At 48.3% G+C, this 71,322-nt stretch overlaps 1 long non-coding RNA gene across 3 annotated transcripts; it reads left to right on the top strand.

Annotated features, from left to right (window-relative positions):
* The first annotated feature begins 27,454 nt into the window (after window positions 1-27,454).
* Window positions 27,455-49,108, top strand: LOC106983427 (uncharacterized). 3 transcript variants are annotated; one of them, XR_008292133.1, is made up of 3 exons: window positions 27,455-28,185; window positions 44,107-44,273; window positions 46,671-49,108. It is a non-coding gene; the product is annotated as an uncharacterized LOC106983427 (long non-coding RNA). The 3 variants fall into 3 exon arrangements; XR_008292131.1 differs by lacking the exon at window positions 27,455-28,185 and adding an exon at window positions 28,250-29,722; XR_008292132.1 differs by lacking the exon at window positions 27,455-28,185 and adding an exon at window positions 37,881-37,965.
* Window positions 49,109-71,322: the final 22,214 nt, after the last annotated feature.

The raw sequence follows: 71,322 nt of genomic DNA, 5'->3' as shown, positions 1-71,322 counted from the left end.
TGTATCTGCATGTGTTTGTGTGTCTATAAAAATGAAACAACGGTTTGTGACAACAATACTTACCTCCACTCTTAAGTGATGAATTTGGTCTGTGTGTGTGTGTGTGTGTGTGTTTAATGTTTATTTATTTTGAGAGAGAAGGCACAAGCGTGGAAGGGCCAGAGGGAGAGGGAGAGAGAGAGAATCCCAGGCAGGCTCTGAGATATCAATGCAGAACCCAACTGGGGGCTCGATCTCGCAAACCGTGAGGTCATGACCTAAGCAGAAATCAAGAGTCAGACGCTTCACTGACTGAGCCACCCAGGCATACCAAGTGATGTACTTTGATAGATCCTATTCTAGTCTGTACTTCGTCCTGGGTTCAATTTTCTAAAGAGATTTCCCGAGAATATCAAGTCGTGACTTACAGTTTGGAAACATTGCTTTAGATAATGCGTGGCAAGTGGAAAGGACTTGCTGGGGGAACTATTATTATTTTTCCACAATTCTTTTTTTTTTTTAATTTTTTTTTCAACATTTTTTATTTATTTTTGGGACAGAGAGAGACAAAGCATGAACGGGGGAGGGGCAGAGAGAGAGGGAGACACAGAATCTGAAACAGGCTCCAGGCTCCGAGCCATCAGCCCAGAGCCTGACACGGGGCTCGAACTCACGGACCGCGAGATTGTGACCTGGCTGAAGTCGGACGCTCAACCGACTGCGCCACCCAGGCGCCCCAATTTTCCCACAATTCTTAACTACGGGCCATCCCAGGAGCACTGGCTTGTATCGTGAGAAACGTCTTCTGTGTCTGTGTATCTGTGTGAACTGAGAATGTCCCTCTCCCATCCTGGGCCCCACTTCCCTTACACGTAAAACGGGAGTTAGCCCTGGGTAGTGGCTGGGTTTCCTCCTGGCTCTGATAGTGAGTCTATGTCGTGTGTGTCCCCAGCGTGTCCGAAATACCTGTCTGTGATATTGGACACAGCAGTAGAGGATGCCGCTGGCTCAGGAAGGCATGGGGTGCTCCTGGATGCTTTTCTGTTGCGGCCCAAGCAAAAGAGACTTGTCGGGAAGACCACTTAGAAACCTCAACGTGACTGTTGAGCTCGTCACCTGATGTACCCAAGTGTACTGGCACATCCTTTTGGGAAAATCCAGATTCATCTCATGACACTGTCTCCGCCTCCCTGCAAGGACCTGCAAAGCGCCCGTGTGCCCTGCACGCAGAACGGGGGGTGCAGAGGCCAGGCTCCTTGTGCAGAGCTGGACGAGAACCCAGGCCTCTGACTCCCACTTCGTGGGACCCTGTGGCCCCTAAAAGGGCGGGGGTGGTATCCCTGGACAGCAGAAAGCGGGATGGAGAAGGTGGTCTGTTCGCGGGTCCCTGCCAGTTGTAGCATTTCTTGTTTTGTCCCCTGTAGGAGCCCTATCGGGCACAGTGCCTGCTATGATCAGTTCCACCCCTCCTCCCCGCTCCATCCCTGGTGGTCCAGGCTGTGTGTGTGTGTGTGTGTGTGTGTGTGTGAGCACATGCACGCATACCTGACCCGGAGACCGGCTTTCAGGTTCTGCCCAGGGGACCAGGGGCAGGCAGCCACACTAAGCAGTCTAGCCCTGCATCACGCGAACCGGGGAGACAGGAGGACTGACCAGCTGGCAGGGAACAGGCAGACCGGGACAGAGCAGTTGGCACAGCAGGAACCGGGAGAGCCCTGGGGACAAATGGGAGCCCATCCTGCCCTTCCTCAGCTTCTGTTCCAGGTTCAGGCTCCTTGGAGCCTTGCAGAGAGTTCCTTCTTCCTGGGGTGGCCGACTGTGGCTCAGTTACTCACAACTGCACCCCTCGCTCAGACTCGCACAGCGAGTTGGGGGAACGTAGACTATCCCAGCTTTCCAACTTCAACTTCCTCCTCCAGCCTAGGTTCTTACGTTTTCTGATCATGTCTGCGACAAGATTTTGGGCTTGCAGCCTCAGTGCGGGTATGTATTTTATTTTATCCACTATACGACTGTGTTAATATAATTTGTATACTATACCTACACCCGAAGGTCAAAGTGATGCAATAAATATTGCGAGTTAACATTTATGTGTTACTTAGTAAAGAGTGCAAACATCGGTGGCTCAGTCTGTTGAGTGTCGGACTTTGGCTCAGGCCATGGTCTCGCAGCTCGTGAGTTCGAGCCCCACATGGGGCTCCACGCTGACAGCTCAGAGCCGGGAGCCTGCTTTGGATTCTGTGCCTCCCTCTCTCTCTCTCTCTCTCCCCCAACCTACTCGCATTCTGTCTCTGTCTCTCTCAAAAATAAACATCAAAAAAAATTTGAAAAAAAAAAGGTGCAAAAGTTGTTTTCTCTCAGTGAGGAAAATTGTTTGAAGAGCCTTTATTTTCTTTTGACATCTTGGCTCCACTCTGTGTGATGTGGTGATTCTAAGGCTTTGGTTTTAAAAAATGCCTTCTCCAATACACGACTTTGTTTCTGAAAGAGTTCTTTCTTCACTCTTAGTTACAAGTTTACTTTTACCTTGAAGACCCAGAGTGTTTTAAAAATTCATTTGCATATCTGAATAAAATCTGTTGGCAAGCAAACTGTTGAGTGCCTCTTGTCATCACAGAAAATGTCAGCCGACTTGGAACACCTTGTACAAGAAGAACGGTTGAGTTGATAAGTCTCTTAAGTATCTTGCCATGAGGCAACCATTGTGGTACAAAGTCGAATGATCACTCCCAGTGAAAGTTTAAAGGTGTTGTTTTTATAAAGCCAACATCAGAGACACCCAGCGTCACTTACTGTTGCGTTGTGACATCCACTTCTATGCCACGGTAACTTATTGCAAATGAAATTCAAGGGAGGTGCTTTATTCATAAACCTAAGCCCAGAATTCCTTACATTAAAAAAAAGAGAGAGAGAATTCTGGTTAAAGGAGTAGCTCCCTCCATGGCCACATTTTACACAGTCTTCCTGTTAAGACTTTATTTTTATTAAGGATATCATTTAATGGTGAGCACATCTCCAGGGCATCTGTCAGAAGCTCATAAAAAAAAGACTTTTGAAAGCACTTTGCATTATTAATACAGAATTTAGTAAATACTATAAGCCAAGACACGTTAGGGACATCTGTACTTTCATCTGATTGTATAACAAACTTCCTCAAGTAATTTGCTTTGATGCCTCCTCTTTCAAATGCTCACCAAGATTTGAATTTGTGTCTTTCAGCAGGATCTGCTAACAAAGGATTACGTTCTAGTTTGTTGCTATTGTTTTTCACATTTTATTTCGGTCCCTTTTTTTTCCCCAGCAGGAAAAAAACAATGTGTTTCCCAAGTAAGTGCATTTGCTCGTCCATTGCTATGAAAGAGAAGCCTTGAAAGAAGTTTTCAAATTTATCATTGGGTTCAGTGAGCTTTTCAAAAGTGGTGGGTGAGCGCCTGGGTGGCTCAGTTGGTTAAGCGTCCAACTTTGGCTCAGGTCACGATCTCATGGTTGGTGAGTTCCAGCCCCTCATTGGACTCTGCACTGATAGCTGATGGTGGAGCCTTCTTGGGATTCTCTCTTTCTTTCTCTCTCTCTGCCCCTCCTGCTCTCTCTCTCTCAAAATAAATAAATAAGGTTTAAAAAATATTTTAAAAAATTTTAATGTTTAATTATTTTTGACAGAGAGAGAGAGAGACAGAGAGACAGAGTGTGAGTGGGAGAGGGTCAGAGAGACAGGGAGACAGAGAATCCGAAGCAGGCTGCGGGCTCTGAGCTGTCAGCACAGAGCCCGACGCGGGGCTCGAACCCACGGACTGTGAGATCATGACCTGAGCTGAAGTTGGATGCTTAACCGACTGAGCCACCCGGGTGCCCCTAAAAAATATTTTAAAAATAGCCAAAAGTGGTGGCTTAAATATTTTCTTACTTTAAACACTGCTGAAGAACGGATAGAGGTCTGTCCTTGCCTCTATAATCTTGTTTAGGTTTGAAATGTCTGACTCATCATGATGGTTTCATGCTATCATTAGCCAATATCTCAGCATAATACACACTTCGGGGAGATTAAGAGTGGCTGTAAATCCATTCTTCAAATGATCTCCTTGATTATTTCAATATTTGGGACTGATTATCCTTCAGGTGTGATTAGATTGTCCCTGTTTTTCTTGTGGACGTGGCTGATGGAGGTTTTGTCTCGAGGATGGGAAAAGGGTCATCTCTGCCATTTTCTGGTTGTTCACTGGGCTTGCATGATTAGCTTTCTCTTCACTCTATAGTTTTCTTGCAGGAATCTTTTAAGGTCATTTTGTAAGAGTGGCTCCAGTTCAAGCTAGACAGTCTAGTTGGGCATATGTCACTGCATCACCTGCAGGAAGAAATGAGTGGATGAGAACCTCATGTCACCTCTTCCAGGGTGGCTCACAATACCCGTGCATTGCTTCCAACCTAGGACAGTCTGCTGTGTTGAAAAAGCAAGAGTTGCAACTTTAATCGTGGAGCAAATAGCCTAAAACAATGTCTTCATTTTGCAAGATAAACATTAAATTTCTAACATTTCTTTCCATCCCTTAGTAGATTGTTGTAACTAGTTTTAAGTTACCTGTACCCTACTTTGGAGACCAACTGCTCTAAACATGAGACCAAAGTAACTTTTTAGGACAAAGATAGCAAACAAGTCTGATATATATTTGTTGTTCAAAAAGAAAAAACCGAAAGCTCCCTAACGGCATGCCCTGTAGCCCTGTTTGACAAATGCATTGTTTAATAGTTTTATTGGAAACCTAAATTTTACAACAAAATAATCTAAGTAGATAAGGGAAGTTTGTGACCCTATGGAGGATGAATCCATTGTGTAAAACCAATGGTCAGTCCCTAACTGTGTTTCATAATTTTGGAATTTATTTTTTAACCCCAGACAAGGAGGGCTGAATTAATCACACTTCGTGGCTCAAGGCACTTTATCATCATTGTTTGTGCAAGATCCCACGCTGGTTTCTAATTTTCATTATTCATTCCTTTTGATAGGCATTTCCCACTTCCAAATCCTTCCTTCAAAGGCAATCGTTGCCTGTTTTGGATCTGGATCTGTATCTGTCTTTTTGTTTGTAAACAAACATATAATTTATAAAATATATAGTTCATGCGTAAACTATAAGTGTGATTTATAAAACATGTGGAGTTTGCATGGATGCCTTTTTAAAATTTACATAAATGGTAACGTGCTTTACATCTAATTCTGTTTCCTTTTTTTACTCAACACGATGTCTTTGAGGTCTGTTCCTACTGCTGTGTGTACATCTGGCGTGTGGGTCCCTCACAGCTGCACAGGATTCCACAGTGCATATCTGTCTTACGGAGTATGTTGCTTCATCTGGAAACGGATGCCTAGATCACCCCACTTCCCGGACTCCGTAACAAACTGAGATGAATGTCCGCGTATTCATCCCGTTCTGGGACATCTATGAGAACGTGCTATAGACAGAAGGTTTGTGTTCTGAAATTTACATGTTCAGATCCTAATCCCAATGTGATTAGGGGTTAGGATCCGACCTGGTCATGATCTAATCACATCCACCTCCAGAGGGGGGTGATTAGATCACGAGAGCAGAGCCCTTATGAATGGAATAAGTGCCCTTATGAAAGAGACCCCACAGAACCCTTCTGCCTTGTGAGGACACAGGGAGAAGACAGCCATCCATGAACCAGGAAGTGGGCTCTCCCCAGGCACTGAACCAGCTAGCGCCTTGGTCTTGGACTTCCCAGCCTCCTGAGCTGTGAGAAATAAATTTTTGTTGTTTATAAGCCACCCAGTTTATGGTTCTCTGTTATAGCAGTGCGATGGACTAAGACGGAACTACTCAGGGGCTGCATTGCTGGGTCATAAAGTATCCATATACATACGCGGAATAACAACGATCAGGTTGTTTGCCACATGGCCCTGCCGGTTTACAGTAAACAGTTAACCCCCTGCAGCCCCTGGCTTTTCAGTTTTTCCCAGTCCAACAGGTGTGATGTGATATTTTGTTGTTTAATTTCCATTTTTCTGATAGTAATGCATTTGAATATCCCATCCATATGCTTGTCAGTCCTTTTAGATCTCCTCTTCTAGCCTTGGCACGCACATCATTTTTCTGTCGGACTTCGTTGTCCTAGGCTTGCCGATTTGCAGGAGCTCCTTACGTATTCCAAGCATTAGTCCTTTGTTTTGGAACATGTTTTAGACACACCTTCACAAGTATCTTGTCCTAACCTGTCTCCACTCTGTGGAGTGTCTGTGCAGCATAGTAGTTAAGAAATGTGGCTCTAGGGGTGCCTGGTAGAGTGTTGGTGGAGTGTGTGACTCTTGATCTGGGGTCGTGAGTTCAAGGCCCATGTTGGGTATAGAGCTTACTTAAAAAAAGGAAAAGAATGTGACTCCAAATGTTTGCATCTAGACGGCCTGGGTTTGCCTTCTGGCCATGCTCATTAACCTACGTGATCCTGGGCCAGTTAACGTCTGCACAGCTCAGCATCTTGTCTGCAAAATGGGGATAATAACAGTACCCACTTCATAGGGCAGCTAAAAACATTGACTCAGTCAGTATTTTAAAGCACCGAGGCGCACGGTGTGCAGTGTATGAGTATTTGTTAAACAAGCACAAAGTATTTCCTTTGTTCCGGAGTTCTTGGTTGACCAGAGCTCCTTAATTGCGATACAATCGTATTCAGTAATATTTGAATTTATGTTTTGTGCTTTCGGGATTCTGTTTAAGTTATTCTCCCTTCCTAGCATGCCAGGTTTTTCTCCTACATCAACTTCTCTAAAACTTACAGTCTTACCTTCCACGTTGGGGTGTCGGGCCGTCTGGCTTCCGCCATTTCATATGGGTTTAGGAAAGCATGCCATGCTGGGAGTAAGTTTTCCTAAGCCCATCCTGGGATGTCCTGGCCTCCGTGGGTGCGGTCGTCCTTTATTGCAGCCTCAAACACACTCCGTCATGTTTGTTGTCATTACTGCTGTTGAGCTGTTAGCGCGCAGATTTATCAGCGGAGCTTTAGAGAAGGTGGTTATGTCTAGTACATTATGTTCCCCCCTCTCCGCTCTTCTCTTTCAATACAGATTTAGCTGTGTCTAGAGTTTATTCTTTCATAAACATTTTAGAATGTGTTTATTAAATTCTCAAGAGGATCAGCGATCATTTTCATTGGCATAGCCTTGAATTTATACATTTATTTGGGAGAAAACAGGTACCTTTAAAATATGATGGGAACCTACCTGAGATCATGGAATGTCACCCTATTTATTCAGCTCTTTTAAAATGTCCTTTAAAAGAGTTAGTTTGTTTTCCACGGAGGTCTTAGATATCGTTTAAATTCATTCTTGGATATAATTTTTGCCACTCTTGTGCATCATTTATTCTTATCATTCTCTTATTGATTATTGGTGGTAAAAAGAAATGCTATCATGAGTTTTAGTTAGTTTCTTGTCTCTGGCAATTTTTATGAACTCTGGTTTCTTTTCTTTTCTTTTTTTTTTTTTTTTACATTTTATATATTTTTGATAGAGAGACAGAGCACAAGTAGGGGAGGGGCAGAGAGAGACGGAGACACAGAATCCGAAGCAGGCTCCAGGCTCTGAGCTGTCAGCACAGAGCCCGATGCGGGGCTTGAACTCACAAACCGCGAGATCATGACCTGAGCCGAAGTCAGACGCTTAACTGAATGAGCCACCCAGGCACCCCCCGTTTGGTTTCTGAATATAGATGATTCCATTGTTGGTAAATAATGGTATTTTTTAATCTTTTCCCTTCCAAATTTTATGTGCTTCCTCTGTTATTTTTTTAATGTTTATTTATTTTTGAGAAAAATAGAGTGTGAGCAGGACAGGGGCAGAGAAAGGGAGACAGAGGATCTCAAGTAAGCTCCACACTCTCTGTGCAGAGCCTGACATGGGACTCGAATCCACAAACTGTGAGATCATGACCCGAGCCGAAATCAGGAGTCAGATGCTTAATGGACTGAGCCTCCTAGGTGCCCCTTTGTTCTTTCTCTTTAAAAAAAAAAAAAAAAAAATTCCTGGGGCACCTGGGTGGCTCAGTCTGTTAAGCGTCCAGCTTCAGCTCAGGTCATGACTTCACGGTTTGTGAGTTCGAGCCCCATGTTGGGCTCTGTGCTGACAGGCCAGAGCCTGGAGCCTGCTTTGGATTCTGTTGTCTCTCTCCCTCACTGCCCCTCCCCTGCTCATGCTCTGTCTCAAAAATAAGTAAGCATTAAAGAAAAAAAAATTAAAAAAGATTTCCTGTTGGCTGAGACCTCTAGGACTGTATTAAAGAATGGTGGTGATGGGAAAGCATTGTCTTACTTTCAATCTTAATGGGAGCAAGGATAAAGCTTTTCCCTTCAGCATAAGATTTGCTATAAGTTTTCTGGTATATAACTTTTTCTAAAGTTAAGGCATTTCCTTTCAATTTGTAATTTGTTCAGTTTGTTAAGGGCTCTTTAAAAAAATATATGGATCGAACTTTATCAACTGTTTCTGCAAAAATTGAGAATAATCATAGAATTGTTCTTTTTGTTCTAGTAAAGTTAAACTAAGGGTTGATGGGAGGAGGTGGATGGGAATGAGGTGGATGGGGTATGGGTACTGAGAGGGGCACTTTTTGGGATGAGCACTGGGTGTTACATGTAAGTGATGAATCACTGAATTCTACTCCTGAAACCAATATTGCACTAAATGTTAACTAACTAGAATTTAAATAATAATAATAAAAAGCTACATTGACAGGTCTTTTTTTTTTAAATGTTGAACCATTTAATGGCTTCCTCAGATACATCCTAATGAGTTATAATTTTTCTTAATAGGCTGTTTGAGTCAGTTAGATTTTGAAACATATTATCTATTCCTTGAAAACTTGGTAGAACTTACTCTAAAGCAGTCTGTGACGGCTTTATAGATTTTGATATGCAGTGTTTTCATTGTTAGTTCACTGCTGAGTATTTTACAATTTCTCTTTTAATTTTATTTTTAATTTCAGCGTTATTTTTTAGTATATGGGATTTTATTTTATTTTTTAATCTTTCTTTTTGAGAGAGAGAGAGAGAGAGAGAGAGAGACAGAGTGTGAGCAGGGGAGGAAGAGAGAGAGAGGGAGACACAGAATCTGAAGCAGGCTCCAGGCTCTGAGCTGTCAGCACGGAGCCCAACGCGGGGCTCGAACCCATGAACCGTGAGATCATGACCTGAGCCCAAGTCGGACTCCTAACCGACTGAGCCACCCGGGTGACCCTAGTATATGGGATTTTAAGACATACTCATTTGATATTGATTTCTAATTTTATTGTTACATGGTCAGAGAATATATTGTGTATAAGTATGTATTTTAAATATATTTTAATATAATAGGATTTTAAATTACGTTAATCAATTCTATTATTTAACATAATATATTCTATTTATATATTCTTTTATATTCCTTTTATATATGTAAATATATATTTACTTTTATTAAATATACATATTCCTTAAAACCCATCGAGGTACATGGTCACTCTTTATAGACACCACAGAGCCCACGACCCTGGGATCACGACCTGAGCCGAATTCAAGAGGTTGATGCTCAACCAACTGAGCCACCGAGGTGCCCCCGGATTCTATTTTTGGCAAATTGTTGAGATTGTTGTCCTGGTGTTTGGATTTGACTCCCATTTGCCTGGTATATCTTTTCCCACCTTTTATTTTCATCCTTTCTTTTGAAAAAAAAAAATCTTTTCGTTTTCCGTTCCCAATGACTGTGTTTTAAAGGTGAGGACGTTTGCATTGGGTGCTCTTTAAGTGGAGAGTCTATGGTACCTGTGAAGCAGAGATTATTTAGGGCAGCAGGGACTTTCTCTGAGGGCGGACCTGCCCTGCTCTCTCTCTCTCTCCCCCTGCCTTTCTATCTCCCTGGCTGCAGAGCGCGTCTGGTGGTGTGGTTTTCTGGAGTCACACGGAAACTAAACCCAAAGGCCTCGTCTCTCAGCCGTGGGCCTCCCAAGCCAGAGAAGTCGGAGTTGAGCTGGAGTCAGCGATGCTCCCACACAGACACTGGTTGATGTTTATTTGCAGCAGGATCCCAGTCCTGGATGAAGAGGCCGGAGAGTAGGCAGGAAGGTTCACTGCAGAGCCTAAACGATGCTCTCTTGGCCCTCGCCTATCCTGGGGTGACCTGGGATACATGGTCACCTCTGGGAACCTTTGATGTCCCCCCACATTTAAAAGGTGAAAAAAAATCAGCCTTGGTCTCTACCCATTCCTCCCGACTCTGGTTTAAACGGATCTGTTAAAAATTCTTTTGTCCCAGCCCAATGATGCAGGTTTTTTTTTTCTTTCCTTCTAAAAAATTTTTTGATTGTTTATTTTTGAGACAGAGAGAGGAGAGAGAGACAGTGCAGGCAGGGGAGAGGCAGACGTAGAATCCGAAGCAGACTCCAGGCTGTCAGCACAGAGCCCGACACGGGGCTCGAACCCATGAACCGTGAGATCCTGACCTGAGCCGAAGTCAGATGCTAAATTGACTGAGCCACCCAGGCGCCCCGATATTTTATGAACATTAATCATCTGGAGAAGAGCTCGTTTATTGATGGTTCTTGGAATTTGCTTCATGTCTTGAGTTCCTCTTTGTGCCCCTAACCTGTAGCCACTTAGATTGGGCTGGCGTTCGAGAATGATTGGACACAGCTGGAAAGGCTGATTAATCACTCCTTTGCTCCTGAGGTTTGATCTGAAAGTGCATCGGGAGCACTGACCTCCGGAGGCTGGGGTGAGGAGCTCCGTACCGCTGGGTGCCTGGGACCTTGTGCGCTTGGCCTCCTTAAGTCCTTGAAGCAAACTGACTAAAGCCTCGTGTTCTTGTGCCCACTCTTTGTCCCTGAAGAGTGAACAGTTTGACGCCTCCCTGAGCTTCTTTTTGAAGCTGGAGCTTCGGTGACCAATCAAAGGACTTAGGGACTTGCCTTCTGAGCAGAGTCAGATGGGGACAGAGGCAGAGTTTGGGTCACCATTTGGCTGGTACGGCTCAGGCACAAGCCCTGATGTCTGTGCGGGCACGGGGCATTTGCCCTGTGATTTAGACACAAAAGGTGAGAGAATGTCACCAATTTGTGAAAGCCCTACTTCTGGCCACGCTATGTTCTCTCTCATGTTTTTGACTACTCTGTTGGCTGATCTATCTGATAGGGTCATGGTACTGACTTCATGGGTTGTTGAGAGGTTAAATGCACCCTCACCCCATACTTGTGCACACAGGAAAGAGTGCGGATGAAAGTCTCCTCTCCCAGGGCACTTGGGTGACTCAGTCAATTGAGCATCCGACTTTGGCTCAGGTCATGATCTCGTGGTTTGTGAGTTCAAGCCCCACACTGGGCTCACTGCTGTCAGCATAAAGCTCGCTTTATATCCTCTGTCTCTCTTCCTCTCCCGTGCTTGTGCTCTCTCAAAAAACCAAAAAAGTCTCCTTTCCCCCAGCCCTGACCTGACTCTACTTTGCATCGTGATGGCCTTAGGTCCACGTGACGAACACCTTAATTTCACGCTCCTGCGGGTGGCAGTTCGAGCCTGGGAGCTCACACACCTACAGGGTGTTCTGTCCTTTGGAAGATAGACCCAGGGAAGAGGTCTGTGTGGCTCTGGGAGATGACCCAGGTTGAGGCAGGAGCTGCTGGAGCCTGGCCTAGAAGGGGAGGTGGTCCCCTGGCCCCAGACTCTTTGCACCATGGGGAGGGGAGTGGCCACATGAGAGCCTGAGCGGACGAGAGCCCTTTCAAGTGGGACACCCAGGGGCACTGGAGTGGCTCAGGTCTAAGGGTGGTGCTGTGACAAACCAGACCCCATGAGGACACTTTCTGATGCCAGGAAAAACCTAACTCTCTCAAACTAGCTTAAGGAAAAGAGGGACTTATTTGTCTCAGTTGGGACAGGCAGAGATGGAGTGGCATTCCTTGGGCATGATTGGATCTAAGGACTCGAAGAGAGAGGTCGGGACATCTCTCTCTCTCCTCTTGTCTTTTCTCAGCCCTGGGGTACCAGTGGGGGGACTCGGGCTCCTTGTACAGAGGGGCCTGTTCCTCGTACAGCAGAAGAGGGCAGATCACATCAGTGTAAGAGTGTTAGCAACACCACAACAAAAGACTTTTTATTGTGCACATTGCAAATACCAGGCCACACGGCCGTCCCTGGGCCAGTCAAGGTGTCCAAGCCAAAGGTATTAGGATGGGCCGGGCGGGGGCAAGTCTAGGGGTGGGATATTGTAATGGGTGGAAGCATTTGGTGAGAGGGAGGAGTACTTCTCCAATGGAAGGAGGTGCTGTGAGGAGAAGACTTGTGTGTTGTGAGCAGAGGAGGCTGGACAGACAAAACAACACGTGCACCCCTCCTCACCTCCCCCGGCCCTGCCCCGTGCAAATCTGCTCAGCCTGGAGGAGAAGGCAGCTCAACCCTCCATTCTCCCCGTTTTCTCCTTGGAAGGCATTTATCACGTATGGTTCTCGTGCAAAGGAGTCACTAAAATGTCCGTATCTGTCTTTACCCCCAATAGAGGTTTGATGCTCTTTTCCCAATTCTCCACAAAGGTGGGAGCCTAATAATATATGAGAATATAGGAAAATGCTGAACCCATGGGTTTGAACTCTGATCTGGCTCCCACTCCGCCCCCCACCAACTGCCCTACCCCCATGGTTTCCCTCTCTCCTCCCCTTTTATCCTCCCTTCCTCCCCCCTCCCTTTCTGTCCCTGTCTCTCCCCCTTTACCCCCATTCCCAGTAGATTTCTGTCATTTCTTGTTCATCAGCTGGATTCACATGTGAGCAGATGTTTGATCACTGACTTTGTCTTGCCAGCTAGCAAGTTCAATATGGTGGGCTTGTAAAAAGCCCCCCAGATGCAAAGCAAAGGTGGAATTGTCTTTGATTTATCTGCTTGTTTGCCGCAGCACTGCATTAAGAGCGCTTCCTCTCTTGAAGCTGCAGGCTTTATTTTTCTTGATGTATAAGTTTAAGGGATTTCCTCTACCCACATCCAACATAGGGCCTTAAGCCTTCAATCCAATTACTTCCTGATTGGATTTGCATGCTTCTTCCTCAATTAGTAAATGAGCTTTCATTTCGTCCACGGAGCATGTCCTTGGCTCTTTGTGTGTGTGTGTTTTAATTTTCTTTTTAATGTTTATTTATTTTTTGAGAGAGGGAGACAGAGCGTGAGCGGGGGAGGGGCAGAGAGAGAGGAAGACAGAATCCGGAGCAGGCTCCAGGCTCTGAGCTGTCGGCACAGAGCCCGACACGGGGCTCGAACCCACGAACCGTGAGATCATGACCTGAGCCAAAGTTGGACACTTAACCGACTGAGCCATCCAGGTACCCTGTCTCTTTTTTTTGAAAGTAGCCCTGAAGTTTTCCTCTGTATTAAAGCTGAGCCTACAATTTAAAGCCCGTTTCAGCCATCCATGGACAAGGTGCTCCCTCCTGGTATGTGGGTGTCAGCCCCCATGACACGAGATGCTGGATGAAGCTGGTGCGGGGTCAGTGTATGGATGGTGTGATCTCCACAGTGGAGCCAGTGGGCGCCACTGAAGCTTGAAGGACATAGTTTAGGACTGAGAAGAAAAAAGAAAGGCAGTTAATAAATATATGAAGCTGACACAACCTGGAAATATTAATCCGCAGGTCCAGAGTCACAGATATCAGAAGTGTGGGGGGACATCAGGGGTGTCTTTTGGTAATTTTACTAAGATACTCCATTTGGAATATTCCTAGAATCATCAAATGCCATGCAGGGCACCATCTAGCTGAGTGGTTTACCAGCTCTGCTGACCTGGAAAGTCGCTTGTGCCTGGGAAGGCGAGGAGCTCCTTCCCCATCCATGGTGTCCACCAAAAATGTTCCCACACAATTCCGTAAGCCCTCTACAGTTCTCACTTTTTGGACAAGGACCCTAGGTGAAGAGAATTGAAACTCGCTCAAGAATGACAGCTTGGTGGCGGCCTGACTCCCCTCTGAGGCTCTTTCTACTTATACCAGGTCAATTTGCGCAGAGCGGGGGGCCCTGAGCGAGGCAGAGGGGCCAAGGAGAAACGTCCTCACTTTGTTCCTCAGTTGGCGTTGGAGGACTGAATGTATGCTCACGCGCGTGCTCCTTCTACACACCACGCACTCATCCATCCACACCCACAATTACCTTTCTCTGAGGATCTTTCTGCGTTTCCTCTGACGCTTTAGCCCTCCCCAAAGTGGCCTTGAAACGCAAAGGCTCCTTGCCTCAAACCACAGATCGGGACACGGGATTTGTTATCCCTATTCATTTCACCGTTGGACAAGTAACTTGGAGATTATAGTGAGCCCTTTTCTTTTTTTCAAAAAACCCAACGGAATGGTATTTATAGATTCACTAGACCATGAGCTTCTTTAGGGCTGGATCTCGTCATCCTCACATTTGTGTTTCCAGGGGCAACCAGAGTGGCTAACACACCACATGAGAGTGACGTGCTGAATGAATGGATGCGTGCTGAATGAGTGGGGGATGGGCAGACCTCAGGGGGTACTGATGGGCCATACAGATCCTATCACCATTGACCCCATGAGGTCACAGTGACATAGAGCATTGTCTGAAGTAATGAGCACAGAGATCTTAGAGGTAATGTTGAGTAAGCTACCATGAGGTGTGAACACAGTCTGTTTGGAGTTATGAGTAAGCAGCGACTCATAGATTCGACCAAACAGTCCCAGGAAGTTTGCTACTCATCTACTTTGATATTAACCTCGATGAAGCACGTTGTAGATCCTTGGCTAACTAGAACTTAACGGACTAGACCCTTGAGGTGAATGAGGTTTTCCTTCCTGCATTCAACTTTCGGGAGAAGGTATTAGTCGGTTTTTTGCCGAGATAACAAAACCCCCACATCACTCAGTGATTTTCTTCTCTTCCACGTGGTTGGCAGGGCAGCGGCATGGCTTTGCTCCAGGTCAGGTCAAGTCCGGGGACTCCTGGGTGAAGACGACTGGCCTCCTCCCAGTGGTCTGGGCAGGGGCCAAGCAAACCCTTGGGAACGTGCGAAGCTTTGCCTGGTCTTGGCACGGTATGGTCGTGCACATTCTCATTTCATTGGCAAGTCTCACATTCAAGCCCAGCATTTTGGGGCCGGTGTGTGTGTGTGTGTGTGTGTGTGTGTGTGTGTTTTCTTGATTCTAAGATATCAATTCTAAGATACATCTTGCCCAATTAATAGCCTTTTGCAAACTAAAAGAAGTACTTTCAGTGGAAAGATGAATCCATTTCAGAAATAATAAAATGCGATAAAAGCACATTTTTAAATTGTGAAAATACATATGTCATTCCCGAAGTGGAACCATACTGTACCTACTATTTTTATAACACTTAAAATTTGTATTGTAGCCACCTCTCTTTTCCCTTAATGCAATTCTACAACATAATTTTAGATGACTGTAATCATTAACTTAAACCACTATATGGATAAGCATTAAATATATGGCTAATTCTCTGAGTTAAAAAATTAAATTATTTTTCACAGTTTATTCTGCAACGAACTTTTTGGTCACTAGTATATGGGCATACTTATGATAATTTTCTTAGGATAATATTGTAACGTTGTTAATGATTGTTATATGTTAATGATTTTCTTGGAGTTTTTGTTTGTTGTTTTTAGTGGTCACCCTAGGGCCTAGCACATAGCTCTTTACTCATCAGAATGTATTTTGGATTTATTAACTACGTATGACTTACTAACTTGATCCCAGTGAGATACAGAAACACTACTCCTGTATAATTCTATTCTCTCGGGGCGCCTGAGTGGTTCAGTTGGTTAAGCGTCCGACTCTTGATTTCAGCTCACGTTGTGATCTCACAGTTTGTGAGTTTGAGCCCCCGCATCGGTCTCCGTGCTGTCGGTATGGAGCTTGCTTGGGATTCTCTCTCTCTCCCTCTTTCTCTGACCCTTCCCATGCTCTGTCTCTCTCTTTCTCCAAATAAGTAAATAAACTTAAGAAAAAGTCTATTTCTCATTCCCATTTCTATACTACTATTGTGATACACATTAATCTATATATGTTACAAACCTAATAATACATTGTTACAATTACTACTTTATGTACTTTATACCTTTTAGAGAAGTTAGCAAAAGAAATAAAAGGAATTATAAAGTACATATTTATGGAGTTGGTTATATTAATCCTCTTTACCATATCCTTCTGTTCATTTGATCTTGAGGACTTGTGTTACCGCCTGGTGCCATTTCCTTACTCGACTACAAGTTTGTCCCCACCCACCTCCTTTGTGATGTTATTTTCAAATATATTACATTTCTGTATGTTACAGGTTTCACAGTACATTATATGTATTACATATACATACACAACTGTTTCTATAATCAGTTCAGAGAAGAAAATAGAATGTGCATTTAAAATATCTCTTATGATTATGTAATTACCTTTATTGGTACGCTTTCTTTTTCATGAGGATTTGAATTACCATCTGGAGTCCCTTGCTTTCAACCTAAGGAGCTTCCTTTAGTATTTCTAGTAAGGTGGGTTTCCTAGCAATGGATCCTCTGTTTCTGTTTATCTGGGAATGTCCTTATTTCATCTTTGGTTTTTGAAAAATAGTTTTGCTGGATATAGAATCCTTGATCACTCTTCCCCTCCCCCTGCAACACTTTAAATATGGCGTCCAACTGCACCTGGCCTCCACGGTTTCTCATGCAAAGTCAGCTGTTAATTTTCCTGGGACGCTTTGTATATGAGGAGTCACGTGTTCTCACTGCTTCAAGATTTTCTCATTGCCCAATTGTTCTACTCACAATAGATTCCAGAGAGATAGAAGGCACAGTACTTAGTGTGATAGTCGTTACTTCCAACGGATTTTACATATAGAATTTTATATAAATTATAATTTGCATATATAACTTAACCTCTGCTACATTTAATAGATGATTACACTTTGCCATCTAATTTAATTCTTGTAACAACTGCAGGAGGTTACAATCTTAATTTAACTGATATGGAAACTGAGGCCCAGAGAAATGATGAAATGTACCAGTATCACAGAGCAACTAAGGATTCTTCCCTCTGTCCTTCTTTTTCTTCTCTTGAGATCTAGAGTAACAAGAAAGAGCGGTAAGACTGTAAGTTCATGTGAACATCAGGTGGGGAGAAAGGATTGGAATGGAAGGGAGGTACCCTTAGTGATATATCAGTGAATGAAATGAAGACCTGCTCTGATGGAAGTTTCGCACTAGCTGGGGAGACGGCCACACCATGGAAAATCTGGCCCCTGGATGGGCAGCTCAGTGGCCGCTGCCCTAGGCTCAGATGTTCTGTAGGTCCATAGTAACTTTATCTTGACTCTTGCCTTCTCCTTCTACCATGCCTTCTTGTCCTTCCCTGTGGAATGCTTCTCCTCTTTCCCCTTCCTTTCTCCATCCCTCCCTCTCTCTTCCTTTCCTTGCCTCCCCTCTCCTCCCCTTCCTTTCCCTTCCCTTCCCTTCTCTTCCCTTCCATTCCCTTCCCTTTTCTCCTTCCTTCCTTCCTTCCTTCCTTCCTTCCTTCCTTCCTTCTTTCCTTCCTTCCTTCCACAACTGGACTTCAGACACATAGTGTCCTCACTTGGATTTCTTCCATGACCTTCTTGCTGGCCCCTGGTCCTGTCTTTATGGTCACAGCCTGGCCTCTACTACAGAACCTATTGTGAGGCCCTACCGCCATATTTTCCAAGGCCAGTCTCCCCTGGTAGGGCTTTAAGATGGTCCATAATCACCCTTTCCAACATATTTGACCTCATATCCTTTCCTCTGCAAGTAGACCCCTGCTGACTGACAAGGGTGCCCTTCCCTCTGTCCCCTACACAGATCATAGGTTTGTTCAACCCCATCTTCCCTTTTGCCTTTTTGAAAAACACAGTTCCTCCTTCCTCCTGCCTACCCTAACGTGTAAAATTGTAATTTTGAGCTTCAAGGTTAAAGAGATCTGTGTTAAAGTTATGTAATTACCACTTGGCTGGCTGTGTGTGACTTTTTTTTTAACCTTGAAAGTCAGAGTTACCTCATATAATATGAAAATATTAATAGAAATTTCCATGTGTTGACAGAAGAGTGACATGGTGGAGAGTCACATGCAAAGCACCTTGCACAGGCAAATGCGAAGGACTCATGGTTATGGTCATTGTTACCAACCGTTCTTTAAAGTCCATCCCGATCTACCTTCTTCACAAAGCTTCTTTGACTTCTCTAGCTGCATAACAATCAAGTCCTAGTGCACTGTGGGCACCAAGTTTGACCCTGAATTTTTTTCCACGTGGTGGATGTATTAGACATATCTTCCACACTACACTTTTGAGGACACAGACGGTGGTTTTTCTTCATATGCCTTTTGTCTGTCCACAGCACTTGTGGAACCTTCTGTTCAGAGCTAAGGGAAACATGGGGTAGTTGCTGCATCCACTGTTAAGTCCATGTCTTCTGAATCTAGGCTACAACGGGCCTGTAACCTGCATGCAATTTCAGCTGGGGTCTCCCTCCTTGCTGCAACCTGGGAAGACATCAAGCCTGGGTTTGAGCAGAGTTGGCCCGTGGCCAGTGGAGGGGTTGGGCAAGGGCCTACATGCCCGGCAGCTTCATGGCTATGGTCCCCAGGGGCCAGTGAATCTCCTGCTTTGTACACCCTGTGGAATCTTCATGGGCAACATATTGAAATTGGAAGAAGGGTTTTTACATGAAACAGTCATGAGTTCTATTGAATGAGAAGACTTTGAGAAGCAAGCTAGGGAGATTATGGGAACCAACTTCTTGACAAGGTTATTATAGACTATTTTTCACCACTACATTAAGATTGGTTAGCAAGGCACTGGCCCTATATTGGTGAACATAAGGGAACAGGGCCCTGCCTCTGCCTTTCTGCACTGGACTGAGGCTGTCTTTGATGCTGAGCACCATGGAGGTGCATCTGTGTTGGACTGGCTGCTTGTAGTAGGACTATTCCTAAAAAATGATGTGTATGTATTTTTTATAAAGATTTCACCTTTGGCTGACAGAATTGTTTCATTTCTAATTGATCATCAAATACCCCAAATACTTCATTTTTTAGTTTCCTAAGTGGTAAATTGTCCATAAATGTGTGAAGGAGGGGCTCTCTGTTGAAAGCAATAAGCTATTTTAAGTGAATCCTTTTTTAAAGCACAAAATCCCATTTTAGTGAGGAAAAATCTCCCCCCCAATTGATCTAATAAATGGCATTTCTCTTGCTGTATATAGTCACTAATGTACTAGAATTAGCTCATGTCTGAGTGGCTCTTGAAGACCACACATGTGGGCAGAGCAGTGTGGTGGAGAAGAAGGGAGATCGGAGGTGAACAGAGCACCCGGTGTTCCCACTCTCACATAATCCATTCAGAGTCCTGTGAGCTGGTGTTATTGTCCATATTTAGAAAGGGAGAAAGTGAGGCTCAGGAGAGGTCCATGACCAAAGTTGTACGCAGGCACGGGCAGGGCCAGAACCCAGACCAAGGGCACTTCACCACCTGGCTCAGAGGGACCTCCCAGAGCTCACGGTCCTCTGGTGCCTCAGCTTTTCAATGGGAAGCAACCTGGGCAAGTGATTTAGGCTCTGGGTTTTGAAGCCACTCTTACCTGCAGTTCTTTGAAACTAATCTCAGGGTTAAGCCCCCTTATTCTTAAGAAAGGAGATGGGTTGTCATGAGATGCAGTTTTTCTGGGTGGTTCCACTGTGGTAGTGCAGAATGGTGGAGAAAAATGGGGGCTCAGTGTTTCTCTCCTAACTTTCCCAATACCTGGGGGCTCTGGGAAGTCACTTTTTCTTTAGCCTCTCTTCTCCAGGATGAAGGTCATCCTCTAAGACCACCAAATTATTTAAGACAACAAATAGCTCAGTTGCCCTATTTTGACCAGTAAGTGGGGTTAACATTTTTAATGGCCAGGGATTTTTCACATCTTATAGATAATTTAGAGCCACAAAAATAAAATTCAATTTTACACATACCAACACATGAAAAAAATGATGAAGTTGGAAGAGCCTTTCTATTTTCTTTTTTTTTTTTAATGTTTTTTAACATTTATTTATTTTTGAGACAGAGAGAGACAGAGCATGAATGGGGGAGGGGCAGAGAGAGAGGGAGACACAGAATTGGAAGCAGGCTCCAGGCTCTGAGCCATCAGCCCAGAGCCCGACGCGGGGCTCGAACTCACGGACCGTGAGATCGTGACCTGAGCTGAAGTCGGACGCTCAACCGACTGAGCCACCCAGGCGCCCCGAGCCTTTCTATTTTCAAAGTGCTAACTGGACAAAATTTTTCTTTAGCATTCCTTTAACTGGTGATCTACCTAAATGCATATATTTTGTTTCTAAAATTAGAATTAAGTTTTTCTTCAACTATGTTTTTCTAAATTTTTTAAATGTTTATTATTTTAGAGAGAGAGAGAGAGAGACAGAGCATGAGTGGGAGAGGGGCAGAGAGAGAGGGAGGCACACAATCCCAAGTGGGCTCCAAGCTCCAAGCTGTCAGCACAGAGCCCGACATGGGCCCACAAACTGAGATCATGACCTGAGCTGAAGTCAGATGCTTAACTGACTGAGCCACCCAGGCGCCCCCAAATATTTTTCATTAGAGATAATTTATCTGGCATTAAACTATTGCATGAAGTGTATGTGAGTTAATTTATTTAATAAAAACAACCACAGCTAGCCTGAATCTTCCCAAACTATGCTCTGTGAAACTCTAATATCCTGAGATGTTAACAAAGCATTCTTTGAAGAAACTGTTTTATAACTAAAGCCTTCAGAAAATACTGAGTCGAACAAAGCAAAATACAGTTAAAAACATGCAGGACAGCTTCTGAGATTAAAATATGTTAATACACTTTTGAAGTAATTGTCTATCACTATGTACCAAATTGCCTTAAAACTTAGTGACTAAGAACAGCAAATGTCGAATGGTGCCCAAAATTTCCGTGGGTCAGGAGTTTGCGGGCAACTTGGCTGGGTGGTTCTGGCTCAGGGTCTGTCATGAAGTGGCAGTTAAGATGTTGGGTGGGGCTGCATCATCTGCAGGCTCGACTGGGGATGGAGGAGCCACTTCCAAGATGCCTCACTCACCTGACTTGCAAGTTGGTGCTAGTTATTGGTGGAAGCTCCCAGTTCTTCTCTAGGTGTGTGTCCCCACAGCGTGGCTTATGTGTCCTCATGGCATGGGGGCCACCTTCTCCCAGACAATCTGCCAGACAAGAAGGTGATCTTTGGGAGCCATCTGGCGGCTGGTTCCCATGACATTACACGATCTTAGGTAGAGATCACGGTACATAATTTTCCTCAAACTTGCTTTACCACAGATAATCACAAAATCCCTTTTTTTTTTTTTTTTTAGGGAATTCTGATTCCTGGGGTGTGTTGATATCTTACTATTCTACATGTTGTTCAGCTCAACCTAGCACAGGTTGAACTGCTGTCCACCACCCCGCATGATGCCAGAAGACTCTTTGGCATCACGGTGTGTGCGCGCATGCATGAACCTGTGTGTGGGGTGTGTGGAGCCAGGATCATGATATGAGGCTGGGTGGGGTGCACTGTGATGGCAAGGTGAAGTCTGGGTCTCTTTGTGTAGACCCCTGAGTTGAAGGAGCTCCTGGGCATTCAAACTGCACTCCTCCAGATGGGCCTTCCCTTGCTGCACATGCTGAGTTAGTGTTGCACTCCGACCTCTTTCTTGCCATGGTCACAGAGTCCCTTGGAGTCTCTCTCTACTTCTCAGTCCCTTCCTCACCTTCTGCCTGGATCCTTTGTTCTCCTGCACACTAAAGCCATCTTCCAGGATTTTCTTTCACAAAACACCCATGATGACCAAATCAGAAAGAGCCTTTAAAACAAGATTATGAGTCATTAGCAACAGAAGAAATCACTCCTCCCTTCTTTGCTGTCAAGAGACTCTACTCAGAAACACAGCTGCTTGTTGTGCACTTTCTGGGAAAGATTGTTCTCCCTCCTGCCCATCCCAGAATGTGTCACATGTGAGGTGGGAAAAGAAAGACAAAAACAACTTGAGATTTCATATCAAATTAGATTGAGTATTCATATCCTTCCATATTGGAGCATTGTTTCTATTGCAGGCCTGTCTCCACCTGCATCGACACTGGGGCATAAACACAACCTTCCTAATAATAAGGCTTCACTGAAGTTCATTGCCCAAGAAATGATGTCTTTCCTGCTTCACGTTTGCAGTGATGCTCCCATCCACCTCCCAAGCGCCTCCATCTACGGAAGTTGCCTCACATTTTCATGCTACAAATTGGGCTCATTCATTTCGCTTGTTCCTAGAAAAAGTGGGAGGTCATAGCATTAGCATCTGAAGGCTGTGATTCTGATTAACATACTGCTGCTAGAAGGTGAGGGTGTGATAATTAGCATCCCCAGGCAGCCAGGCAGAGGGACTGGAAACCACGCATGTTACTCCTTGTTTATCTGTTACCTTGCATGATGAATATGGGAAGGCCCATAAACTGTCCACGATCTTTTTTTAAACAATTTTTTTAAAATGTTTTTATTTATTTTTGAGACAGAGAGAGACAGAGCCTGAGCAGGGGAGGGGCAGAGAGAGGGGGAGACACAGAGCCTGAAGCAGGCTCCAGGCTCTGAGCTGTCAGCACAGAGCCTGACACGGGGCTCGAGCTCACAGAGTGTGAGAACATGACCTGAGCCGAAGTCGGACGCTCAACCGACTGAGCCACCCAGGTGCCCCTGTCCATGATCTTAACTTACACAATCCTAGAATGGGAGGAGACGGCCATTACTGAAGGTATCACGCAGTGGAGTATGAGCTCAACTTGTGTGGACACTTGGAGCATCTCTGAGAAGCAGAGCCAGGCAGGGTTAACAAGCCTCTTTCTCTCTCCCTCTGTCTGTCTCTTCCCTCCGTGTGTGTGTGTGTGTGTGTGTGTGTGTGTGTGTCTTTGTCTCTCTCTTTTCCATCTCATGAGTGATCTACTTGTCCTTTTTTTTTTGATATAAAACCAACATTTTATTTTATTTTTTTAGAGTTTAACAGTATTCTTTATTTATTTATTATGTTTTAAATATAACTTATTGTCAAATTGGTTTCCATACAACACCCAGTGCTCATCCCAACAGGTGCCCTCTTCAATGCCCGTCACCCACTTTCCCCTCTCCCCAACCCCCATCAACCCTCAGTTTGTTCTCAGTATTTAAGAGTCTCTTATGGTTTGCCTCCCTCCCTCTCTGTAACTTCTTTTTCTCCCCTTCCCCTCCTCCATGGTCTTCTGTTAAGTTTCTCAGGATTCACATATGAGTGAAAACATACGGTATCTGTCTTTCTCTGCTTGTAGCAGCACTTACAACAATAGCCAACTGATGGAAAGAGCCTAAATGTCCATCAACTGACGAATGGATGAAGATGTGGTTTGTATGTTCAATGGAATACTACTTGGCAATGAGAAAGAATGAAATCTGGCCACTTGCAGCAACATGGATGGCATGGGAGTGATTTACTTTTCCATCTACCTCACTTGAAGTGACCTCCTGGGCAAAGCTTCCTTATTGGAAGGAATCTCTTCCTTTGTATCATTTTCTTCCTTCTGTGAAGATCAGATGATCCACTCAGGATATCTGGTCAGAGGGAAAAAGGAAAATGTTTCCTAGACAGGGACGTTCTGGAAATTTTCAGCTGTCCTTTATATGGAGGACTACCAGACTTCGAGTACACAATTTTTTTTTCCCTACGCAACTGCTGATTAGGCACCAGAGTTGTTATTACAGACAAAAAAAGGGTGGTTTCTAATTTTGTCAGGAGAAGATAAAGACTTAACTTCTTCAACAAAATGCTTATCAGGGAGTTTCGAACTCTTTTGTCAAGGACTTGTCTCCTCAACTGAAGAGGGAAGCCCTCCTTGCTTCTTCAGCAAATCTGCTGATATTTTCACTTGTTGATACATTTCCCCAAAATGCTGCACAATCATTTTTCCCTTAACCGTCTCATGGAACTGCTTAGCATGTTTTTTCCTGAGTAAAGGATGACAAAACTGTGGCATGGAGACAAAAATGGATAAATCAGTTGCTTTGAAGGAAGTCTTCCTTGGCTTACGGCAGACCACTGTTCTGTTTCGTCTCCATGAAAGCAGCTTCCCATAAAATCCAGTGAAAGTTGAGCAGTAGATCAGCCAAACACTTAAGTAGCCTGCTCTGCTTCTAGAACTTGGCCTGTAAAAGAATGTCCCCACCACTAGTTTCGGGCAAATGGGATTTCAGTTATTGAGAGAAGGGTGCGTGTCTTCTTGGTAACATGAAGAGTTGTTGAGTCTGGTTTGCTCTCAGATTTACTCTCTGACAACTAGCCAGACCCCAGGTAGATGGATGAATGGGGTGGGTTGGGGCAGAGTGCCCACATGGACAACTTGAGTCCTCTGGGCCAAGCGACCGTCTTCAGTCACCGATCCCCAGATCCTTTGCCATGAGCCTTCCACTGCATCATAGAGTGAATCTGGAGATCATTGCTGGCTCCTACCTGTGGAATGCTCTGGAATGGGATGATCAATATGGAGCCATCTCTGAGTAGAAGACTTAAGAGCCATTCATGGGTACACCATCTCTCTTTTCCCTCTGCTGTAAGACCAGCATGTGCCAGGGAGGGGCTGCTCCTTCACCTTCAATCTTGGATTCCTGGCAACCTGGAGCAGGCTGAAGCTGAAGCCAACCCTTTTGGCTCTGACATGAATGAGAATTAAGCCTTGGATGTTAGAAGCCACTAAACTTCTGGAGGTATCTGCCAGGGAAGTGTAAGCTTAAGGTGACTGATCAAGAGGTTAAGTCCATGTATATAATCAAGAGTTGATTCATGGAAAATCTGGGCAGGCTCATGTTTTGGGGCTGTAATTGAGACAGCAGGGTGAAGGATGAGACATTCAGAGAGTGGGAAGGCTTTAGGGCAGCTGCAGGGTGCAAGAGAGTTGGAAAGAACTGGAGAGGAGAGGAAAGGAACATTTTTCCTAGGTTTTAAGTCAAATGGCTTTAAAGCTCTTTGAGAGAAAAGATTCTACCAGAAGCCTTTGCACAAAGGCTGCTGAGACTGAATTTCTAAAGACTCAGGTCCTTGCAGCAGTTTCCAGTGAGAGGTGACAGGAGGCCAGAGGGAGGAAGAAGAGAGAAATGAAAAGAAATAACACAGGGAAGTCTTCAGGGCATCAGCAAAATCTTCATTCAGACGTCCAGTGAATACTTCTCATTTTATCTGGTATTGCCACTGGGGTAGGTGCTGTGTAGTTCAGGAAGTGCATGATTATCGAGGGAGGCATATCAGAATTTCACGCAGAAGCACAAATTGTTTTCTCCTAGTTTTTGTTGGAAAAAAAACAGGAGCAGGAGGCAATCCCCGCTGAAAGACATTTCTACTTGCATTGGGGCATGTCATTTTTCCATGGGGCAACCAGAGGCTGCTGTGGAAAGCAGCCCAGCCTCTCCTTAATGTGTTCAAGGCTGCTAGCCTTGACAGAGAAGGCCCTAGCTGCTAGAATCACAACTGAGCAGATTCTCCCAATTGGTTGAAATCTTTTTTACACTATATTTTTATGTTTGTTTGTTTCTGCAGAGAAGGGCAATTGATAAGAAAACCAGCTCATATTAGGCATTTAGTAAACAAAGAAAGGAAGAGTGATTTCCAGGTTCTCAGTTGATCGAATAAGATCTCCAACATCAGTGTCCTTTATGCACCATTTTTTTGTAGTGTAACTTCTTTTTTTTAAGTTGTATTATTATTATGATTATTGTTATTTTTGAGCGAGAGCAAGTGGGGAAGGAGCAGAGAGAGAGAGAGAGAGAGAGAATTCCAAGCCCAATGTGAGGCTTGAACCCACAAAGAAAACTGTGAGATCATGACCTGAGCTGAAATCAAGAGTCAGATGCTCAACTGACTGAGTCACCCAGGTGCCTCTTGTAGTATAACTTCTTGGTTAAACAGGAGCTAATCTACTATTTTAAAATATAAAACAGTGTAAGTGGGGTGGCCCTGGTTGAAGGGAGGTAGAATCCAGAGCCCTACCCCCTGGGACTGTACACCCTTTCCCCACCTCCAACTCCCTCTAGCTGGCAACTTCCTCTGGGCATGGCGGGAAACCCATTGCCCACCCCTTCACCCACCCAGGGCTTCTGGGCCATGTGGCACCACTCTCAATGACCAAAGGTCCTCTATCCTAAACTTAATCTGCTAGGAAAGTGAACTACAGATTCACAACTGTGGGAGGGGCATTGAAAATCATCTAATCCAGCTCCCTGGCTTTATAGTCAAGGAGACTCAGGCCTGGAGCACTCTTGTCCTGGGAGACATGGTTAGAGAATTATAGAACCTGGACAAAACATCAGGTCTCCCGGTGCCCAACCAACAACCTCATTTATTTTCCTGTATACCATGATGCTTGCTTACCTTTTAGAAAGATTAGAGGAAAACAGTACCGGCCAAAACAAAACAAATGGGACTTCTTATTAAAACCCAGTTAATAGGTACGTATGGTTCTCTAGGATTATTCCTCAAGCAGTCTGGCTAGCCATTTTATTCTTTTGTGTGTCTCAGACACTTCACAGTCAACATGAAAATGGTAAACCCATAACCTCGGTGAGGCAGCATTTTGTCCCTCCTGGTTGCTTTTTAGCTCCGGGCTTTATACCTGGGGGTGGTGGGTGGAGGGATTTGATACTGAGAGACAGACAGGAAATCATCATGGAGAAGAAGGCTTATCATGGGCACAAGGGGTGTCCAGGGATCCCTCAGTGAAAGGGGCAACTTCCCCTTCTGGGTGCCCACAAGGTCTGGAAATCTCTTTCTACCACCTCCTATCACAGGCTTTTCTCCAGCAGTGAGCATGTCACAGGGGTTCATGGAACACTCAGGAAGTACAAAGAAACATGACGTCCAGGCCTTTTATCCTTTGCAAAGGCACAGGGGACCGCCAGAGGCCAGAGAGCAATCCAGCTTTGAGGATGCAGTCCTACCTTTTGTAGGAAGGTTCTACACTTTTCCAGCTGAACCCTGAGCAAGGGCGATGGAGTGTCTCTGCAGTCACCTGTCCCTGCTGACTCAGGGAGGAGACAAGTCTGACTCAGGCTAGCCTGGACTAGCTTGGGACATAGAGGTGGTGACATACAGAGCCAGGTGACTAGAGTGAAGCACTCAGACAAATCGGGGCCAGGCCACTGGCTGAGGACCAGGGCCATGGACGTTAGTAATAGTCTCACAATGCAGTTACGTGCGTGCAGGGTTTGAAGTTGATGTACATCTACAGCTTTCTATACTTAGGGTTAACGTAATTGTTTAATAACCTACCGATAACTTATGCCATAGCATGAATTCAATTCTATTCACCTTATTATGTTGTCACTTTGCAGACTCATGAGTTAAAAGGAATTGCTTCATGTGTGTTGGGAAATTAGAGCAACTGTTGCTTGGAACTGTGCCTGTTGCACAGGATCCAGAATCGTACCCTCGGCCTCGGTCTCCACGAGCTTCCTGCAGGAGATGAACCCAGAGAACAGTTCCAGGCAAAAGAACACTTTGACCCTGGCCTCCATTGCCATTCTCTGGAACTTTGCTGTATATCCCGCGGAGCAGTCCAGCTTCGACTTCAGGTCATGATCCCGCAGCTTGTGAGTTCAAGCCCTGCACCCAGCTCTGTGCTGACAGCTCGGAGCCTGGAGCCTACTTCCGATTCTGTGTCTCCCGCTCTACATTTCTGGCCCACGTGGACTCCCCTGGGATTTCTTGTCTTCACCTCAGTGGTGTGGCTGACCATGGCCCCATGGCCTGACCCAGATCAGGAGCTGTGGCTGTTGGGGCATTGCTACACCTGCTGTGTGTCCACCCGGGGCTTTTGGACGGAGAGCTCCCAGGACCTCCTAGCTGCTCTCACAAGTTCTCCCAGTGCCCAGGGTCCCCAAAGCCCTCCTTGCCGGGACACCTGCCACCTCTGGAACTCGCACACACCCTTTCAGACGGGGGAAGGGCCGAGGGCACTCCTCATGGGGATGTGCTGCAGGAGAGGGCCTCCTGTAAAGTCACCCGCCAAAGCTCCTGTTTTCACCTTCAGATTTCACTTTAGATAGGTGTCAGAGGTCAGCCCAGGCTGTTGGAATGAAGTCTGGTGGGTTGTTGACCTCGAGCAGAGCAGAAATGTCTTCTCCCCGCTTTTAGGCCTGGAGGATATTGTGGGTAAGTGCCAAAATGCATGTGATGGGATGAGCCCTGCCCCACCTCTGCCAGCACCCGCCCTGTCACCTCAGTCTTCTGGAGGCAGAATGCGGTCCCTTCCCCTCAGGCTGTCTGAGGGCCCGCAGCTCCAGCAGGAAGCTAGGCGCTGGTCTAGGGCCTGCCTTACCCAGCGGTGACTGGTGTCCTCCCATCTGACTTGATGGGGAGACGCCCCGGAGAGCACACAGGGATGGTCACCGAGGGAAGAGGGAGGAGCCCAGGGCGGGGTGGGTGGGGCTCTAATATGTCGCTCCTTATCAAAATCTCTTGAAGCCAGGGAACGTCCAAGGATGGAAGGCAACCCTGGGGATCGTGAAGCCTAGTGGTTCTCAAACTTACTGCACCAGAATGATAGAGACTGTGTGTGAAGAGCTCAGTGTGAAGTTTGGGCCCCGGGTGTTATGTGCTGGGAGCTGTCCCGTGGGGGAAGGTGACCCGGTGACCTGTTCGTCCGTCATGCGTTGCTTCCTCAGGGAAGACTGGGCTGCGGCCAGGGATCTAATCATGCGAGTCCTGGACACGGAGGGAGTGACTTTGTGTAACAGGCTCTCTCTGGTGGGCTCAGGACACCCCGTTCTCGGAGCCCCAGCTCCGGCAGAGAGGCTCCGTGTTTATCCGGCCCTCACCTTTGAAAACTGCCAACACAAACGGGCGGACGGCTTGTTACCTGGGACACTTGATTAAGTAAAACCAGAGCTCTGTGCCCAGGGGAGCAGCTGGAGGACGGAAGGCTGTGGAGGGAAGGGTTATGTAAATACTGGTTGAATAATTGGGTTTGTGTGTTGATTAGATAAGGGCGGAGAAACCGAAGCCCCTGGTGAATAGCAATGAAGCTTCTAGGCTAGTAATGGCCTGATTTGAAAGTCTGAGGCAGGACCGCCTGGCACCACGGGGTGGAGGGGGTGGAGGGCGGATTTCCCTGATGGGTCTGTGGCGGCTGAGATAATGCCTGGTGACAAGGGGACAGAAGTTAATGCCTGGTGACAAGGGGACAGAAGTACAGGACCTCAGAGTCTGCATGCCCCTTCACAAGCCAGTCCCCAGGCCTATCTGCCCGACGTCCTGTCCTCAGGGGAATTATGAGGACAATCAGACAGATGGGAGCGCTGCCCCTGGGAGGTTAAAATCCTATTGAGGCTGAAGTCAAATTTTGCAGGTTAACCAAATCCTATGTAAATATTTGTAAGCATCACAAATGTCATGAGCAGCCATTTGTCGGCTGGGGAGTCAGCCCTGGGGACGAAGAAACAGCCGGGGAACAGCATGCACTGCCTGTGAGCTGGGTTCTTTGTACTAGCTGTCTATGGGGCTCTGGGACATAGATGGCCTCATCTTCACTTCATTGGAGGGGAAACTGAGGCCCAGGAAGCTTGAGTAAACTCGCAAGTGTCCACCCTAAGAAGAGGAGGAGCCAGGATTCGACTCCATGTCTGCCTCAAGGCACCGCCCATGAGACAGGAGCCTGGGCGGGAAGGACAAAAGGGACCCTGTGGAGCAGGTAGGTCAGCTCCACTCCCGAAGGTTCTTCTCGTTCCTGACCTTCGATGACCTTTGAGTGGTTCTGAGTCAGGCCAGGAGGGCCTGAACTGTGTGTCTCCTGTCCCCCAAATCCCCATGTTGAAGTCCTAATCTCCAGTACCTCAGACTGTGACTGTATTTGGGGACTGGTCCTTTAAACAGGGGGTTGGGTTACCACGAGCTTATTAGGGTGGGTGCTAATCCACCGTGACTGTGGTCCTAGAAAGAGGAGAGGGACACCCAGGTGGCTGAGTTGAGCGTCCGGGTGACAGTCGGTTGAGCGTCCGACTTCGGCTCAGGTCATGATGTCACGGGTCGTGGATTCAAGCTCCGCATCAGGCTCTGCGCTGATGGCTCAGAGCCTGGGGCCTGCTTTGAATTCTGTGTGTCCCTCTCTCTCTCAAAAATAAACAACTAAACAATCAAAAAAAAAAAAAAAAAAAGAGGGGATTAGGAGTACACAAGCAGAGGGAAGGCCGTGTGAAGACACAGGGAGAAGATGGTCTTCTGCACGGCAAGGAGCGAGACCTCAGCAGGAACCGACCCTGCCGACAGCTTGATCTCGGCCTTGCAGCCTCCAGAAGTGTGAGAAGATACATTCCTGTGGTTTAAGCCCCGCGGTCTGTGGTACTTTGTTACGCGGACCCAGCCGACTAATACAGGCAGAGAGGGCTTTGATCAGCGCTGCCGAAGGCCTCTCTCTCCTCTGCTCTGCTCCAGATGCTTTTTAAAAAAAAAATTTTTTTTTAACGTTTATTTATTTTTGAGACAGAGAGAGACAGAGCATGAATGGGGGAGGGTCAGAGAGAGAGGGAGACACAGAATCTGAAACAGGCTCCAGGCTATGAGCTGTCAGCCCAGAGCCCGACGCGGGGCTTGAACTCACGGACCTCCAGATCATGACCTGAGCCAAAGCCGGACCCTTAACCGACTGAGCCACCTGGGCGCCCCCCTTTGCTACAGATGCGTAAATCACACCAGTTGTGATTTCCACAGAGAACCATTAGCAAATTCAAGACTAGGTGGTTTGGGATGTAAGGATGATGGGAATTCACAGGCGTGAAAATCTTCTTTGAACTGGAGTCATCAGAGGAGGCTTTATAAAGAATGGAAAGTGGCTGGTCCTTGAAGAATGAGGAGGATGGAGATAAAGAAAGGAGAAGAGAGAGGCCCCCAGGTGGGCGTTCCTGCCTGTTTTCAACAAAAAGGAGGCAGAGGCCTTGTTCCAGAGCCCTAGGGGTCTGTGCTATGACTTCCCTCTTGTGGATCTCCTAACCCCCGCCGTCCCCCACCCCGGTCACAATTTTTAATCCATCAAAGATACCTCCAGCATCACGGAATCTTCCAGGATCTGGTGAGTTATATGGTCCAAGCAGCCTGAACCTGCTGCAGGGGTTCCTTCTTGCTCAGTGACCCACTCAAGACTGGGAGCCTTCTGTGTCACCTGACAAATGGGTCAGAGAAGTGTTCCCATGTGCTATGTTTGCAGCCTCTAAAACCTGAAGCGCCCTCCCTACCAAGCACTGTTCCTCCTTTGTTAGTGCAAGTTGCAACAACTTGTCCTCTACTGTGGACAGTATTTGCAGGAGAGTTGGCTTTGGAAAATTTTCTTTGTCACCCAGTCTCCGTATTTCCCCACTGTAAGTAGGGGATCATAATAGCTTGATCTCAGGTCTTCTCAGGTCTTCCTTGGTAGGGTAAATCCGCTCTAACCTTCTTACCTCCTTGAGCTAACTGATCCTTTCCTTGATCGTGTGAAAAGGAAATTGGTACCATTGCCTCCTTATATGTAGATTTTCTTTATGTCAAATCATCAAAGAAGCATCTCAATAAACTCTTGGGACTGGCTCCAGGCGTCCTTGTCCGAACACTGAGTCCCAACTCGCGTGTCAAATAAATTCTCCCTTACCCAGCCTATGCCTCCTCACCCCACATTATCCTCAACATTATTCCCACATGTTTCCCAGTTTTTGACAGTACTGATGATCCAGGACTGCAATTCCTTTGGTATGTAAATTTTATCCTGGAACATGGGCTATATTTTCCCATTTAGGTGACTTTTGTCCTGGAATCAATCAGGGTAGCTAGGAGCAAACCTAGAGGAGAACAAGTATCATCATGCAAGTCATGTGCTTCAGGAAGGTCTTTTGCTGCTCAATTTCCGGGCAAAGGAATATTCTTTTCTAGGGAGGAGATTTGGGCTGTTTCTGATGGTTCACTGGATTCAGGACAGTCTAGAGGCTCCAAATTCTCAGTCCCATCCATTCAAATAATCTTGTTACAGATCTCAGAGTCCCACTTTTATTTATTTTTTCTCATCGGGGCCTTGACTTTGACCTAGAACACCTATCCAGACTCTGGATTCAGTCTCCTCTGTAACCATCATGGCTCTGCTGTGTTTACAGTTTGATCCCGAGCCTGATTTTCAGCCTAGCCTGCCCTGTGACTGCCGGAGGCTAGAGTCTCCTTAAGGCCACCGTATTTGAGTTGGCAGATGACTGCCCTGAGCTTATTATTTCCTCTTATTAAAAAGGTTTTCTTTTTTTTTTTTTTAATTTTTTTTTTCAACGTTTATTTATTTTTGGGACAGAGAGAGACAGAGCATGAACGGGGGATGGGCAGAGAGAGAGGGAGACACAGAATCGGAAACAGGCTCCAGGCTCTGAGCCATCAGCCCAGAGCCCGACGCGGGGCTCGAACTCACGGACCGCGAGATCGTGACCTGAGCTGAAGTCGGACGCTTAACTGACTGCGCCACCCAGGCGCCCCCTAAAAAGGTTTTCAATGCAGTTATAAACAGTCAACTTCCTCCACGTACTATTCTAGTGTCTAGTACCAAGACAATAGCTTGTCTTCTACTTGTACCTCATTCCAGTTACCCGCAGATAAAAGCATTCAGTCTTTCACCATTAAGTGTGATATTAGTTGTAGGAGTTTTTTGTAGACAACTTTTACCAGGTTGGAAATACCCATCCACCCCTAGTTTGCCAAGAGTTATCATCAGGAATGGATGTCGGATTTTTGTCAAATGCTTTTTCCGATGTCAACTGAGATCATATACGGTTTTCTATTTTTGGTCATTTTCTGTATTATTGGATTTTATTTGTTAAAATTTTGTTTATATTTCTTTAAAAAATTTTTTTTAAAACATTTATTTATTATTGAGAGACAGAGAGAGACAGAGCATGAGCAGGGGAGGGGCTGAGAGACGGGGAGACACAGAATCTGAGGAAGGCGCCAGGCTCTGAGCTGTTAGCTCAGAGCCCTGGCAAGGGCTTGAACTCACAAACAGCGGGATCATGACCTGAGCCGAGGTTGGACGCTTAACCGACGGAGCCACCCAGGCACCCCAAACTTTGTTTATAATTTCTAATTCTATGTTTATGAAAGGCAGTGATCTGTAGATTTCTCTTCTTGTAATGCCTGTGTCTGGTTTTATTTTCAGGATAATAGCTGTCCTAGAATGCACTGGGAAGTAGTCTCTTCGATTTTCTGAAAGAACTTGTGTAAGATTTGGTATTATTTCTTTATTAAATGTTTGGTAGAAGTTACTACTGAAGTTATCTGGGCCTGGAGATTTCTTTGTGAGAAGGCTTTTAGCTACAAATGCAATTTATTCGATAGTAATGGGACTATTCCGCGTAATTAGTTTTCCTTGAGTGAGATTTGGTAGTTTGTGTATTTCAAAGAATTTATCCATTTCGTGTTAGTGTTCAAATTTATCGGCATAAAGTTGTTAACAAAATGTCGACATTTGAATATCTGTAGAAGTTGTAGAGATAGTCCCTGTCTCATTTCTGATAATAGTAAATGGCGTCTTCCTTCCCTTTTGCTTGATCTGTTGAGCTGGAGTTTTGTCAGTTTTATTGTCCTCTCAAAGAAACAGCTTTTATTTCATTGATTTTCACTATTATTTTTCTGTTTTCTGTTTTGTTGATTTCTACTGTAATTTATGTTGTTCTATCCTGTCTTTAGTTTTGGTTTTATCCGATTTCCTTTCCCCCTAGTTTTTAAAGTTTAAAGCTATGGCCATTGATTTGAGACCTTTCTTCCCTTCTGATTAAGGCATTTAGTGCTATTTCTAAATATTACTCTGGTAGCATCCCACAAATTTTGAAGTGCCATGTTTTCATTTCCATTCCGTTTTAAGTAATTTATAAATATCTATTTGATTTCTTCTTGACATGTGGGTTATTCAAAAGTATAATTTTTAGTTTCTAAATATTTGGGGATTTTCCAGAGATCTTACTATTATTGTTTGCCAGTGTAATTCCATTCTGGGAATAGAACATATAATGTGCGATTCGAATCCTTTTCAATTTATTGAGGCTTCTTTTACGGCCCAGATCTCTCTTGATAACTGTACTTAAAAGAATTTTTATTCTTGTTGAGTGTTCTATAAATGTCAATTATCTCCAGTTGGGTGATAATGTTTTTCAAGTCCTTGTATCCTAGTGATTTTGTCTGCTTGTTCTATCTATTTTTGGAAGAAGAATACTAAAATTTTTGGTTATAATTGCAGATTTGTTTATTTCTCCTTGTACCTCTTTTGAGTTTTTGCAGTACTCATGTGTTTTGAAGCTCTGTTATTAGGTACATAAATGTTTAAGATTGTTATGTCTTTTTGATAAATTGATCCCTTTATGCTTGGGAAATGACCTTCTTTATTCCTGGTAATTTCCCTGAAGCCTATTTTGTCTGATATTAATTTAATCATTTCAACTTTCATTTGACCAGTATTAGAATGCTATATCTTTTTATATTTTTTTCTTTTAACTGACTTACGTCTTTAAAGAATGTTCCTGTAAGTTGTATATGTAGCTGGGTTTTACTTTTTTATTCAATCTGACAATCTCTGCCTTTTAATTGGGATGTTTGGACCATTACATGTAATATTATTTTTTATATATGATTTATTTTTTTAAATGTCTATTTAGTTTTGAGACAGAGAGAGCAAGCATAAGCAGGGAAGGGGCAGAGAGATAGAGGAGAACAGAAGATCTGAAGGAGGCTCTACACTGTCAGCAGAGAGCCTGATGTGGTCCTCGAACTCAGGAACTTTGAGATTGTGATGTGAATCAAAGTTGAACAGTCAACCAACTGAGCCACAGAGATACCCCTATACATTCGATATATCTATCTATACATATTTTTTAATTAAAAATGTTTTTAACTGCTTTTATTCATTTTTGAGAGAGAGAGCGCACAAGCTGGGGAGGGGCAGAGAGAGAGGGAGAGATAGAATCTGAAACAGACTGCAGGCTCTGAGCTATCAGCACAGAGCCCTACATGGGGCTCGAACTTGTGAACTGTGAGATCGTGACCTAGTCTGAAGTTGGATGCTCAACCAAATGAGACACCCAGGCATATTTTTATATTTTTAAGTGTAAGTCTATCGTTTTGATGTTTTCCATTTGTCCCATCTGTTCTATATTTCTTTTTTCTATTTTGATTTCTTTTAGATTAATTGAATATTTTTTGTAATTCCATTTTAACTCTTCTGTTGGCTTATTACCTATAACTTTTTAAGTTGTTGCCTTAAAGTTTATAACGTATATCTTCAACTTATTACAGTCTACCATCATGTGATGTTATACGATTTTATGTGTAGTATAAATACACTACAATAACATATTTTCATCCCCCAACACAGACTCTATGCTATTGTTGTCATATGTTTTACATTTTACTAATACATGTAAGTGCTAAAATACATTGCATCTTTCATGTTTAAGCGGTTACTTAGATTTTAGAGAGATTCAAAAAAGAAGAAATGATCTTATATATTGACTCATGTGGTTGCCATTTTCAGTGCTTTTTTTTTTTTTTTTTGGTATGGATGTGTATGTCCATGTTATATCAAAAAAAAAAAAACAAAAACTTGACTGCGTATAGAGTTTATATTCCAGGTGGCAGATTCACCTAATAAAATATACGCCTAAAATATATAGTAAAGAGAAACGAAATCAGAAAACGGAGATAAGGAGTAAGAGTATGTGTATAGAAATTTCAAAAAGATAGTTCAGACCTCATTAAGAAAGTGCCTTTTGAGTAATACCTAAGGGAAGTAAGCCAGGTGGATATCTGGATGAAAAATATTCCAAGTGCTAAGGCCTTGAGGCGTGTGTAGGCTGAATAATGTCCTCTCAAAAATGTCCACACCCTAAGCCCAGAAAACGGGAAATGTTACATTAATGGCAAAAGAGACTTAGTGGACGTGACTAAGTTTATAATTCTGAGACGGAGAGATTATCCTGAATTATCCAGGTGGGCCCAATGTGACCACAAGAGCCTTTGCAAGAGGAAGGAAAGAGGGTCAGTCTGTGAAGGAGGTGTGAGAACATCGTGCCACTCGTTTTGAAGATGACAGAAAGGGCCATGCGCCAAGGAACGCCGGCGGCCTCTAGAACTTGGCCTAGGCAAGGAAATGGATTCTCCCCGGCAACCTTCAGAAGGAACTTGGCTCTGCTAACTTTTTGATTTAGCCCAGTGAGAACGATTTAGATTTGTGACCTCCAGAGCTGTAGGACAAACTTTTGTTATTTTAAGCCACTAAGTTTGTGGTAATTTGTTACACAGAAATAGTAAACTCGTATAAGGCATGATCATGCTTGATGTGTTTGAGAGGTAAGGAGTGGAGAGGTCATGTGAGGTCCTTCCAGGACGTTATAGGGACTTCGTTTTTTACTGAGTGAGGTGATTTGATTTATGTGTTTTTTTTTAATATATATATCTTAATTTTTTTACCGTTTATTAATTTTTGAGACAGAGACAGAGCATGAACGGGGGGGAGGGTCAGAGAGAGAAGGAGACACAGAATCTGAAACAGGCTCCAGGCTCTGAGCTGTCAGCACACAGCCCGACGCGGGGCTCGAACTCACGGACTCCGAGATCATGACCTGAGCCGAAGTCGGACGCTTAACCGACTGAGCCACCCAGGTGCCCCAATACATATATTTTTAAGTTTATTTATTTGTTTGAGAGAGACAGACACAGTGTGAGTGGGGGAGGGGCAGAGAGAGAGGGAAAGAGAGAATCCCAAGCAGGTTCTGCCCCTGTCAGCGCAGAGCCTGCTGTGGCACTCGAGCTCACGAACCATGAGTTCGTGACCTGAGCTGAAACCAAGAGTCGAATGCTCGACTGACTAGGCCACCCAGGCGCCCCTGATTTGACTTACGTTTTAACAAGATCGCTCTGGCTGTTGTGTGGAGAATGGGGGCAGAGGAGGCAGTGATAAAGGCAGAGCAGGGAGGCCACAGAGGAGGCCATTGCAGTAACCCGGGTACGAGGTGATGGGGGCCTGGTAAGCAAATTAACCCCTTGGCCCTTGTGACTGCCCCTGTGTTTTTCCTGAGTGTACTTCCCAGCACCCAATCCTACTCCCTGATGACCGTGATCTTTTTTTTTTACCTTTATGCGCACCTCTAAGTGCTTCTTAGTTGGCAGTCTGTTGTTATGTGCCTTGGCATCCTTCCCACAGTCCCTGACGAAGCTTACGCGGGAGCTGCCGCTTCCTTCTCATGAACTGGTTGCTGGCGATGACTCCTTCTAATCATGATTATTGTCTTTTTCCAGCCTCTACTGAATCTGAATCCAAACTTCTAGATCTGTTGCCTCTGTATATTGTCTTCTTCTGTACTTTCCGATCGATCTTCAGTGTGCTTTAGACGGTTAAAAATGTATCTGGGGGAAAGTTTATATTTGACTTCAAACAAAACAGTGTAACCATTAACTATTAACTAACGGCAAGTATTTACGTGGGTCTTACTAGGCTTCAGGCTCTATTCAATATTATGTATTCATACCACATCACATAATTCTCACAAATCTAGGAGGGAGGTGCTATTTTCACCCCTTATCACAGGTGGGGAAACTGAGCTATCAAGTTTGAGAATTTCCTCTAGATCACATAACCACTAAATGGCGGAGCTGGGACCTGAACCCAGAAAGTCCTGCACCAGCGTCCATGCTCTCGAGTACCACCTGACACTGCCCTTCAAAAGGAGCCGAATTTTATATCACCAAGTAAAAGAATTTTCTTGCCTTTCAGCTGTTGCTGACATTGAGTCTTCAGTGAATAGGAGCATCATCATCTCTCAGTGGAAGAAGCAGGAGAGAGAGAGAGAGAGAGAGAGAGAGAGAGAGAGAGAGAGAGTAGAGAATATTTTTATAATATGGGTCTTGGCCAGATAATAGAAGGGATGCTCCAAGGCGTCTGCCTCTGTGAGTATGGGTCTTGCAATGGAGCACACAAGAAATTTGGGTTTCATGTGAAAGGGTCAACACCCTCACTGCTTTCTACTCAAACACACATCCCATAGATAGCAGTTGGCAATTAACTGATTGATTTCAAGGGATTTTTTTTTAATATGAAATTTATTGTCAAAGTGGTTTCCATACAACACCCAGTGCTCATCCCCACAGGTGCCCTCCTCAATGCCCATCACCCCCCTCCCCTCCCTCCCACCCCCACTCAACCCTCAGATTGTTCTCAGTCTTTAAGAGTCTTTATGGTTTGGCTCCCTCCCTCTCTAACTTTTTTTTTTCCTTCCCCTCCCCTATGGTCTTCTGTTAAGTTTCTCAGGATCCACATAAGAGTGAAAACATATGGTATCTGTCTTTCTCTGTATGGCCTTTTGTATTGAAGGATTTTTTTTTTTTTTAAGTCCTTCAAAAGTCACAGGCTTAGACCCCTTCTTAAAAGTGAGGAAAATGCGTGCTGTTATGGGCTGACTTGTGTCCCTCCAAAACGATGTTTGAGTCCTAACCCTCAGTACCTTAGAATGTGAATTTGTTTGGAGAGAGTCTTTACAGAGGTAACCAAGTTAAAATGAGGCCATTAGGGTGGTGTAATCCAATATGTTTGGCATCCATATAGAGAGGGGAAATCTGGACACAGACAAACACAAGGAGAGCAAGCACTATGTGAAGAATAAGGCAGAGATTGAGGTGAAGCTTCTACAAGATAAATAACACCAAAGTTTGCCAGCAAACTACCAGAAGGTAAGGGAGAGGTCTGGAACAAATCTTACAGCCTTCTGAAGGAAGCAACCCCTGTCAACACCTGGGTCTGGGACTTCCAGCCTCCAGAGCTGTGAGACAATAGATTTCTGTTGGTTAAGCCACCCCGACTGTGGTACTTTGTTACGACAGCCCCAGCAGACTCATGCACATGCAGACAGGTCTTACTGTAAAAATATCCCTGTGTTCTTAGTCTCTTCTATTTTCTCTCTTCTCTCTTGTTTTCATTTCTCCTCTTACTCACGTGTTCTCTGATGCTTGTGGTCTCTCTGTGCCCTCCCTCCCCCCTGCCCCCCAAGTCTCTCTCTCTTCATTTCCTTGGAGATTGTCTGCTTCAGGTGGTTCTAGGACCCAGGGGACATGACCAACATCTTAGGGGCCAATGACGTATTAGAAACTGTCTGGTTCCACCCCTGAATTCCTCAGCTCAGTTAATACATTGCCTGACTTTAAAGAAATGCATTCAGGAGGGCACTTGCTGGGATGAGCACTCGGTGTTATATGTAAGTGATAAATCACTAAATTCTACTCCCGAAACCCAACGTTAACTAGCTTGAATTTAAATAATCCTGAAAAAAAAAAGAAATGCAACAAGGGCAGAGGCCACCCCTGCCGCTGGGCCAGGACAAGTTTTGAAGTGTAAACCCGGCCCTTGTGATTTGCTGAGCCACCGTCTGACTTCGAAGTGTATTATTGGAAGATATTTTGAACCCTCTCATGATGCAGTGGGGGCACTGTGCACCCCACTGTGCCCTCTGTCATCTCTCCCACTGATGCAGGGCTAGGGAGGCAACATGCCAGGCCTTTTGTGACCTCTTACCTCCAGGTTCCCAGGGAGGGCAGCAGACGTGGACCCTGGAGTCCACCTGCCTTTAAGCCTGATTCTATCACTTCTCTTGGCTTCCTCACCTGTGAAGTGGGGACAACAGTCTACCTCACAGGGTTGTTCTGTGCACTGACATGAGATGGGTAAGTCACGTAGAATGTGGCCCAGAAGACAGGAATTGTTCAAAGAAAAACATGTGCCTTGTTCTTCTCCCCGGGCCTAAAGTGGGGGAGGACACGTTTGCCCCTGACTTTCCGCAACAGAAAGGGCAACGAAATGACTATGTCCCTAGAGGAGCTGAAAGGGGAGGGCAGCCTTTCGTGTAACCAACCTCTGTCCCTAGTGGCAGGGCATGCTTTAGTTAACAGACACTGACTGGCAGAAACTTCTTTAGAATGTGAGGGGTATGCTACCATGGATCAAGTTCCTCTGAAGGTTGATTGATGGTGGTGGCCAAGACCTTGCTGTGCAAGTGCTGGCCTTCACCATGGAACCGGCCCTGGGCTGACGGCTGTCTCCCTGCCCGGTGCCTGGAATGCTGCAAGAAAGGGCCCACATTGGCCTCTGTCAACCTGGGGCTTTTTATTAGAACTAGGGGCCGACAGGAAGAGCCTCGTTCTGAGCCTCAAAGATGTTGCTTAGACCCTCTCTCTCCCCACTATTTCTCTGACCCTACTTGGAGGCAAGTTCCCTTCCCATCCCGTTTCAGGTGTAATTTTAGGTTTATTTCGATTCTGGCAAGGTGCAGTGATGTACGATAAAGATTTCTTTCGTTGCTGGCACGCTTCTGCATAGTAAACATTTATTGGACCTGCCTAGAGCAGGTGCACCAGTCAGTTGCTCTGGGTGTTTGGGAGGAGGGCTGGGTGGTTATTTGGAGGGGTTAGAAACGTATGTGCCCAAAAACACCATCTCTAAGTCAAGACAGAAACTGAAGCTACATTTTCAGCACAGGTTTTTTCCTTCCCCCTAGAGAGTGGAGAAAGGCAAAGTCATTCTTGGGTTGTGTCGTTGATTTTGGATTTTATGGCTTGAGCGTGATTACTGTAAGCTTTGCTACTCAGAGTAGGTTTTCCTACGAAAGCCTAACAGTGAGGGTTCTCATGAACGCTCTTGTCACATTCCCCAGCCCCAACTAGCCACAGGCTCTGATGTCTCTGGGACCTCACTGACCTTCCAACCATAGGCTCCGCCCCTTCAAGTTTCTGAGCCACTCCCATTAGCAGATGGACTCTAAGTCTCCGTAGCAGTCCGAGGTCTCATCTGCTTGTGGAAACTCTGACCTCACACATGGTCTCAGGACCACGGGCTCCCCTAAATGCAGGGTTCTGTCCCAACTCCTTGATTTGCAATCTCCATATAGAGCAGCAACCAACGTTTTCTGAGCCTTCGTTGCATGTAGGACATTGATGGCTACAAAGAGGGAGGCTGTCCCCAAGGCGTGCCATTCTAGCTGGGGAGATAGAAATGGAAGATTCTAACGCAAGGTAATAAAAGAGAGGTAAGAACAGAACACCATAGGAGCCTTCCGCAGGGACCCTTAACCTAGACTGGGTAAGGGAGACTAATCTAGGGAAGATTTCCCAAAGGAAGTAGAATACTCCCACCCCACGCCTGGGACTGGAGCCCTGATTTTAAATCTCCGCTGCATGTGGCTGGGTTCTGCTCTAGGTCACAGAACCTAGGACATGCCATCGCTGCCCTTAAGTATCGCATTACCTGAGGACTCCTGGTGCCTTATCTGCCCCATGTACCAAAACCCCAGCCACAGTCACCAGCTGGGCCCCACACGGGTTCCCCACACTCAGTCACTTCTTTGGGATCCAGTCCCAGACGGTGATTTGCACTCTATTTGGGGGCGGGGGAGAGGTCTTTCCCTAGTAACCCGGCTGAGATCCTTGCTGTCCTTCTGACTGAGCTAATCTGAGTGAAGGCAAGATCTTTGGTGGATAGTACATTGACGTCCATTCTCACTACATCCAAAGAATTCTACATTTGTTCTGCCCTTGACCTTCAGTGGGCTGGTTTGGGGTTACCTTGTGTACCCTTCAAAGTGCCACACACAAGTGGCGCCTGGGCGGCTCAGTCAGTTAAGCGTCTGACTTCGGCTCAGGTCATGATCTCGCGGTTCGTAAGTTTGAGCCCCACGTGGGGCTCTGTGCTGACAGCTCCGAGCCTGGAGCCTATAGCCTGCTACGGATTCTGTGTCTCCCTCTCTCTGCCCCTCCCCTGCTCGCACTTTCTCTTTCTCAAAAACAAATAAACATTAAAAAAAAAAAAACCCAACAACAACGAAGTGCCACACACAAGAGGCAAAGCCAGATTCTCAGGGAAGAGAAAGGAAAGGAGCTGAGTAGTGGAGGGGCGGCCTTTTCCTCTTTGGAAAGTCACGAAGACTCAGCCTGTCTGCTGGATTCTATCTGAGTTCATTAGCATCAGAATAAAAATAAAAATAATATTAGCTTCATTATTCATGAGCCCCTGGATTATATCTGAGTTTATGCTAATAAACCCAGAAACTCAGATATAATCCAGGGGCTCATGAATAATGAAGACACTGCTATTACTTGGAAAATGCCAAGGACTTAGAGTCTCTCTCCCAGGAACCAGGGACCCACATCACTTGTGACATTTCCCTGAGGCTCAATTCTTTCTCTAAATTCTTGCCCAGACTGACTCTCAATCTGCCCAACTCAGTTGGAAATGTAATCCTGGCCTGCCTTGCAGTATTTTTTCCGTTTATAAACTTTGTCTCTGCAAGTAGACGGTCAAGGCCTTGAGGCCAAGGGCTGTGTCACACTTCTTTTGATCACCGCCCCCCCCCACCCTGCCACCCCTTCCCTAGAGCTTTGCCAGACTCCGTTTAAATGCTCGCTACACACAGGCCTGGAATGATGAATGTCATCTGTTATTTTAACATTTGTTTTTGAAGTGGTATTTTTTTGAGCCACCTTTTAGGTAGACAGTTTTTGAAGCTTACGTGAGAGATCTGGGCCATCCAAAGGGGCGTGCGTACTTTTCCTTCACGTCTTGATGTTCAAGTGAGCTTTTAGAAATTGCTAGAAGGCAAATTAGGAGCAGACTCAAGGGACCAGCCATCCCCGGGAACTGTAAACGGTGGCCTAGCCCCTGAGGAATATGTGTACAGAATAAGAATGGGGGTGAAACAGAGTGGGCTGGAATGAGGGGTGGGGGTCCTCTTCTCATCCCTGCATGAGCACCACACTCTCTGGGAGAGGAGATGGTTGGTGGCCTTCCCTGTTAGGGCAAGTGATGCCAGGCTGAATCCAGTGTCTCAGCAAGAGATAGTTTCATTTGTCTGCAAAGAGATGGGAACGTGAAGGGGCGCCTGGGTGGCTCAGTCAGTTGAGTGTCCGACTTCGGCTCAGGTCATGATCTCACCACTCGTGAGTTCGAGCCCCACGTCGGGCTCTGGGCTGACAACTCAGAGCCTGGAGCCTGCTTCCGATCCTGTGGCTCCCTCTCTCTCTGCCCCTCCCCTACTCTCACTTTGTCTCCCTCTGTCTCTCAAAAATAAATAAATGTAAGAAAAAAAGAAGAGATGGGAACGTGAGAGGTTGAAGAAGTTGACTTAGGTGGGGTTTCTATAACCAACGATGCACAGCCTTTCATCTCTACCCCGTTGTGCTAAGTCCCCTGCGTCTCCTGCCTGGATCTCCCAGCTTGGTCCACCATTGGACCTATTTGTCTATTGATTCGGACACCAACCAGTATGCTGGGATTCAATTCTGGCACTACCTACACGGAGTTAGAGCAGACCCCATAAATTAAAGGGTGTGGTCCACAATAAGACTGTTCTCATTTCTGACTGACTGGCTACAAATCTGGGAGGTTCCCACGATCCCCCTCAGGTTTGATAACTCACTAGAATGGTTCAAAGAACGCAGGAAAGTGCCATGCTACGGTCACCGTTTTATTGTAAAGGATGCAAGTCAGAAACAGCCAAATGAAGAGGTACACACGGCAAGTTCTGGAGGGTTGCAGACGCAGAGCTTCCGTGTTCCGTCTCTGTGGAATCAAGGCACATCACCTTCCCAGCATGGTGACGTGTTCCCCAACCAGAAGTCTCCACCAAGCTTCAGTGTCCAGAGTTTGTTTTGAGATTTCTTTATAACGGCACGGTTGATCGAACCATTGGCCATGTGACATGTGGCTTAACATTGGCCATGTGACATGTGGCTCAACCATCAGCCCCCCACCCTTCCCTGGAGGTTGGGAGGTCAGGCTGATGCCAGTGGCCCTAACTCGCTCATCAATCACATGGTCGGTCTTTCCAGCACAATCAGAGCACCCTGAAACTAACCGGGGGCCCCACGTGAGTCAGCTCATTAGCATAAACTCAGAGACAATCCAGGGGCTCGTGAATAACAAAGACACTCCTATGACTTGGGAAACTCCGAGGACCTAGAGTCTCTCTCCCAGGAACCAGGGACAGAGGCCAGTCAGATTCTTTATCGTATGATACTAGCTTTTAGCCTTCTGGTTTTATTTTCCAGATTCTGACTCATGCGTTGGCTGTGAGCTTGAGGAAGTCATGACATTCTCTATAGAAGGGAACTGGAGCGATCCCTCAACTCAGCGCAGATAACATTCTGATAACAGGAGCTTCAAGATCACTGGAAACAAAGCACTGCTGTTCGCTTGTGCGGTCTGGCCCTTGCAGGTTGGTGCCGCTCTGTCCCTCAGGGGCTTCCCACTGGGCCCCAGGTTCACAGAGAACGTCATTAGAACACGGCCAGCTGCCGTGGCAGAGGGGGAGAAAGAGCGTCTCCAAGCAGGTATGGGCCCTTATTATGCCTTCTCACTTCCATCCCTTTTCACTGGCCAAAAGACGGGCTTCTGTCGAGGGATAACTGTGACCCAATCTGAGATTCAGGGAAACAAATTACTGTCCAGGTGACAGAAGGCCAAGGCAGAGACAGGAGGAAAGGAGGGGAGGGGTGTCAGAGGCCGTGGGGATCAGTCACATGAGGAGGCAAGGGCAAGGAGGGACCCAGGGGGTTCCTGAGGGGTCTAGCTTGGGGAACGTGGGGGCAGTGGCACCCAGGAGGTCAGGAGAAGCCGACAGAATGTTCTCTGCCTTTGCAGGATGGTGCTGGAGGCAGCATCTGGGCTTCCAGCCAGCGGGGGAATGTAGGGAAAAGAGGACGTTTCTTCTTCTCATAAACAATCAACCCATCAACAAGCAGGCGGCCCTCTTAACCTGAACTCCCTGTGTTAACTGAAAGCCAGGAGGACTTTGACCATGCAGGCTCCGTTGCATAACTCGTTTCAATGGGCTATTGTTTTCCTGCCTGGATTTTTTCCATGATGGAAATGATTCGTGTGCCATGCTGGGCAGGAGATCATATGTAAATGCTTCCTGGGTTTGATCTCCATACGGGGCATGAATTAATGCTTGTGCGAAGGCACAGAGTAGGTAGTAAATGGATTTAATTAACTTAAAGTATTTGAGCCATCATGGTGGGCGGTGGTGACCTAAGGTGTGGGTACCTGCCGCTTTCCAGCTTGGTCAGCACCAGAAATTGCCACATTTCGTGCTTAAACCACTCAAAGGAGTTTGACGGTGGAAAAGCCAGGGTGGAGGTAGGGAAGTCAGGCCGGGAGCCAGGTGTCTTTAATGTGTTTCTGCTTTTGCTGTGAACCTGGGCAAGTTGTGACATGTTCTAAAGATTTACCCAACTGTTCAAGGACAGCGATGGGGTGAGGGGGGTGGGAAGTTTGCAGAGAGCTCCCGAGAGGAATTCTAGATGCCAAGCCACCTTCCAGAAAGAAGAAGAGGGTCGCTTTCCCTCTCTCCGCCACGGGAGTGAACAGGGACCATGCGGTTTGCAAAGGAGCCTCTACAGCCTTCCCCTTGCCCTCCGCCAACCACAGTGGACTCTGTCTTTGCCAGCTGCCTTCCTGGGCTCTTCCGTTGCCGAGTCAGGGCGAGGCGGGGAGAGAAAGGACTGGAGACTCCTGGAGGCACGTGCTGAGGAGTGGCCGTGGCAGGAGAGTCAGAGATTTCCCGACGGGAGAGAATCAGTAGTGGAGGTGAAATGAAGGAAGCAGAGAAGGAAAGACAGCTGTCCACCGGGGACTGGGAGGGGGCGGGCTTTGCAGGGGGGGAGGGGCAGGGTGAGAGAAAAGTTACGGAGGGTCAGTGGGAGAGAAGGAGAAAGAGGACTTCAGAAAAGTCTCCTGTGCATGAAACGCCACCCCCCGACGTCATCTTGAAATCTAAGTATGAATTGACTTGATCTTTCATTGAAAATTCTAGTGAAATGGTTCTTTCCTGGAATCCGCATGTGGGGCTTGGGGGCTCCCCGGAATCTGAGCTCCTCTGTGGCTTGGGTCACGGTGGGAGCTCCCTGCTAGCAGGAGACGCCCCGCCTGGAAGGGCAGGGATCTGTGCCTGGGCTTTACCCAGAGGCCTGCTGGGCAGGGCTGGCGGCCTCCTGGGGCCTCAGCTTACCCAGCTATAAAACTAAAGGGCTCTGCCCACTCCCTCCTTGACTCTAGCTTCTCTCTGAAAGCCTCAGGGGCAGGCCCCTGTATACACTTCTGTGCAAGCGTGGGCACTCACTGCAGGTCTGTGGAGCAGGGAGGAAAGTGTAGGTATCCAGGGCGGTCCCTTCTTCAGCACCGGAACCTTTTGGCCACCTTTCCTTTCCTTTCCTTTCCTTTCCTTTGCGAAGATGCGGCTGGTCAGTCAGCTTCCTCCTGTGTCCTCCCCACCCGCAAACACTGGAAAGCTAAGCCCACACCTCGCAGACCCTCCGCGCGCAGGTTCTGGATGGGACGCGGGTTCTGGATGGGACGCAGGCTCTGCCGGCCAAGGGCACCGGAGGAAACTACTTCGCGGTGGAGTTATGTGGGGAGACAGAGGCAGGGCGGGAGCGCTTTTAGGGGAAGCACTGTGGCTTGATGGCTGGCAAGCTCCTGATCGTGGCAGGGGAGCGGGGACGGGTCGTTTGTCACCTGGTCCTGTGGTGTGGCTTGGGGAGTTGAACCTGAGACCCAGCCTGGCCTGCGTTAGCCGTCCCACAGATTCTGTGAGCCTTTTGTTCCCTTACAGGCCGTCTTGTTCTGCTTTCAGACAGATGAGGTTCCCTGCAGCCGAGCCCTGCCTGACTCCTGAGAGAACCCCGGTCCGAAGGCAGCTGTGAGGGGCCTGGCCCGCATTCAGGGGCGACTTCGTGTTGTGATCCCGGCCACCATGTCACAGGGACTGATGTGGCTGGCTGGGTCCTTGACCTTCTGCTGCATGCCTCACTTCTCTTCCCCTCTGGAACCCGGTTGCTCACGTCCAACCCGGAAGGGGCGGTGGCTGAGATGCAAAGGGAGGAAAACCTGAGAGGGGACACGGTACCTCTGGGCTCTGTGCATGGGTAAGGAGTTTCTCCAGACGCGGCCTTTCTCTGCTTCTGCTGCCCTGATCCCTCTCCTGCCCAGGGCTAAGGCATTGTCACTGTCTCTGGCGTATTTTTAGCTATCCTGTTCCTTGAAAGCCTCTCCGATTTCTCTGACGTTGATTTTCCAGAACAATCCAAGGGTGGGTCGATGCTTTTATGTTTCTAATTTTCCATGCTTTGTTTACTACAAGAGCAAACGTACATGTTACAAAAGCTGTTTGTACGTTTGGATAATTCACTTCTCCTAGTGGTTAAGGCGGAGGGCGGAGAGGGCACGAGGTGGAGAAAGAGGGAGGAGGCTTTAGAGTCAGACCCAGCAGCTTTGAATCCGGGCTCACCACTCATTAGCTGTGTGGCCTTGGAGAAGCAACTAAACCTCTCCGAGCTTCAGTTTCCTCCTCTGGAGATTGGTAATAGGAAGAGTCTCCAGCTCACCGCGTTGTTAGAAATTGAAATAAGATAATGAATCCAGGGGCGCCTGGGTGGCTCAGTCGGTTGAGCGTCCGACTTCGGCTCGGGTCATGATCTCGAGGTCCGTGAGTTCGAGCCCCGCGTCGGGCTCTGTGCTGACTGCTCAGAGCCTGGACCCTGTTTCAGACTCTGTGTCTCCCTCTCTCTGACCCTCCCCCGTTCATGCTCTGTCTCTCTCTGTCTCAAAAATAAATAAACATAAAAAAAAGATAATGAATCTATAACGATTTGGTTGGTTCATGGTACTTATTAAGGGCTCTTCTTTATAAAACTCTTATTGTAGTTTGCCTCAGTGTTTTTGTCTGTAAAAGGGACAAATAGTAAAACACCATGAACAAAATAATACAGAACTGGCTCTAGGGCAAAGAAGTTTGTATGAAGCAAACCCAGTGGGCCTTGTCCCTTAAGGCTTACTGGCCTGACAGAGGGTAAGAGGAGATCTGAGTGGTTTAGGGGAGCTGCTGAGGAAGGTAAGAGCCAGGCTCATTTAAAGGGATGTGGGGAGGACGAGCCTCTGTCTCTTTCCTTGCCTTGTACTGGGATTGATGTCCTCTCACCATGCACAGACCTCCACAAAAGGGCCAGCAACAAGCAGGTCTAAGACTCTCAGGGTAGGTTTTCTTTCTGTTGAACATTTACATATGGAGTCTTCCTTGGGATGGAGGAATTCTGGGCCATGAAGAGGGGCTCATCATCAGGCTAGAAGCAATCGCATAGGGTCGAAGTTGGGTATAATAAGTTCTCCTTGGGTCATCAGAAGAAAGGAGAATCCGCTTTGCCTAAATGATTACGTAGCCCCCGAAACACTAAAGGTTGGGGGATCCCTCAAAGTTTTGTACACCAGGCCTCCGAGAACAAAACTATGGAGAGGTACAAAAGGGGGGAGGAACTACATGTTTGTCCCTCAAAATCTCTTCCACAAATGTTTCCTCGACTTCTGGACCTACAATCACTTCAAATCTGGTCTCTAGCATGAGGTATTTTGGAATTCGTCTGAATAAATTTAATTCATCTCTTCTGTCAACAGTCTTCAACTCAACTTACCCACAACATGAAGTTCGTGCGGAATGGAAGGTTCAAGAAGTCTCTTTTCCAGGAGACTTTGCAGTCTTTCTTAATCACCAAAAGTTTGCCTTAGGGTTCATCGAGAAGATCCAACCAACATTTTCAGATGGGTGTAGGCATGAGACTCGGATCTCTCCCACATGGCTTTGAAGACCCCAGCAACAGTCAGCTTCCACAGTGTGTGGGGCTCAGGGCTTGGGTCGGAGGGCTGGCCCCAGGCTCCTGTGGGGATACCCCGCTCCCCCACCTTTCCCCCAGGGACCCCTTTGTGGCTCCCAACATGCTGTCCCGCAGAAAGCTAGTGCTGGCCGCATCTGTTCCTTGGGCTGGTCAATCCCCATGTTAAGAATGGGTGGCTCAGTCGGTTAAGCGTCCGACCTCGGCTCGGGTCACGATCTCACGGTTCGTGAGTCCGAGCCCCGCGTCGGGCTCTGTGCTGACGGGCTCGGAGCCTGGAGCCCACTTCGGATTCTGGGTCTCCTTCTCTCTCTGCCCCTCCCCACTCTCACTCCGTCTCTGTCTCCCTCCAAATAAACATTAAAACAACTTTTAATTAAAAAAAAAATGCGAAGGTCTGATCACTTGTTCTACCCCCGCCCCCGTTTTGAAAACTCCTAAGCTCTGGTGCCTGTCACTGAGAATATGTTTGTTGGAATTAGCTTCAAGCAGACTTTTCTCTTTGCCACCTGCCTGACCTGTTTAGCAAACACATAGCGTGTCTTTAAGTTCCTTGCCCCATGTATGTTCTTCAGTCGAAAAAATTTTTTCCTCTCATTTCCCACTCGTCTGCTAACTTCCTTTAGGTAAATCCCCACTTCTTTCTTTCTCCTGGACCGCTTTTAGTCAAGGGATCCTTGGGTTCCTGTGAGCTGGCTGGCCTTCTCATTTTACATCTGATTTACGAAGAAACCTGGCATTCTCAGACCTTCCCATGCTTGCTTGAAATACCATCTAGTGAAGTAATGGACCTGAAAAAAAAAAACAAACAAACCCGAAAATCGCTTTTCAGTCTCCTTCAAAAATTCCTTCGTCTCTGGTTGCGACACACAGAGCCAAATCGCAGATGGAATACATTTCTTCATCTTTAAAAACACCAACTGCTTTTTTTCCTTATTTGATTTTTTTTTTTTTTTTTTTTTTTTTATAGTCACACTGATTCTCTATCTAGCCCGTGTCTGTTCCTCATCTCCCCGGTCTCCCAGTTCTGTTTATCATGAAAATAATCCCCAGAAACATGAAAACGTGGGCTCTCAAGGGGGTCATCTGTTTAGGGGGGGGACAAGCTGGCTTAAAGGATGAGCAGTGCATAGGGGTACAGGGAACCCCACTTTCAGACCCTGACCATAGGTTCGGCAGAAAGCATCTATGAGTCTTCCCCTATTCCCACAAAAAGAATGGGGGTTCTCACAAGTCGGGGCACACGACAGTGAAGGAAAACTTCGCTTCTATGGCAGAGAAGTTAAATCTTCCCAGCTTTATAGCTTGGATAAAACAGAGGAGTAAAAGTCTGCCCCCAGGTCTCAGATGTTTTGTGTGGCTTCTTTGTGGACCGGTTTTCCGTCATGTTTTAAGTCTTGATTAGTGATTTCATACATTTATAAAGTGTGGGCTGGGGATAAACTGTAACGTTTAACACAAGGTATCGAGGCCCTAGTCCTTGTGCCATGCAGGGAGTAACGATTTGGTGACAGGCTGAGATAAGCTCATACATCATCGTGTTTCAAAAAGAACATAACCACCAAGATGTCGTGAGGGACAAGATCATCTCCTTCTGAGGGCACAAAAGAAGGCAGAGTGGCAGGAGAGCTCAAGAAAGCGACAGAGGAAGGGTTAATCTGGAGACTTGAGGAATTAATGGGAGAAAGCCTATCTGTGAGATTCAAAATCCTATGACTATCATGTGCCTATTCTATAACGGTATGTATTTTACTTAAAAACGAAAACATGGGTATGCTATCTCTGTAACTGATTATAAAAATAATTACGGCTCTATTTACAATTCTGTTGCCGAGGACCACAATATTTTAGGTCAGTTTTCTCTACTTTCTTTACGAACTTATTCATAATAGTTCACTAAATCGCAAATATGAATAATTTCTTTTAAAAAACCTTTTTTTAAATGTTTGTGTATTTTTGAGAGAGACAGAGACAAAATGCGAGTGGACTGGGGCAGAGAGAGAGGGAGACACAGAATCCGAAGCGGGCTCCGGGCGCCGAGCCGTCAGCGCAGAGCCCCACGCGGGGCTCGAACCCACGAGCCGCGAGATCATGACCTGAGCCAGAGTCAGACATTCCACCGACTGAACCACCCAGGCGTCCCAAATATTAATGATTTCTTAATGGAACTGGAAAGGAGGCTGACCTACAAAATGTTATCTTGGGTAACAGAGTGGCAAATAGGACTGCAATGAATTATTAACGAACCAGATCCTTACCGTGATTTCACATTAGCCAGGCTTTATCAAACTACCCTGCCAACGCTGTGCTCAAGTGAAGATGATTCAGTGGGGTCCGCATTCAGCCCTTACCACCCCCCCCCCATTCTTGTGTTGTATCGGCCCTATCGTCACAAGACAACAACTGCTTTGCTGTTATTTCTTTCTGAAGCATAGTCATTCCCCTCAGAGATTCGAGGAGCCTTGGGGCCCCCGGCTTCCCGGGGACCATGTGCAGAATAACAGTTGGATTCTAGAAAAATTGAATGCCTTCCATGTTTCTGTAGGGGCTGCCCTGGCCTTTCTAACCAGCAGACTGGCGGGATTCTGAATTCCAAACATACAGCTCTGTCACATGGGGAATATAATTAGGAATAATGCAGCCCACAGGCCTCTGCTCTGGGGTATCCATATGCTCAAGGAACTTCTCCCCGGTGATAAGGGAGCTATAGACTGAATTTTGTGCCCCCCTACCCCAGAGTCACACGAGGAAGTCCTAACCCCCGAGGGGCTGCTATTTGGAGGTGGAGCCTTTGGGAGACAACTGGGTTTAGATGAGGTCAGGAGGGTGGCCCCAGGATGGGGTTAAGTGTCTTCATAAGAAGAGGAAGAGACACCAGGGCTGCCGTGGGAGGACACAGCGAGAAGGCTGTGAGCCAGGAGGTGGGCCCTCACCAGGAACTGAGCCAGCTGGCACCTTGACCTTGGTCTTGCAGCCTCAGAACTGTGCGAAATAAATTCTGGTTGTCTCAGCCGCCCACTCTGTGGTATTTTGTGACTGAAGCAAGTGCTGACCGTCATGACAGGGCTCAGAGGTCGCCCGTCATCTGCCTGCCTCGCTTTGCCGCCCCATTTCTGGCCGGTGCCCCCAGCTGTCTCACAGGTGAAGTCCGGGCCTCCTGACAGATGCCCGTTAAGGCCCCAGGAGGACATTTGCTTGGAACTCCTCTACTGATGTGGTGACTCTTTCCAGGCAGTGATGGGGCAATGGCAATATTTTTCAGGGAGTAATGAGGATCTTTTTAAATTTTTTTTTATTTTTTAATGTTTATTTATTTTTGAGAGCAAGAGAGAGAGGGAGAGACAGAATCCGAAGCAGGTTCCAGGCTCTGAGCTGTCAGCACAGAGCCCAGCTCGGGGCTCGAACCCACGAGCGGTGAGATCATGACCTGAGTCGAAGTCAGACGCTTAACCGGCTGAGCCGCCCAGGCACCCCAATGAGGATCTTTCAATTGTTCCTTTCTGCTTCTAAATTGCAGTGTTTTTTAAAGGTTGGAGTTTTTAATACAGGGGTTTACTCCCCTCCCTTTTTTGTAGCTTGTAAACTACACTGTATTCTTTAAAAAAAAATTTTGTTTTCAATGTTTTATTTATTTTTGAGACACAGAGAGACAGAGCATGAGCAGGGGAAGGGCAGAGAGAGAGGGAGACACAGAATCTGAAGCAGGCTCTAGGCTCTGAGCTGTCAGCACAGAGCCTGACACGGGGCTCGAACTCAAAAACCGCCAGATCATGACCTGAGCCGAAGTCAGATCATGACCTGAGCCGAAGTCAGACGTTTAACCGATGGAGCCACCCAGGCGTCCCCAAACTACACTATCTTCTTGGTTGACCTGTGGCTCTTGCTCATCCACGGGTTTGGATAAGCACAGAGGAGTTTCCCTTCCTAGAGCACAGATAAGCCCTTTGGACTCGAGATACCAAGAGCCAAGCGGGGTGGTCGGGGGGCCTCGCTCGGGCATAAGCAATTGGGGAGATAAAAAGAGAAGGGGGACAGAGGGGTGCAAGGGGGAAGCGCAATGGCAGAAGCCAGAGGAAAGAAGAGGCCGAGGAGTGGGAAGGTGAACCTTTAGGGGAGCGAGGGGTGCCAACCACAGCGGCTCCACAAGTCTCAGGGGCCCACGCGCTGCCCGTGGAGGCTGCCTCTGGTCTGGGCCGGAAGCTGACTCCAGAAGCAAAGGGGACTCCAAGGAGAGGGCAAGGGCCCAAAAGTCAGGGCTTCACCGAAGGGGGCAGGAGCCCAGCCTGGCTGCCTCGATCCACCCGAGTCCTTCTAAACTAGAGCATCACCCAAGGCAGGAAGCAGGGGTGAGGTTAATATGCGTGAGAAGCTTGGCCTTTGTCCCAGCTGCTTTCACGGAACTGAGTGTTTACCTAGTCGAGCACAGGAAGGGGAAGTTGGGAATGAGGCCAGAGTCTCTTCTGTGGAGACAGAGGTTCTGCTTTATTGGCCCTCCTGATAGTGGGGGTGACTGAGACCTCGCATGCCATCAGGCACGGGCCTGATGACGACCGGGGACGCTTCTTAGGTGGGCTAAAAATAGGTTCTTCTCCAACTTTTTCCTTCACATCTCTACAGCCTACGAGCGGCTGAGGTGACGAGAACACCGCCTCCCCCCATCAAGGTTAAAGTTTGGCCGAAGGCTCCCAGTCCCTTCGCCAAGGGGAACTCGGCGCTCCCGCCACAAAGCCCACTGTGCTGGGAATGGACGCGCTTGAGAGACTCTCTCAGGACACAGCCACTTCTGTCGTCAGGAGTGACAAAAGCACGAAGGGAGCGCCCCTTTGGGGCTTGGCGGATGGTGGGCGGCCTGGCGGGCGAGTAGTGCTCAGTTATACAAACGCACAAGATGAGTGAAGTGACAGCCCCAGGCCTGGGAACCTGACCCCGGGGCATCGGCTGAGAGTAAAAGAAAGATCCAGGCTGGCCTTGGAGCTTCCGCACAGGTGCTCCATCTGGGCCGGTGAGACGGGGTTTGGGGTCAGGTCTCCAGGCTTGCAGGGGAGCCCCCTAGGTGCCCAGGCTAGGTGCCCTGGCGGGAAAGGCGAATGTCAAGGATGAGACATTCTCTTCTAGGAGAGAAACTCTGCCTCATCCATCATGATGATGATCGTGGCACAGAGTAGGCCGCAATTCAGGTGTGTGGAAATCAGTCAAAACATTGGGAAAGTTTCCATTGAAAGAGCCATCTGAGGGAGGTGACAAAGGCATAATATCTTACAGGGATGTTTGCGCAGCTTCACGTGGAGCAGGGCTCTGCGGGGGGGCGAACAGGAGACTGTGTGGGAAGGTCTGGAAGGATGGGCTCTGCCCTGGGGTCTCAGAGCCTGCGAGGGCTTTGTCTAGGGCTGGCTCTGTTGTGGCAAGACCTCAGGTGACAGCGTAGCCTGGGGCCACCTGACAGCACAAGCTGCTGGCTCACCTGGAATGTTCCTCCCTCGGTTGCCAAGGATGGCCCCCAGCATCTGAGGTGCCTGACCCGGGAGAGGTAATAGTCACCTCAAGTGACGCATCATCTTTCGGAACAAAGCCTTGGAAATTTGAGGGAATTTTTTCATAGAAAAGCAAGAACGATCTTCCTCAGTGATAAAAAAAAAAAACAGAAACAAAAACAAAAACAAGACGCACAACAGGCCTGTGTGGCTTTAAGGTACGGTCTGCTGTGGGCACCATCAGAGGGAAAGGATTTGCATGTGATTTCTTTTAAATGGGAAGGTTTCCTCGGGATGCTCTGGAGGCCCCGTTCCTGGTTTGGTTTAACTTTACAAATCCTTTCTCTGAACACGTCTGGCAGGCAGAGTTTAGCTCGGTTTGCAGTATGTAGGAATTAAAAACAATCCATTTGTATACCTCTCGAAGAATTGATCCCCCTTCCCTCGACTGCCCTCCTAAGTTCCAGAGAGAAGGGGGCAGGTGTTTGTGAGGGCTTAACTGGCCCACTGGAAACATCTGAACCGTCCTTAGACCCGACAAGTCCGAGGCCGACCTGGCCAGCACGCCCCAGCCAACCTGGGTCCCCCGGATGGAAAGCCTGCCCCGGACAGAGACGCAATCTCTTTCCAAAATCCAGACAGAAATGTTCGTTATCTCTGCTTTGGAGTCCCCCGGTTCTGCGCCCTCCCCTCAAAAAGATTTCCCTCCTCTCCTCAGAATATAGGTGGTCTTGCCTGCTATCCCTCCTCCCTCTCAGCTGTGGGAGGCTCAGAGACCTCAGTTTCCCCTGCCGAAGGGCAGCCGGGGCCCAAGGGCAGGCCGGGACGTGCCTGGTCCCCCGGGAAGGCCTCCCCACCTGGAGACAAAGCCAGGGGGACCTGAGGTGACCACTGGCAGACATAGATTACATACGGTAGCTGGAGAAGGAATGCCTGGGGTCCCCAACATTATGCATGCCTCGGTCTCTAGCCAGGAGGTGCCAGGCACAGGGACACCAGACTGGGAGGCAGCCGGCCATTTGCATACAGCCTCAGCTGAGTCTCCGTCCACACCCTGGGGGATGCGTTCTGTCTGCCTGGGTTTCATTCTTTTTTTTAATTTTTTTCAACGTTTTTATTTATTTTTGAGACAGAGACAGAGCATGAGCAGGGGAGGGGCAGCAAGAGAGGGAGACACAGAATCCGAAGCAAGCTCCAGGCTCCGAGCTGTCAGCCCAGAGCCCGACGCGGGGCTCGAACCCGCGAACCGCGAGATCATGACCTGAGCCGAAGTCGGATGCTCAACCGACTGAGCCACCCAGGCGCCCCCTGCGTTTCATTTTTAACACCCCTCCTCCATTCTCCCTGGAGGACACTGGACAGGAGTTGGGCCAGCTCATTGCCGCTGCCCTGGAAACGAAACAGGCTGTTTGCTCCATGCCTCCAAGCCCCTGTCCCCATCTCTCTTCTCTGTCTACATCTGAGCCTCTCACAAACGTCCCACTGTGCCGGGCTGAGCGTTGGATGAAGAACGAAGAAAAGGCTGCGTCCTGGGAGGGTCGGTTGTTGGCAGTGGGGTCTCAAGGCCATGGTGGCCATCCTGGCCATTGTCCTCCCTGACTCCACTTGCCAGCTAGGCAGAACCATCCGTGACCGGGAGAGCAGGGGGGGAGAAGGGAGGGGAAGGTGGCGTCCAGCGCGGGATCCAGGTCCCCTCTCTATGTGTGCGTCAGGCGGACATGAGCACCCCCCCCCCATGTCGCTCCGTCTTGGTTTTCTCGTCTGTAAAATATCCAATATTGATGTTACATGTACTGTGTGCGTGAGATACTGTGTGTGGCTGTGCGTATGTGGTTGTGTGTGTGTGTGCGCGCGCGCGCGCGCGCGCGCGCGCACGCGGTGAGGGGGTGGGGGTGGGGGAGGAAGCTGGTGAGGGTCATTTCTGAGGTTCCTTCCTGTTCTGAACCTCCTGCAGGGCTGAGTGTGGGCCAGTCTTTGATCTCTTAGAGCCCGGGGGCAAGAAGGTAGAGGGACAGGCAGCGTCTCCTCCTGCCCAGGGTGCCCCAGGTCTCTCAGAAGTGACGAAGCAGCTCCCACAGCTTCCCTGACTGCGTGGCCTTTCCCATCCCCCATGCCATTCCTCCCAGCCCTGGTCCAGCTCTGACCCACAGGTCCTGCTGTCACACCTCCGCGGTTCCTCAGCTTCCCCTCGTCCTCCCCGATGCTCCTTTGCCAAACTTCTCAAATCTGGGGGGTGAAAAGGGCCCTGGGGACTCAGGGTCATCGAGTCCAATCTGTAGTCGGACTCTGGGCCACAGGCGCCTTCCAAGGACTCCCCTAGGAAGGACCTAGGCTTGGACCCCGAGGCTTGGTTGCCTGGAGCTGAGCTCTGTGTCGTCACAGGGCCCAACGGAACAAGCGTGGCATCTTCTCGGACACAGTGTTTGGCTCTCTTCCGCCTGCGTTTCCAGACCCAACAGCTTGGCTCCTCAGCCCTCGGTCCTTTGCGCCAGTCTCCTGAGAGCCCTGTGTCATATAACAGGTGTTGTAGAGAGAAGCCATCCTGGGCCTGCAGGAGACCCCAGTTCTGTCAGGTTAGCCCGTAAACCAGGGACCAAGGCCTCTTCCCAAGAGTATCAAGAGTACGTGAGTGCACTTTGCAAAGCATTATACAGATTCGTTTAGAAATCTCCTTTCTGGCGCCGCCTTCTAGTAATTTCCCCGGCGTTCCTCTTGCCTCTGCAATTACGTTTTTAAGATTTCAACATAACTGTAATTTTAAGTCATTTAATTCGTTGTTAATAGTAGTATTTAGTATTTAAAAAAGAAGTTTTAGGCTTTTTTTTTTTTTTTTTTTTTTATGTGCCCTGGAGCCGCTGTCGCAGCCCAGGGAAGCTGGTCAGCTCACCTGCTCTGAGTCCCTTTCCTTTTGGTGACGACTCCTCGGGGCTGACATTTCTCGGGGCGGGGGGCGGGGGGGGAGGGACTCCCCAGAGTCATCGCCAACCGTTTTCTCGCTCACCCACTTCTCACTTGCCTTGCAGCCGGACATGGGGACACACAAGGGCAGGTGTGTGGGCTGTGTGGGAGACACCGGGGTCCCCACTCTGCCTTGGGTGGTGCCCTGTGCGGTGGGGACGCCCCGGTCTAGGACAGCCTTCTTGGAGCCTTGGGAGGGAAGAATGAAGAGACAGTATGTCACAGGTCCCGAACCAGCCCCAGAACCTTCCTCCTGTTCTGTTATTCAGTAAACGACGGATTCCTCTCTGGTTTAAACCATGTGGCCACATCCAGTCTGCTGCCTGGTCTTGTAAATTGCGTTTTGCTGGCACACGGGCAGCCTCATCTGTGTGCTCATTGTTGGTGGGGCTTTGGAGTGGCAAGGGCAGGCACGAGCCCGTGACAAAGGCCATGTGCCCACAAAGCCTCAAATACTGACTATCCGACCCTCGGAAGCAGAAGTTTGCTCGTTCCTGATCCAAATCGTCGGCCAGTTGGGGTTTTGATTGCTTTCAGCCGAATGCCTCTGACCCGACCTCGTAACAGAAAAGGCAGCCTCGAGGAGCTTCTTTTTCCCAGTCATGGTGTATCTTGCTCCTTCGCTTCAGGGTCGACGCCACAGCCTCAGGGTCATCGAGGTGGGAGAAGGCAATGCTTTTCCCTTCCGTGTATTTTTAAATTTTTCCAGCAGAGAGAGCTTCCCCAGAAGCCTCTCCGGAGACCCCCACCTCTTCCCTCACACCGAGCGGAGCTGGGCCACGGGCCTACTCCTAAACCAGCCACTGGCACTCGCTGGTCCCTCGGAATAATCCAGATCCGCCCGGCGGAGGGAGGCGGGCATCAGACACGAGCAGGAGAGAGGAAGGGCCAGTGTGGAGGCTGCTGGCCCCAGACTGCCGCGGCGCATATCAGTGCCTTGAACACGGAGAGCTCTTCTATGCAGAACATAGGGTCTCAGACAGTGTAGTAACCGAGGGGCAGTACACCTGCTACCGTATTCTAAGTACCTACCGGGTAGGAGGCTCGGGGCTGGTCACCCAGGGGTGGCAGCCTAGTTAGAGAGAGACGGGTACTGCTCATTTGCGACGAGCACCGTGTCGCCAAAGGACCAACGATGGTAGGAATGACACGGAAAGCCAGCCCCACATCTACTGCCCTCTCTTATTTTAATCTCAGAGACGTGAGTCATCCAGTCACTTAAGCCTCCAAGGTGGACGTGGAAGGCGCATCTGGGAGCAGAGCAGGGAGGTTTTCCATCCCACCTCTGAAACCCACCCTTGGGCTGGTGCGTATCCTGTCTCTGTGAGAACGGTGGACATTTACACAGCACAGACATTTACAAAGCCTGTGCTTTCTCCGAGATGTACACGGAATGGCTCATTTGATTCTCCAAACGACCCTGCAAGCCAGGCCTCATTACCACTCCATTTCGTAGAAGAGAAACCAAGGCACAGAGAGTTCTGGCATCAAGCTCCGCTGCGACCCCTCAAGCCACCAGGCTTTGGGCCGGCGTCTGGCTCCGGAGGCTGTGCGTTTCAGCAGCGCAGGAGGAGGGCTTCGCGAGGGATCTGTGCCGGCCGTGAGCACGAGCCGCCCAGGGTCCGGGAACCCCGGGCGTCTCTGGGACACCGTCGCTGGTCTGCCCCGGCACCCTGAGATTGACCACGGGCTGGATGAGGAGCCCACAATGTCCCCAGGCTGCAGATGTGTCTTTGTCGTCTTTAATAAAGGTGAGGGAAGGTTGGATAAGGATTCGATTCAGCAAGTTTGCAGAGCAGCTTCCGTGCCAGGATCTTCTGTTCTGCGCGGGGGACTCAGAATAAACAAGACATAGTGCTGGCCCTGAGGGACCCCGGGGCAGCGGGGGAGTCAGGCGAGCCAGCGAGTAATGGCAGTGATGAAACAACTCGGTCAGGGGCCAGGGGCCTGGAGGGACAGGAGGCAGGGGCTGCTCGGGGAGGTGACACTGATTTTGAGCCTTAAACCATGAGTGAGAGCCCCTCCCCGGGAAACCTGGGAACCCCTAGAGTTTCTTCCAGTCCCACCTTATATCTTGTAGGATTTTCCTAAGCTTTCCCACGTGGGGTTTCGTTCCATGGACGGGCCCCGGGTGGGAAGCAGCACCCTGTTACCGTGCTGTTTTACAGGCCAGGGCAGAGAGGGGCTAAAGTGACTGTCCAAAGCCTGAAGGTTGGAGCTCAGGTCTGGATAGACTCAGAGGTCACCGCCTTTTCCACCAATCTGGCCTTGGGTCCCTGAGCAAGGCATCACTTCTTTGCAAAAATACTGACTAGGTTCCTGCTGTAAGCTGGGCACCATGTCGGTCGCTGGAGATTCAGTGGTGTCCCAGGCGGGCAATGTCCCTGTCATTGTGAGGTCACACAGGGGCACGAAGGGAGATGCCTGCTCCCGGGTCAGATGTCTGGGAGGGAGCACGGGTTTTGGAGGAAGGCTGGGACACGTTCTCTTCCAGGGAGTAATAGTGATCCCGAGTGTCACAGGCATCCGTCCGTACCCCATAAAGCTGTGTTCGATGAACAAATGAAGCGCACGTCGCAGTTTATAAAGCACTAGGAGGTCTGCCGAGTGACGAAACTGTGAGATCATTTATTCCAGCTCCATAGACCCAGCAGCCAGGAAGCATTTCTCGCCTTAGGTGAGAGCTGGTGGGCAGTCTATCTTCTCCGGCTTACTGAAGACGAGCCGGATGAGGCATCTTGGAGGGAGACTCCCGGGCTGTCATGTGGCAGGTGCTGGAGACATAGAGCTGAGTAGTAAGTAGCCTCTGCCCTCAAGGAGTTCAGGGGCCGGTGACGGGTGGCTCAGAAAGCCGCGTTCATTGATTCAATCAGCAAACACGTATGGCTTGCCTCTGGCTCTCAGGGCTGTAGCAGCCCAGGTACAGCGTCCCCACTGCCACAGAGCCTACCTTGCAGAGTCTGAGGGTGGGGACAGATCTCGGGCAAGCGGCCCTCAATGCCTCACTTGGATTTCCTGCCTCACCTGTCACCTGTCACCGTCAGAATGGTCTCCACCCCATGCCCTGGCTATGTGGCTGGTTCCTGTGTCTTGCCCCCATACTCCCAGGACGTGACATCGTGACAGCGCACGGCTCTTGTTATCCTGCCATCCCAAGTGCCTGGCACGTAGCGGGAGGGCGATAGCGATTTTTGAATAAATTAAATAAGCCAAAACCCAAGTGTACAATTGGAGCTGGAGATAGTGAGGGCTCCCTGGGAGAGAGAGCGTGGTGAGAGACGCGCAGGGCAGTGCTCCCAGGAGCCACTGGGGCGGGTACCGGAAGGCCAAGGGGGGAGCTGGGGTTGAAATCGGAGGGGGTGGCCACGGGGGCGTGGCAGGCAGGAAACTGGCCGGGGTCGGATCTCTAAAGGAAGTCTAGCCTGCAGGGGAGCGCGAAGGAGGGATTGGCTCCGTCTGTGGACGGGGGAGGAGGGGCTGGGTGGGGAGGTCCCTGCCAGAGGTGGCATCGGAGCTGGTCCCCAAAGGAACCAGGGTGTGTGGCCGGGGAAGGAGAGGGCATGCCTGGCGGTGGGGCTACAGATGCAAAGGCCGAGAGGTGTGAGAATGTCGTGTTCTAGCATCAAGCAGCCTGACAGCGTCATGGGCAGGGCCCGTGGGGAGGGGTGGATACGTGGGAGCCGGTCTCCAAGAGAAACGAGTAACATCTAAGTTAGGATCCTCTTAGCAGGTTCGGCGGGAAAAGCAGGTGGTGACAGGTTCCCATGAATTTTTCTCTCTTGGCCTTCCCGCAGCCACCGTGGTGTGGACGACTGAGCTTCGGCTCTGTCCCTGAGCTTCTGAATCCTGATGAGGGGAGATGGGCCAGACGGTCTCTAAGCTCACGTGCAGCCCTGTCCTAAGATTCTTTTCACGAGCCCAGTAATGGTGGAAAACCAGTTACCCGAGAGAAAGCCCTTAGTCTCCAATAAGCGTTGTCCTGCTGGATTGTTCAGGGTGATTCAGGGCACGCCTTGCTCTGTGCTCATGACAGGGGCTCTTCCCTCCTCCTGGCTGGCCTCAGTTACTCCGAGACAAGGCAGAGGATGAATGTTAGGCATTCCGTGGCATGCTTGAAGTCTGGGGCTCTCGCCAGGCCCAGGTTTAACTGGCCCCATTCCTGACGGTTCAGGAGAGGGAGCTTGCCGGGTCCTGCCTTCCGAAGGGAGTACATCACCATCCGGAAACTGCATCCCCTGAGCTGAAGGATCTTTGGAAGGCAATAAGAGAGATCGCCTGCATCAAGTTAAGAATAGGTTGGTCTCAAAAATAACTAAACATTAAAAGAAAAAAAAAAAAAAAGAATAGATTGGTGACGGGCAAGGAAGGAGTGGCACTGTAAACACTACAACCTTTTTAATTTTTTATGTTTATTTATTTCTGAGACAGAGAGAGACAGAGCATGAGTGGGGGAGGGGCAGAGAGAGAGGGAGACACAGAATCGGGAGCAGGCTCCAGGCTCTGAGCTGTCAGCACAGAGCCCGATGCGGGGCTCGAACTCACAGACCGTGAGATCATGACCTGAGCCGAAGTCGGTCGCTCCACCGACTGAACCACCCAGGAGCCCCTAAATACTACAACCTTTGCTGGAGGAACTTTGGATGTTACTTTGTAAGAGCAGCGCGGTAATGCTTCACAACTTGTCAGAACGGGCAATTTGCCTGGGTACAAAGTGTACGATGGCCAAATGATTTTTCTGAGCCATTCGTAAAATTTAGCCAATAAAGTCCTGTCTTTTCTCAGTGCTGTCGTACGTGGTTGTGCAGGCCTCCCAGTGCACACCCTGTGCAACCATACATGGAGGCCGGGCTATTCTACAACGCACGTATTCTACAACATTTATTTAGTAACTTTTTTTGTACTAGGTACGTGGTAGGCAATGGGGATAAAAAGTGAGCCGCAATAGGTCTCAGCCCTCAGGGAAAGACAGACGGGTGGGACTTCATGTAGGGCAGCGTGGTAATATTACAGAGCCTGGTTTGGATCACCCGACGGAAGAGCCAAGAAGCGTTTGGAGATCTTGGAAGGCAGGAGATTTATTTCACACCGGCGGGCTCAGAAGAGATCACCCTCCAGAGGTCTGAGTCCCGAGCATAAGCGTGGGGGACAATTTTAGTCTGTTACTTCCGCATTAGTAATTTAGCGCGTGGCTGGCAAGCGGGGCAGGAAGAACCCGGAAGGGGAGTCTTTGGGCCGGGACCGAAATTCCCCTAATCAGTCCTGTTGGCCATCTTATAACATAATTTTTCTCTATCAGTAGCCGTTTTGATAGAAGATTCCCGGAGGGTGCTGTGGGAGGGTAAGGAAGGAGCCCTTAGCTTGGACTTGGTGAGTGGTGGCGAGAAAGAGGCCAGGAAAGCGTAGCAGAGAGAGTGGTTCCCCACATTTGCGACGTTCTCCTGGCCCAGAGAACTTGAAAGACCTGCTAAACTGTGCCATTGTCCTTTCAAACCCTGCCCCTGGATCCTCATACTTCTAATAGCATGGCAATATCACAAGTGAGTTTTCTCTTCCCGGAAGAGAATGCCTGTCCCTGGGGATGTGGCTGGAGGCAGATCAAGTGGGACCAGGAGCCTGCTCCGATATGCGGCTGTTGGGTCTGGGTGGCCTGCCCTGCCCCCACCCGAGGTCAGGGGGGTGAGCAAAAGGGCCGTGCCAGCCAACTCCAGTTGGCCAGGATTTTAATCTCACCCTGTCTTCGGTGGGAATCGCTATTTAGACAACGCGTCAAATGTTTTTCAAACCACGAAAACATAACGCAGGGGCACATCTCTGACCCAGACGGCGGGGATCTTGTAATCGACCAAGACCCATAAGTAAGCTAAAGGCTCTGGGGACCCCCGGCAGCTGCTCTCAACTCCGGACAGCGAAGTGAATGTATCAGAGGGACCCCCAAGCTCTCACTCATAAACGTGTGGACTCCCATGCTGACCAACCGGCCTGTCCTCTCAGGGATGTGACTGCCAGCTCCAAGCTGTCAGCACAGAGCCTGACGCGGGGCTCGAACTCACGGACCGTGAGATCATGACCTGAGCCGAAGTCGGCCGCTCAACCCACGGAGCCACCCAGGCGCCCCTCCCTCTTTTCTTTTAGGACTGAATTTGGAGCGGACTTCTTTGGGAAACCCTTCGTATCCCTTGCTCGGCTGGGCAAGGGGCTCGGCTATGTACTTCCAGGGATAACCCCTCACCCAGGGGATCTGAGAACTGATCTGAGCGTCCTGATTCTTCCCTGGGTCTTTCCTTAGACTGATTGCTGCTCGAGGGTGCGGCGGGGTGTTGCTGATCGAGTCGCATAGAGCAACGCTCAGAGAAGGCATTCAGTCGATGTACGCCGAACGCATGAGAGGAAGCTGACTTCCCAGGGAGAATTAGAAGAAATCAGTTATTTGCGTTTCAGATGAAGTCAAATGTGCTGTTAATCAGGTTGGAATGCCTTCAGCTGCAAGGACATAAAGCCTCAAGGAATGATGTTGTGTCAGAGAAATGCGTCTGTTCTTGTGAAAGTGCCACGCCCTGCATGTAACTGCAGGGGGGGGGGGGGTGGCGTCCTGGTGATGCTGGGAGGGGAGCCATCCATAGCTGGGTTTGCTTTTAGCCCTCCTGATAATTCCGTGAACCATCTAGACCTCTTTCCGTCTTAACCAGCTGGCATCGATTCCAGTTGCCTAAAACCCACGCGTACCCTCGAATCTGTTTTTCTCGTGCTCAGTTACCGAATGTTAGAATTAGAAGGGATAACAAGTTTCACAGTGGAAATGTCCCCATGTAATGGAGAGAGACCGAGATGCTCAAATCGCATCACTTAGAGGCTAAGCGGGACTCAACCCCTGGAGAGCAGGGTTGCTTCCACTGACCCAAGCTGCCCAAGGCCAGCTGAGCAGAGAAACAAAGTGGAACAGGCAAGCCTGATAACCGGACTTAAACCTTGTCTACCAGCCTCCCAACGAAGCCGTGTAACCGTCAAATTGCCTGCTTGTAAACGGCTTATATCCCAAGAGGGCCCGGCACAAATTTCCTCTGCTCTCAACACAGCCAGCTGTGCACGTGCAGAGCCTGACCTCTCGGTGGACAGCCATGGGGTCAGGAACGCGCTGTCTAGCGTCTGGGCCTCGGGCCTCGCAGAGGACCACACTCCACAGCCCTCGGATTTTCTAGCAGTGTCCATGGTAGCATTTTTACCTGGAAGGTGTAATTAGATCCCTTGAGTTTTCTCTTTACGGGGGTTTAACTTCAGGCTTCGTCTGAAGCATTATTACCCTGGCAGTGGGCCTGGCACCTTTTGGAGCTGCATTCCATCTTGCAGGCTTTGGGGACCAGTAAGTGCTGGGAAGCTCTGATGGGTCAATTGGCTGCACTATTAGTGGTCTGTGGCGGGGGTGGGGGGGGAGAGGCACTTCTCAGGGGGCCTGAGTCACTGAAGCAGTAGCAACTGCTTCTGGAGCAGGGATCCCTGCTCGCCAGGCTACCTCTAGAAAGGTGCTGGGGAGAGATAAGGGGTAGGAACCGCTTTAAAAGTTAATGAGCTGGGCGAGCCTCCCAGGGCTCTGTCTTCTAGGCAGCTTTGCAGCACTTTGAATTTCCACTCCCAGAGGCGGGGCTCCCGCAGAGCCCAGCTGGCTTTTAACCCTTTCAGGCTCCTTACACCCTCCCACTCCTGTAAAGAAGGCGCCCCTCTGGCCTCTTCCAGGACTCGTCCACTGTTGCGCGTCTCTGTCTCCGGTCATTGCTCTGGGAGATCCCAGCCTCCCGGACCAGCCGGGCCCCGAATGCACATCACCGTTCCCTGCTGCTGCCCTTGACCAGATGACCGTGGTGCCGCGTCCCTGCTGGCCTTTGCCGCTCTGCCTCGCCAGGCCCCAGGGCCTGCCTCTCCCTAGCTCACTGGCTGCACTGCAGCCTGCTGGACCATGAACACCCCAGAAGCTCAGTCCCAATTTCAGTGATGAGAACATGGAGTGAGGGCCCTGGGCCCGTGAGGGACCAGGTGGGAGAGGGGGGCTGGTCAGCCTGGCTCGCTCATTTAGCTGAGCCCCTGGGCAGGAAACCACTCTCCTCAGGCCTCAGGGCTGTGTCTGCAAACTTGCTCTTGATCTGTGGTGTAGGGGAGGAAAGACAATTTCTCTCTACCCTTCCAGGTTCTTGGCTGAGATCCTATAGCAAAAAGGCGGATTAACGGGAACAAAGTGACAGAAGCTTAATAACGTGTGTATCTCCTATATACATGGGAGATACTCGGGAAAACAGAATAAGTCCCAGAAACGGCTGAAGCTGTTGCCTTAAATACCATCTTTAGCTCAAGACAAAAAAACAATGTTGGGGAGACAGGTAGGAAAGCCTGTTATTGGAAGGTCACCAGGAAAGCCCAGGAAACCGGGGAAGGCTGTTATGCAGATTTAAGTCCTTCTGCCTTGGTAAGAGTTTCCTGGCACAGAGGGGGAGACACCCTTACAAATGGAGATTTCCTTTATAAATGTGCATATCCCTTACAAAAGAATTACTTCCGCTAGGTTTTCAGAGTTCCTCCTGTGTCTGTTGTTTTTAATCAACTCAAGGTAATCCCTCTGCCAAAGAGGCATATTTCGGGGTGTCGTATTCTCCCCCATTCGCTGGTTTCCATAACAGGGAGGGCGGAGGGAAGGTATCAGAATCACTGGGGCTTTTAAAAAATTGTCATGTTGTCCCTCTTTCTAGAGGGCATGTCAACATAAGGAAGAAAAAGAAAGGGCACACACACACACACACACACACACAGACATGTGTGTATGCACATGTGTGCCCACATGTATTTTTTCTATTTTTGGAGAGAAAAAAGATCCCTAGTCTGACTATCCTCTCCCTTACCTGTGAAACACTGGACCAGATTAGTGATTCCTAAACTCCTGGCTGTTTATAAGAATTCTTCACGTTAGACTGGTTAAGAATTCAGACTCCTGGGCCTCTCCTCAGACCCACTCATTTGGAACCCCTGGGGAAGAACCTAGGAATCAGTATTTTAATAAGCCCCGGGGGGTATCTTCATACTCAGCACCTGGGATCATCACTGGGTAGGGAGGGGGCGGTCACTGGGCAGTGTCCAGCCCTCTGTTGAGGCCCAGGGAGTAGGAGGCTCTGGGTTTGTGAGATGCTTGGATGCCCCTTTCGGCCAGCCCTTTAGAATTTTATGGGACATCCTGTATCCCCCGCCCTCACCACCCCATCCCAGGAAGGCCACTTACCAGTCAATTCCTGTAGCACAAAGTGAAGGGTGCTCCATCTGATGGGAAACAGACTCGACCGGGGAGGGTGGCCAGGGCTATCCGATTCACCGCGCCTGGGCAAACGTGATGTAAAATCGACATCCCCTCTGCTCACAGGGTGGGGAATAAGAGAGCCCACAGCCCTCTGCAAAAGGACCAGGCCTCACTCCACTGCCCAGGCCACTTCCGTTCATTGCAACAGATTCAGGTGCCCGGTACCGCTGAGGGCTTTTTCTATACGTGTGCACCCCCCTCCCCCGCCCTGCCCTCAGCTACCCAGCCCCTCTCCTCTGAGCCAGTCCCTTGCAAATCCCTCAGGTATTAAAAGATAAGTCCGATTTCAGCTCAGGTCATGATCATGGTTTGTGAGTTTAAGTCCTTTGCCGGGTTCTGTGCTGACAGCTCAGAGCCTGAAGCCTGCTTCAGATCCTGTGTCTCCCTCTCTCTCTCTCTCTCTCTCTCTCTCTCTCTCTCTCTCTGCCCCTCCCCTGCTGGTGCTCTGTCTGTCTCAAAAATAATTAAGCATTAAAAAAATAATAAAAAAAAAATAAGAGATAAGTTCCTGCAACCCCGTCTGAAGCTGTCGTTTGGTGTGAGAACGTCGGCAAAAGAGAGGAGAGTCCTGTCCAACAGCAAACACCCTGAGGGCTCACGGAAAGCTCAGGTGACGAGAGTTGGTCAAACAATGCAGATCGTGATCTCTGCCTATCTGAAGCGCCAGTGGCTGGCCTGGTCCTCTTGGCCAGGCACTCACTGCTGGCCAGTGCTGTCCTCCTGTCCAACAGAAACGTTTCCACAGAACAACGACATTGGACGAAACCACTGTCCCTCCGCGATGGAACCGGACAAAGCCCAGTCTGAACTCAGCATGCACACTGTCCAGCCACAAAACACCAAACATGCCCCGCTCTCTTGTCCCCACGACACCAGCAGCCACTGTTACTTCCCTAGTTCCCGGCTTGGGCCTGGACCTTGCCGTCCTGCCTTCTATGGGAGATTTACTAAGATGCCCAGTCATAAAATTGCCCTGCTCCCTCGCAGCATCCAATACAAACCCCTTTCTTGAAGCCTGTCCCCTCATCCCCCAGCAAGGCTCCAGACCTTCAGGTCCTTTCTGACCCCCGGACTTAGATACCCGCGGGTCCCTGCTGCACGTCCCCCCTCACTGCCAACATTCATCAACTCAACTGGCTCAGCCCCAGGGGCCTCCTGGCCCTTGACCGGCCGGCTCTGACAACAGAGGCCGAAATACAGACACAGCAAAGTCATCTTACAACACGGAGAAGGCGGGCGGCGTGGGACCATGGCCTGTTTTGTAGCCAAACCACTTCCGAAACTGACCAATCAAAAGACCACTTTTTCTTCTATAACCTCAGCAGGTTGGTGGACCAGGCCACTGACCTAACTTTTTTTTTTTTTTTTTTTTGCTTATTTATCTTTGTGTGTGTGTGAACATTTAAGTTTCCCCCTCTTAGCACATTTCAATTAGACTGTGTTATCAACTATAGCTACCAGTTTTCTGATCATAATCTGAATATTCCCAGGCGTCACCAGCTATGACCAGCTGGAAGGCCTAGAGAATCACTTCTACAGTAATAGTCCAATGGAGGGTCTGGCCTCTCCTCAGATCCTTCCGGTCACTCCTTGGAGACCCCAGAGGGGCTCCAGCTGTGCTCATCGGTAAGTTGGTCCCTGCCCACCCCGCCCCCGCTGAACTGCTGCTTTCCCACAGGGAGCTTCTGGACACCTACATGCCAGGGACTCAGGCAGAAGATGACCCTCCTCCAACCATGTGCTCACGTGGTCCTGTGGGCTCAGCATGAGCGCTGCTCGAACGAGCGCTGCCTCACGGAGTCCCTCCTGAGAACCCCATGGCTGGACTCAAGGCCTCCCTCTCTTTGGTTGACCTCTTATCTCAAGAGACCCAAGTTGGGGGCCGGGCACAAAGTCCCCTCCATTCCCCATTGGCATGAGCCATTCCTGCTTCTCCAGGTAAAATCCAGAAGTCCCCAAGTGAATTAGTCGTGCAAACAGACTCTTCTGGGGCTCTCCATCCCTTACTGGGTGGTCACTTAGGCTCAGCCGGGCCCACCAATCAGGCAACCGTGTTAGAAGATGCAGAAGGTAAGCCACAGATTTCTAGACAGACCCTCTGATTGCATTTTCTCAGTCTGCCACTTGCTAGCTTGAGCAGGTTCTGTACCTCAGTTTCAATTAGAGCCTCAGTTTCATGGTCTGAAAAATGGGGACAACAATAGTTGCTTCTCGTTAAGTTGTTCTGAGAGTCAAACATGATCATCTGGGTCTAGGGATTGCCATGGTGAACACGAAGGGCTCCATAAATGTAGCCTGATGGCCACTACTGATAATCAATCAACTCACGTGTTCAGAAAGCAGACATACACAGAGAGTGGGGAGGAATGAAAGCTGATTTGTTTTAAAGTAAGCCTGGCCGAAGAGGGTAGGTTACTAGGGTGCTGTCCATTGAAGAAGCTGTATGAAGCAGGGCTCATGGCTCGCTGACCCTCACGCTCCTGTGACCAGCGTTCTGGCTGTGTCAGTGCCGAGAGGGGAGGCCAAGCAAAGGAGGCCATGGTGTGGCCTGTTTTGGTCATGGAGACTAAAGGGTTGGCAGATTTGCCCAGGTAAATTTGAAGCATGGCTCTACCTGCCAGCTTTTTGTAGTTTATTGAAACAAACCGAATACAGGACATTTAAGAAATCCTGACAGAGTCAATAGGGCAGATGCTGACGGCGTCATTAGACACAGGACACGACACGTCCTGGCCCTGCAGGACACCTGGCAGCCCCAGCTAAAGCCATGTCGCGCTGCAATAGCTACAGAGAAGGAAGCACAGCCTGGAATATACACACATATGCTCACCATTAGCTGCTTTTTCATAACGAACCAGTTGATAACCCAAGCGCTCAGAACATTTCTGAGTTGATCACGAGCTAGGGAGTGTGGACATTGACCACTGATTGTTCTCGGTAATCACCCCTCTACTTGATTAGATCTTTCGTTGATCCACCAGCATCAACCAAATGTGTATGGTGTTTGGGGCCGGAGAATCACAAGATCAGGTCTTAAGTCTTGAAATAATGCCGATGGCTCAGAGCATTATTGTTCTGAATCATCTGTAGGCCAGGAGATTTGAGGACAGGGACCTTATCTTGTACTTCTTTTGTATTGGGTACAAATGCTTAATAGATATTTGTTGACTGATGGGGCGCCTGGGTGGCTCCGTCGGTTGAGCGTCTGGCTTCGGCTCAGGTCATGATCTCGCAGTTTGCGAGTTCGAGCCCCGCATCGGGCTCTGTGCTGTCAGTTCAGAGCCTGGAGCCTGCTTCAGATTCTGTGTCTCCCTCTCTCCCTGCCCCTCCCCCACACACTCTCTGTCTCTCTCTGTCTCTCAAAAAATGAATAAAAGTTAAAAAAAATTTTAAAATAGATATTTGTTGACTGATCTCCAAAATTAACTCTTTTTAGACCATTAAGTATTGAAAATATGTTTTTTATTTCTCTGTCCCTTCTTTAGAACATAATTCCATGCCTTACTGTAAATTTTGCGGGATGCGTAACCAGCCAAGATAACCAAAATATGTATGCATTATTAGTCTAAATAATAATCAGTCAGCAAATTCATAGTTCTGCTGTTCAAACAGGGGCAAAAGAGATTAACTCCCCAATCAGCTTAGGTAGTTTCCCAAACACTAGTTGGCTGGTTGAAAGAACTTTTTGCTTAAGAACGTAAAGTTCCGTAGGATTGGGGGAAGTTCGGAGGTTAACAGTGAAGGCCTGACAACAGAAATGGAAAAATTCTGGGCCAGCAGTGATTTTAATGTTTTTCCAGCCCTACCTAGAGTGCAACACTTCATGGGTAATAAAACACTAATGTGATTACAGAAAGCCAGCTCTTCCAGTGGAGAACTCATGTTTGCTACTTTCATTTACACGGAGCATGTTTGTTATTTATTACCAATTCTCTCTCAAAGCCAAGCCTAGTGGGTGATCACAACACTGAGCACAAAGAGGGAGGGGGGAAGACTGCCAATAGGTCAGCAGTCACTGGTTTCAGAACTATTTGTTGAACAACCTGTGAGTGCCAGGTGGTATGGGTGCCCGGGGCGGGGGGTGGGGGGGGTGGTGCTGGGGAGGGAGCAGTAGGCGGATACAGTGTGTCCCTCTCATTTATCACAAAGCCATGGGCATTAGGTGGGAATCTTGGGTGCATACGGAAACCCAACTGGGCAGGGCAGACCCCGCGCTCTCTTCCTCAGCGCCTGAGCCTGGGGTTATTTGGGGTTCTGGATCAGCCCCCTGGCTGTGTTCCCACAGTGAGCTCACTGCTCTTCATGCAGATGGGAACTCGATGGGCAGCAGTCTTGACCTTGCAGAACTCGCTGCAGGTCAACTTGCAAGAGCTGACATCATACAGCAGGCGTTGGAAGGCCCCCCGAGCCCGGGTGGGCAACGCAAAAGGAACCAGGGTTGGAGAATGGGGGGACCAGGTAGGAGAAGGACTTTTATGACACATTCCTGCGTGATGGATGACAACCTCCACCCTGCTTTGTTTGGCTGTCAAGAAGCTGGTGACACTTGGGATGTGGTGAAGAGGGGCCGAGAGTTCTGGAAAAGGCTGGCCTCCTCCTGGGGGCCTAGGGATGGTGGGCAGGGTGGGGGTAGTGGGAAAATACCTCTCTTGAGAAAGGAATGAATGGTTTCAGAACTGGATTGCCATGTCCTTCTAATCCATATTTCTGTCCATCTGATTCCACAATGGCACTGAAGGGAGGAAATGGTGACCAGAAGAGATTAGTGATGTTCCAAGGTCACCTAGCACACCCATGCTGGTACTGGGTTTATGACTGGTGATCCTGTTTGTGTGGAAATGC

Source organism: Acinonyx jubatus, chromosome D2, assembly GCF_027475565.1.
Source record: "Acinonyx jubatus isolate Ajub_Pintada_27869175 chromosome D2, VMU_Ajub_asm_v1.0, whole genome shotgun sequence".
Classification (NCBI taxonomy): Eukaryota; Metazoa; Chordata; class Mammalia; order Carnivora; family Felidae; genus Acinonyx; species Acinonyx jubatus.
Note: the sequence above shows the minus strand (reverse complement) of the source record. Positions and strands in the feature narration are given on the sequence as shown.